At 41.3% G+C, this 72089-nt stretch overlaps 1 pseudogene; it reads right to left on the bottom strand.

Annotated features, from left to right (window-relative positions):
* Positions 1-39667: 39667 nt before the first annotated feature.
* Positions 39668-40450, bottom strand: LOC102933279 (annotated as a pseudogene).
* Between the last annotated feature and the right edge of the window lie 31639 nt (positions 40451-72089).

Raw genomic sequence — 72089 nt, 5'->3', positions numbered from 1 at the left:
AGATAAGTGAGACGTGACTGGAATTAATTTGTGTGTACTATGTAAACTTGTTGCCATAAATTAAGGGCTCTGTCACTTGTCTCTTTCTTCTTTGCTTTTTTGCATTGTGTCAGACAAGAATGTAGTATATAACAAATAAAGTGTCATACTGATTTCTTGAGGTCCCACTGCCACTCCATCAGATAAAAATAAAATACAATGAGATGTAAATGGTCTTTTCAGAAGTTTTATGAAAATTAGCAAAAGACTGGGTCTTTGACTCCCTTCTCTCAGATGGAGTCACATCTGTGTTAATCTGGGAAGAAATGGGCCTTTACGATCAACTCATACCTTCCAATGCACTCTTCTTAGTCAGTACATTACAGTGTCCAGCTTCCCAAAAGTTAATTTAATATTGAGCCTGGATACCTAAAAATATTTCTACTCTTAAATTTCAAATATATTTGTTCAACCTGCAGTGGCTTTAAATACTGTGGATTAGAACTGGTCAAAATTTTTCGAATGACAGTTTTCCTTAGGAAAACGATGGTTTGACTAAATTGAAAAATTTCATGGGACTGTATAGATTTTTGTCAAAAAATTCAGGGTGAAATGATCAAAATGTTTCATTTAAACAAGGCTGAAAAGTTTAATGTTAACTTTATTGTTTTGTTTCAACTTTATTGTTTCAACTTTTATATTATAGTCAAAACAATAAAATCAAAATGAAACATTTTGATGAAGTTGAAGGGCAATATTTTAGGAACATTTTGTTTTGTAAAAAATCAGAGATTTTGACTTTTGGTTCTGATTCAGGATGAAACAAAATTTTGAAATCTTGTACTTTTCCCACACGATGGAAATTTTCTCAGCCAGCTCTATTGTGGACGATTGGATGTTCCAGCTGGTAATTGATTGGATTGTTTACAGGCGCTTGCATAGCATAAACAATAGCTTTCACATATTTTCCACCTGGGGAGGAAAATGTACTTATGGTAAGGCAGTAGCATAGGAGTAGATAGTGCCATTTATGCCTATCCCTGCATGTGGGACAGTGTGTAGCTGCACCACCCCACAGAGAACTGTCAAAAGGTTCATTGCTCAGAGATTTTTAAGATCAGAAGGGACTATTCGATCATCTAATCTGACTATAGAATTTAAGCCAGTTACTTTGGTATGGAGCGCAATAACTTGTATTTGACTAAATCATATCTTGTAGAAAGGCATCCATCTTTATGTGAAGACATCAAGAAATGGAGAATCAAGCACTTCCCTGGGTAGTTTGTTCTGCTGGTTAATCACTCTCACAGTTTTAAAAAAACTCATGCCTTATTCTTCACATGGAAAATCAGCATAGCATAATCTCTTCTTAAGTTTCCCAATGAGCAGGGGACTGTGCAGGTTGGATTACCCTTTAAGACAGTATAATCCATGCTTCAATGGCATGGGACTCTGTCCTCCTCTAGTGTTGGTTTAGACCAGCTAGAGGTTGATGAGCCTGCTATAGCTGGACTATGAGAGAGGTGTCTTTTAGCTCAGTCAGTAGAGGCTCATGCATTAAGCTGCAGAAATCCCAGGTTTGATCTCAGCCACCGATGACTGGGGTCTGTCAGCATTACAATGATAAAGACTTTTTCTTCCCCCTGGTGCTGAGGAAGGGCACACGCAGGGCACAAAGGCAGCAGTTCCCGCAATTCTCTGAGTGCAAAAACTGATTGTGACTGGCATTGGTAGACAAAGTGTGTTCCTTGTGCCCTTTGGCACCCCATTTTCCTGGATTCTGATATTCTGCCCAAATGTATTAATTTTGCCCTGTCCCATAGTTCGAACCACAGTTATTGTATATGATCTCTGTAGTTCAATAACTTGAGAGATTTTCTATCAGTGATGGGGAAATTTTCTTTCATCAAGAGTTAAAAAAAAGGTGATATGTTGATAGCTGTCACTGGTTAGTGATTTAAGGTCTTCTGTTGCTCCTTTCACTTTTCCTCTAGGAGTAGGATCAAGTTCAGTTTGTTGTATCACTTTCTGAAATTTAATCCACTCCTGCAAATAGTCATGAAGTGCAGTGAATGTGAAGGCTAGAAATAGAACTTTTACTTTCACATTCAAAACCAACATTGATATCCATCCCTAATTAATAAAGCATGCATACTCCATACAATAGGCCTGATTTTCAATTAAGACTACCTCCCACTTGCCCTTGTCATTCTCTGAGGCACAATTATTTGTGAGACACACAAAGAGAGTCAAGTTTTTAAAAAATTGGCCCACTGCAAATAACTTACTAGAACTCTATCCGTCTCTAGATGATAGTTATACTGATGATACTTCTATAGTGACTTTCATCTGTTCTCTCTTTTTCACAAGTGTTTCATGAAGTAAAAATTGACAGTTTTACAGAGCATATACTATCATCTCTAACCCACAAACACACAACTTGATGCCATTCTTGTAAATAATACCATGCAGATGTAAAACTTCTGGAATTTCCAGATCAATATCAAAATATTAAATAAATATTAAATAATATTAAATAATCCTGAGTTTGTTAAACAAATGTGATCTCTATGTGTCAGACACATACGCACATTGTATATGCTACATTAACTTAGCTAATGATTCTTGCTTTTTTGTTTTTGTTTGAGGGGATAGAACAAAGGTAACAACCAAAAAATATCAGAAAAAAAGCTAGTCCCTACTTGTCTGCGGAAATCTCTGTATTTAATGTAGCCTGAGATAGTGTTTAGTTGCTGTTGGACCATGCCCAGGGTTGTGAGTTTAGTTGCTGTTGGACCAAGTCTTTAATGACATAGTACAGTATTTTTGGACTGGTTGCACTAAAGTATAATTTGTCACGGATTCTATTCCCTTCTGGGCTCAACTGCAGCAAAAATTTCACTCAGAACTGAAGCTTTAGAATGCATCCACTTAATCTGTGAGTCCAGGGACAAGATTAACCCAGATATCCTGCTGGTCTGTAAAGCTCCATGCGCCAAGAGCACCATAGACTAAAAGTTGTCTGGTTCAGTGATGAACACTCATTCGCTTGGGAACTTCAGTAACAATGCAGACAACACCTCTGAAATTATAGCCCAACAGTGCATCTACAAACGTTCCACTTTAGGTTTCTCACAGGTAAGATCTCTGGAGACACACATGTAGTTGGGCTGGATACATGGGCTAGATTTTGATATAAGTTGCCCCTGTCTTGGTCAGACAGCTTTCACTTCCAAATAGATATCAGAACTCTCCCTATCACAAGGCAAGAAGAAACCATCACCATTGTACACCTCCAAAATCTCTTGGACTCGGCCAGTCTTGAAAGATCTGCCCAACCAAGAAGACAAGGGGTAGAAGAATTAGGGAAGCAATACAACCACTTCCTGACTGTTGCAATGAACATTCTAGCACAAAACTCCCTCTCTCACCACATCGCACCCCACTGCCTACTTAGATCACCAGGGTTGTCATTCAGACTGCCATGGCAAAGACTACCCTCAGAGACAGGAAAGTCATACTCCAAAGAACTATTCTGTGTTGTAGAAAATTTCTTTGTAAACCCAGACTGCTTTCATTCAGCCCTATCACCTCTCACTCTGAGGAACTATCATCTTGTTTCACAGAGAAGATCACTGCATCGAGAAAGGCCTTCTAGGCCTTCTTAAAATAATAAATCAAGAGCACAACACCTTCTTTACAGATTTATGCTTATCATGCAAGTAGTAGTCATGGAAGAACTGATAGCAGCCAGGGCCACCTCTGTGTCTGAGTCCCTAAAACACTCCTAGATTGTAAAAGAGAGCAGAGAACACCTGTGAGCCCTGCTGACTGAGACTGTCAATACCTTGTTGGATGAGTGTTCTCTCTAATTTTTTACATCTGTGTATGGAATTAATTTTGTTATTTGCACCAATATGGAGGTAATGTGTGGTGGCGGTGGGGCCAAGGGGTTCGTGGTGTGGGAGGGGGCTCATGGTTGGGGCATAGGGTTGGGGTGTGTGGGGGGTGAGAGCTCCAGCTGGGGGTGCAGGCTCTGGGGTGGGGCCGGGGATGAGGGGTTTGGGGAGTGAGAGGGGGCTCAGGGTTGAGACAGAAGGTTGGGGTGCAGAGGGGTGAGGACACCAGTTGGGGGTGCGGGAGTTGGGTTGGGGCCGGGGTTGAGGCATTTGGAGTGCAGGCTGCCCGGGGGCTGTGGTGGGGAGAGAGGTAGCAACTTGGGGCCGGGTGAGAGGCACCTCTCCATGCCTGCGCAACAACTCTGTCTGGGCTGGGGGAAAGAAGCCTCTAAGACCTTTGACACTGTTGATTGCCAACAGCAAGCAGAAGGATTGCTGCTTTTTATACGAGTTGGAGCTTTCCAAGGTATGTGACTTTATTCCTAGAGATGTACTCAGTGTTCCCTCTATTTTTTTCCATCCACATGCAGAATGAATTTTGTTATGTGAACCATATTGAGGTAATGTGTGGATATGTGCCACCAGTAGAAACCAAAAACCAAGATGTAATATATATTTTTCAAAAGTTACCATAGGGACAATTACTCCAGCCAGGACAGGTTACGCATCTTAGAACTCACTATTCAAAGAATTAAATTTTAAGAGTAAGAAAGAAATAAAAATTATGAAATACATAGACCAGTGAAAAAACTAACATAACACACTTTGAAAGAAGTGTCAAGAAGTAACAACAGTAATACAAGTATGTGTCGGGAGATGAGTGTGAAAGACAGTGTGTGTGTGTGTGTGTGTGTGTGTGTGTGTGTGTGTGTGTGTGTGTGTGAGAGAGAGTGAGAGAGAGAGAGACGTGCATTGCCCCTTTAAGTACACTGCTCCCACTTTAAACACCCTGCCCTTTTAAGTAGATCGGCATGCTCCAACACAGCAGCAGCTGCCAGCAAGCACCCTCCATCCTGAGCCCTGTTGTGTGTCCCCCTGCTCTTTGGTAATGGGATACATGGGCGGGCGGAGGGGGACATCTTGACATCAACATTCCCTCTCCCCCCACCCCCACAGCAAGGAGAAGGCTACCAGGAGCAGCTCCAAGGCAGAGGCCAGGAGCAGCACAGCAGTGAGGGGAGGGACACCTGAAGTGCTACACCTGAAGTGTGCAGCACTTGATAGCTGCTGGGTGGCCATCCAGCCACACAGCTTACAGGGAACTTAGTACTCCAGTAGTCAAGCCTAGAAATCAAGAAAGCATGGCCGGGTCTGTCTCTCATAGGATGAGGAGTCAGTGGTGGAAAAGTTTTTGTTTTTGTTTTTTATTATTTGGTTGGGGTTTTGCTCTGCTGTGGTTATTAAGCCATCCAGTTGAGTTAAAGAAGAACCACAAGGCAGAAGACTAACAATCTGAAGGCAAGATGCAAGTAGATGGGAATAATACAAAGAAGGCAAGATTCTTCTACCATCTTTTGCCAATTGAGCTGCCGCCAGGTGCTGCTTTTGTCACTCAGAAATCTGGGAGATGGTGCTGCTTATATCTGGCATTAAGAAGACATACTTCTGTAAGGGCGTCTGCATATAGCTGGCACATCATCCTGTATTCTCTCACCAGTTCTTTCAATGGTGTCGTGTAGATAGTGAACAACGTGGGCGAGGTTAAATCTTGTGCCTCTCAGAGAGGACTTTGGAGGTGAAGGAGCAATTAGCCATAAGCAGTGGGAGTCACATGCTTAGGCACTTCAAAAATCCCAATAGGATCCTCTCTGCATCTTTATATGACTAAAGACCTTTAAAACTCTAGCTGCAAGTGATTTGCCCAAGGTCACAAAGGAAGTACTTGAACCTAGGTCTTGCAAATTCCACTCTCACATTGTAACCACTGGACCATGCATCTGCTCTCAAATTAAGAGAAAGCAGTAGGCACAGACAGCTGGTATATTAATCTGACAAGTTTTATTTTGTACCAGATAGCCTGTAGCAAATACACTGGGTTTTGTTTTCTTGGGGAGCATTCAGAGGTGTAGAAGAAACTGGAAGCTGTCCGCTATCATTATTCTATCTGTGCATCAAGTATTTCTTGTTTAAGCACCGAGCCTCCCCACTCACTGTCACATATAGATATTTGCATCAAATTCAGATGGCAAAAATTGGCATGGAGGGGTAAGTGATCCCTATAGACCCCCATTTGCAGAAAGTCTTCTACTGGGAGGGAAAGTGACTCGAGGCAGCACAAGGCACTTGCAATGTCCTCATGATTGGGGATGTCCAAAATTTGTCCTCTGCCTGGGCTTGCCACTGACTGTGAGGAAGCAGGACAAGATAGATATCATAAATGTGAATCTTCCCATCCCCTTGGCAACTTCTGTCTGGGCTACTATGGAGAACTAAGTGAAAATGAAAGGTTTGCCCTCGTTACCTCTGAAACAGAAGCCCAGGGAAGAACAGTCAGTTCCAATTCAGGGATAAATATCCCCTCATGATAGTGATGGTAAAAATTGCACAACCATACGCCAGCAGGAAAGAAACTGAGCCAGTAGATGTAAACTGGTGTAATTCTGGTGATGCAAATCAACCTGAGTTAGTCAGCATGTGTGGCCCATATATGTATAAAGCAGGGGGGGACTGGATCATTCAGTCTGCCAGATTCATTTTATGCTGCTTATTTGGCATAAAGTGAATTTACAGTGTCTTGAGGTTTGCCCGAGTGAATTCACCCTGTGTAGGGAGAATCTCCACTGCTATGAAGATGGTGTAGGCAGTGCTGACACTTCCTGTGTCCCAAAACATCCCGCCGCAGCTTAAACTTACAGCAAAATTGACTCCTTGTCAGGCTGTACCACTCTGCCCACTTCACCCAAGCAGAGGTCTGGTGCAGTGGAGTAACAAGGCCTATGCATGCATGTGTTCTTATGTGTATATACGTGTGTGTGTAGATAGAATATGGTTGCTTACATTATTTTGCTTGTGGATTTTGCTGGTAGAATGAATGTTCAATAAGAATGTGTTTTATATTCATTATGTAGTTCAGCAGGGGATAGACAATAAAGGAGGAAAAACGCTCAGAAGCAGTAACAGAATCTTCATGGAAAATACTTTCACAGGTGTAAGCCACAGTACTCCAGCAGGCTGGAATCCAGTTTCTATCATTACTTAATGTGACTAAGAATAGAAGCAAAAGAAAGATCCTTCCATGATAGGAACCTGACAAAAAGGGCAAAATTCTTCCCTTATTTTCAGCTATGCAACCACATAGAAATTAATAGGGTTACAAGGAATGAATACAAGCAGCCTACGACTGGTGTTTTATTTATTTTTCTTTTGGGGGCAAAGGATAAATCTGAAAATTGTGCAATTGGGGTTAAGTGAAAAAAAAACCTGAACATACACAACAGAGGTTCACGTTATCATCCCCACCTCTCACCTTAGCTTCAGCCAGCACAATAGTTTCTGCTGCTACCCCTGTTTTAGCATCACTGACTGCTGCTGCTGTCCTCACCCGCAGAGCCTCTTAACAAGTAGAAGCTGTTAGCAGAACTAATGAGCCCGGGAAGGTTCAATGAAATCTGTAGTTCACTAAAGCTTCAGCTGTGATGCTGAGACTTTCCTATTCTCTGTGGGGAGAAATACAATGAATAGCAAGACCTGTCTTGGAAATAGAACAAACAAGCACTTGCTGATGGAACACTGACACTACCTCCCATATGGCAATAGCAAAGAGAAATTCATAATTTTTATGAAGAGTTCACCAGGAGATGCATGACAACAGAGTGTGAGGTTTTTTATGACCCACAAGGATCTGGAGTCTACTGCAATGAGGTAATGGTGGAAACTGAGGTAAGGCTAGCTCAGGGGTGGGGAAACTTTTTGCCCCGAGGGCCACATCTAGGTATGGAAATTGTATGGCGGGCCATGAATGCTCATGAAATTGGAGTGGGGCCAGAAATGAGGAGTTCAGGGTGTGGGAGGGGGCTCCGGGCTGGGGCAGGGAGTTGAGGTGTGGGGGTGGAGGGGTGAGGCCTCCGGCTGGGGATGCGGGTTCTGGGATGGGGCTGCAGATGAGGGTTGGGGGTGCAGGAGATTGCTCCATGCTGGGACTGAGGGGGTTTGGGGGATGAGAGGGGGATCAGGGCTGGGTCGGGGGTTGGGGTGTGGGAGGGGATCAGGGGTGCAGGATCTGGGTGGTGCTTACCTCAAGCAGCTTCTGGAAGCAGTGGGATGTTCCCCCTCCGGCTTCTACATGGAGACGTGTCCAGCTCTGCGCACTGCCCTGTCTACAGGTGTTGCCGCTGCAGCTCCCATTGGCCACTGTTTTTGGACAATGGGACATGCGAGGGTGGCACTTGGGGCGGAGGCAGCATGAGGAGCTACACATAGGAGCCGTAGGTGGGGACATGCAGCTAATTCCGGGAGCCACAGCAGACGCGGAGCAGGAGAAGCCCATGACCCTGCTCCCTGGCAGGAGCTTGAGGGCTGGAGTAAAACATCTGAAGGGCCTGCAGCAGCGAACCACCGCCAGCAGCAGCCGCGATTGGCCGAACCTGCAGACGCAGCAGGTAAACAAACTGGCCCAGCCCGCCAGGGGCTTTCCCTGAACAAGCGGCGTCCCAAGTTTGGGAAACAGTGTGTTGGAGGGATGAAGGTCACGTAGAAAATGATCCCTGATAGCATAGTGACACTCACTGTTTCAGACTGAGGCCCCACAGAAAAGCTTTGCAGCAACTTAATAACTGATTTCTTAAAATATCTGGTCTATTTTTATTAATCCATTATTTATAATTAAGCTTAGAACTTGCGATACAGCATGGCCAGAGGGCAGCAGGAGAGTGTTTTTTTTTTTTGGAAGCAAAAAAGGTGTTTTTATTTGCATAACACACTTACAAAGCAAAAACAACAGCATATGCAATGTGTAACACAGCAACCAATCACAATTGTTTTCTCATTAGCTTCAGGGGAGGGAAGTGTTCAAGCTTGCCTGGGCCCAGGGCGGGGGGCTTCCTCTACTCTCGTGGTCTTCCATCCTTCTGAGTTACCTGGTGGCCCAGAGCGAGGGGGCTTCATCGACTCTCAAGGTCTGCCAACCCCTCGAGTTACCTGGCTCCACGCTCAGTGTCACCAACTCCCTCCTTTGAAAGCACCCAACAAGAGGGGCAGACTGTGGGGTGGACAATCCGGGGGGGGGGGGGGGCATGTGCACCCATGTGTGAAAGGACCCCTCTAAGGTGGTGGTGTCCGCAGCAGCAATGGCTGGGGCTGGGGTCCCTTACTCTCTCCCCCAATCAAAGGGTCAAACAAAGGGACCCAGATGGGGACTTCGAGCAGAGAACCTCGGACAGCGCCCACCACTCCTCAAAAGCATCAAGGAGGTCGGTGGACGCCGCCCAGAGGAACTCCGCCTGGATACTTGAACGGATTGAGGATCGGAAAAAGGCCCCACAGTCACAGGAAACTCCATCAGCCAACCTCCTCTCTCTGTTTTTTTAAATGGCCGATAAATGCAGTTCATGCAGCTGGCTCGCAGTAAAGGGGTGAGGGGGTCGATTGGGTCTACGGGGCAGGGGTCCAAGTAAAAGGTCCGGTGGGCCTGGGGTAGAGGGTGGGGGGGGCGTGCCCTCGAGCAGGACCCTGTCGAGGTTAGCTCAAGCAGCGGGCGGCAAAGAGGCCTTCACCTCCTGAAGTACGCGCCGGGGGGTACGAGGTCTGGAGAGTCCCATGTGCCGAGCGACCATCAGGGGATCCAGCCAGTCTCCCTGGTAGTAGTCCAGGAGGTCTCCGACCCTCGTGCCTTCTGCCAGGATCAAGCTCTGGCCCACCGAGCGGGACTCCGCCACCTGCACCCGGAGCTGAGGGTTGTGTAGCAGGGGCTCCGCGAGGCGATCTGCCCCCTCGGTGGCCGCCACAGACCTGGTAGTTGAAAACAGTTTCCAAGTCCGGAGGAGGTCCTGGTAGAAGACCGGCAGCCCCGAGAGGTTTCGCAGAAGACCTCCCGGATGGAGATAAAAGAGCTGCCGGTCATATCGGAGCCCTTGCAAACGGCGCAGGAAGGTGTGCGCCAATATGCTCCACGTCAAACTACCTGCACTATAAAGGAGCCTCTGCAGGGCCTGGAGGCGGAAGACACAGACCTGAGTGTGCAGACACTTCAGGCCCTGTCCTCCTTCCTTCAGGGGTAGATGAAAAACCCCAACAGGGGCCCAGTGCATTCCTGATCAGAAGAACTCTAGAATCAATGTCCGGAGGTTGGTCAGGAAACCTGGGGCCGGGACCAGGGTGTTGAGCCGGTACCAGAGTGTGGACAGGACTAGTTGGTTAAGCACCAGCGCTCTCCCTCAGAGGGAGAGATATTGGAGTAGTCCCATCCATTTCCGGAGCAGCTCTATTACCCCACCCTTTAAATTTTCCCAGTTTTCCAGAGGAGAGGGATGCGTGGCAGAAAGTTAAACGCCGAGGTAGAGCAGCGGACCCGCGCTCCACCGGATGGTCTGAAGCGCTGGTGGGAGGGAGCTCGCCTGCCACCAGTCTCCTACCGCCAAGCCAGAGCTTTTGACCCAGTTGACTCAGGTGAGGAGGCTGCCGAATAGATGGCCTGGGAAGCCTCCACCCGCGCCAAGTAGCCCGGGTCCTGGACCAGGAGGAGCACGTCATCGGCGTACGCCGACAGGACCAGCCGCAGCTCCGGCTCCCGCAGCACCAACCCTGTCAACTTCCTTCGGAGGAGACAGAGGAAGGGCTCGATCTCCAGGGCATACAGCTGGCTCGAGAGGGGGCACTCTTGCCGTACTCCTTGCCCGAAGCTGACCGGTTCGGTCAGGGTCCAGTTGAGCTTAACCAGACACTCTGCAGAAGTGTACAGCACCCGGAGAAAACCCAAAAACTGGGGTCCAAAGCCAAATGCCTGCAGAGTGCTCAGGAGGTACCCATGGTCCACCCTATTGAACGCCTTCTCCTGATCTAGGGACAGGAGGGCGAACGACAGACCATCTCTACGCCCGAGTTCCAAAAGGTCCCGAACCGTAAATAGGTTATCAAAGATACTGCGGTCCGGGACGGTGTAGTTCTGGTCTGGGTGGATCACATCCACCAGCACAGATCCTAGCCGCAGTGAGATTGCTTTTGCTACGATTTTGTAGTCCATGCTGAGGAGCAAGACAGGATGCCAATTTCGTAAATTGCGGAGGTCCCCCTTCTTCGGCAATAAGGCAAGCACATCTCGCCTGCACAAAAGAGGGAGGACCATGCTCTGCAGAGACTCAGCCCAGACGGTGACTAGGTCTGGGCTGAGGACATCCCAAACACGCGATAGAACTCCACGGTCAGCCCGTCCATGCCTGGAGACTTATTAGTGGGCATACGATGGAGGGCTTCCGAGAACTCGGCCAGAGTGAGAGGCAACTCTAGCCGGTCTCAGTCGCTCGCACTGACCATAGGGAGCTCCTCCCAAAGCACTCTGCAAGCGCTAAGGTTGGTCGGATCCGGGGAGAAAAGACTTGCGTAGAAGGCTCGGGCCCTCCCGCACATCTCCGCCGGTTCCGTGAGGGGGGTGCCGTCTTCTGCCAGGAGGCAGGTGACGTGTTTCTTGGTCCACCTCGTTTTCTCCAGCGCATAGAAGAAGCAGGAGCCACGATTCATCTCCCAAAGGACGCAGATGTGGGATCGAACAAAGGCACCCCGGGCCCGATGGTCCTCGAGGGCCCGGAGCTCCTCGCGCTTCTCCTGGCACGCTCCGCAGAGGAGCGGGTCTTCGGGGCTGGCAGCCAGACACCTCTCATCTCTAAGACCTCCCGTTCCAACTGCTCTATCGCCGCATTTCTCCGTCGGTTCGTACCCCAGGTGTAGTCGCAGCAGAAAAGCCGGGCGCGCACCTTCCCCAGGTCCCACCATTGCTGCGCCGAGGGAAAGGTGCACTGCTGCCCTCGCCAGGCCAGCCAGAATTCCTGGAAGGACGTCACAAAGCCCTCATCCTCCAACATGCTGTTGTTTAAATGCCAGTAGGCCGGCCCCGGCTTCTCCACAAAGAGAGAGGCTGTCACAGTGGCTAGGTGATGGTCAGAAAATGGGGCCAGCCAAATGCTGGAGGAGTGGGCTCGTGAGAGATGGAAGCATGATAGATAAATGCGGTCCAACCAGGAGTGGCTCGACCGATGAGCTTCCACCCGGACAAAGGTGAATGTGGAAGTGTCATCCAGGTGGTGGTCATGCCAGATGTCCACTAGGGAGTGATGTCCCTAGATTGGCACTACATTAGCCTTTTTCCAGTCTTCCAGGACTTCCCCTGATCACCATGAGTTTTCAAAGATAATGGCCAATGTCTCTGCAATCACATCCGCCAATTCCTTTAGCACTCTCGGATGCAACGCATCTGGCCCCATGGTCTTGTGCTCGTCCAGCTTTTCTAAATAGTGCCAAACCACTCCTTTCTTCACAGAGGGTTGGCCACCTCCTCCCCATGCTGTGCTGCCCTGTGCAGTAGTCTGGGAGCTGACCTTGTTCATGAAGACAGAGGCAAAAAAGCATTGAATACATTAGCTTTTTCCACATCCTCTGTCACTAGGTTGCCTCCCTCATTCAGTAAGGGGCCCACACTTTCCTTGGCTTTATTCTGGTGGTGGTACAAAACCATTGTCCAAGGATAACAGGAACACACTAACCCCTCCTAAAAGATCAGGTCAAAATAACAGTACGTAATAAAAATGTTTTTAATCAACCCAACATCTACAAGATGATGGTAATAGCTAGTGCATCAGGGGGCAGTACCTAACTATGTCAGAGGGGCAGTACTAATTTGTTTGTATATCAGTATAAAAATGTCTCAGAGGAAGTATCTTTGTCCAGCTGAGGAGGGAATGGAAAATCCCGCCATTCACTAAGCTGCATCAATTGTCACAGGCATACATGTCTCAGTATCCTCGTAGAGTGTGCCAGGTATTATTACTATGATTTGTCGACAATAAACCTGACCTAGTACCTTCGTACCTGAACGGATCTTGTGGTCATTGGGCTGTTTGCTCAAAGTCTGCTGTGCCAGCTATCTGCGCAGAGCTTATAAGAGATGCAGCACACAATAAAAAAACACACACAGAGACAAACATCTAACCACACTGGTGACCCACGACCTCTGATCTAGTAAGTAACCATAGTTGTCAGACATGCCCTCAAGGGTATATACCAGGCAGGGCATAGCCAGTGAGTCAGTGAGATATAAGAACAAAGTGAAAGTCCAGCCTCATAGTGTGATTCTTATTTTATTGTGTAATTGTGAAAGTGTAGTTGTGTTTTAAGATTTGAATAATGTTAGTAGTGACTAATAGAGGACATATGTAATGAGACACCAGAGATATCTATCAAACCCCTATCTACGCAACAATATAAAATGAATTCTGTTACTTCTTTTCCCATGCTTTACACGCAATCTTTGATGACTTTCTAAGACTTTTGCTCTCCCTAATACTGTCTGTTTTCCCCCATGGAAAATAAAAGATGCCCCTGAAGAAGCTTTCAGGAGCTCAATATAGGAAGCAAATATATATATTGTAGTCTAGTTTGCAAGCAAGGGCAAATTTGATGGGAAAATATCTGAAACAGAACAACATGGACCAGGCTTTAGGCAGTAGCAATTGTCCCAGTGCAGAAGAAATTGAGAAGCAAAGCTTAAATGATGGAAGTCATATTAGTAAGGAATTAGCAGATTTACCTGAAGATAAGGAAAGGAAATGTGAAAAGTGTTGGAGAATTGTCCAGTTTTACTGGTGGCATAAAGGAGAGTGTGATAAAGAAGAATGTGACTCACATGAAAAGGAGAATAATGACAAAGAAAAATATGGTTTAAGTGAAAAGGAGAGAAATGATACAGAAAAATCAGACTCATATGATGACAGAATCAGCAGTGAGAAAAATTGCACACCACAGATTGATACATCAGATCCTGCTTTACGGCCAACGATCCTAAACTCTGCCAATATTGATCGTACAATTTTGAACAGGCAGGGCAAAATCAAGGATACGATGTTACCACTAAATGAGCAGAAGCATCACTTCTCAAAGTCACACAACAAAAGAGTGCTTGAGAATGGTGAGAAACTGAATCGGCATGGGCTAGTTTTCTCAAAATCAACTGACAAAATGTTCTGTTTTTGTTGCAAAATATTTGACAAGAATACCAAATCATTGCTTGCGCTTTCTGGGTACAATTACTGGCATGACTTAGCTGATGCTCTGCAGCAACATAAAAAGTCACCCAGCCATTTTACGGCCTACTCCAAATGGATGCAGGTTGATTCCACGCTCAAGTTGAATACATGCATAGACACAGCCAGCACATTATTAATGTAGAATACCAGCACTGGAGGAAGATGCTTGAGTGTCTGATCTCAATTGCCCTCTTCCTTGCAAAGAATAATTTGGCTTTCTGAGGTTCATCAGATAAGTTGTTCACTGAACATAATCGTAATTTCCTCAGTTTGGTAGAGCTGCTTGGGAAATATGACAATGTCATGTGTGAGCACCTATGCTGAGTAATTCCTAAAGAAGACAGGGATCGTTACTTCAGAAAAACAATTCAAAATGGCAAGGAAGGCACTTGGTAACATACTGGTGCCGCTCGGCAAAGCAAAGTACTACACTGTAATAATGGATTGCACTTCCATATAGGTCACAGGGAAAAGGTATCATTTACAGGAAGATTTGTTGACATCGAGAATGGCTATATCCAAGTAAAGGCAAAATTTATCTGTTTCAGGCCAGTGGATGCCTTTACAGGAAGAGAACTAACAGAACTGTTTATAAACATTTTGAATGATAATAAAATAAAGCTTCAGGACAGCCGTGGCCAAGAGTCTGACAATGGCATGAACATGAAGGGAAAAAGCAGTGGCATCCAGACAAATATCCATGCACTGAATCCAAGAGCTTTCTTCATACCTAGTGGCTGCAAGTCCCTCAACCTGGTTGTGTCAGATGCAGCATCATCTTTAAATTCAGTATCTTGAGAGCACTGCAAAGGAGATACGTCCTGTTTTCAGCATCAACTATCAGCTGCAAGATCCTCCTGGACAATGTTACAAATCTGACTATGAAGCCGCTAAGTGACACCCGCTGGGAGAGCCGCATTGATAGCATAAGGCCAGTGAGGTACCAAGTGATGGAGGTTTACAGAGCCCTGATGGAACTGGCGCAGCCGAGTAAAGCTGAGGCTGTAAAGCCTGGCAAACCAGATCACTGACTTCAAATTTCTGGTCTCAGTTGTGATTTGGGACAATATCCTGTTCCAAGTAAACGTTGTAAGCAAGCCTTTACAAACTCAGTCGATGGACATCACAACCACAACTACTTTGATGAGAAGCTGTTTTGATTTCATTGTGGCCTACAGAGACAACAGATTTGAAGATGCCATTACTGCTGCCAAAGAAATGGCAGAAAACTTAGGAGTTGAGCCTGTCTTAAAGGAAACTTATGTTCATCGGAAGAGGAGACAGTTTGGTTACGAGGGCAGAGATGAGGTGATGGGAAGCTCAGAAGAAAAATTCAAAAGGGAGTTTTTTTGCTCACTTATTGACACTGCTTGAGTGTCCATTGAAGAAAGGTTTGGACAAATGAAGCACCACAAAAAGACCTAGAGAGTCTTGTATGAGCTTAGTAAGCTGCCAGCAGACAGGAAAACATTCATGAAAAATTGTACAGACCTTTGCCGGACTCTGACACATGGGGAATATTTGGACGTCAATGATAAAGACCTCTATGTCAAATTGGACATCTATCATCTTTTGCAATATGGAAAGCACTTTCCACTCCAAGTTCTCCAATTCATTCATGATCAAAGCTGAAGAACACTTTTCCTAATGTGTGGATAGCTTTGACGATTCTGCTCACACTGCCTCTCACAGTCATGAGTGCAGCTTTTCGAAGCTCAGGCTCATTAAAATGTACCTTTGATGATGGCTGATGAGAGATTGACATTGCTTACTATTTTATCGCTTGAAAATGCCATTGGCCAGTCTTTGGATCTCTCTGATGCTGTGCTTCAGCTTGTGAGGGGAAAGGCAAGAAAAACGACCTTTTGAACAGAAGGACTAGTGTTAACTTTCTAAGGCTGTCACCTACTGTAATACTATTTAATACTGGTTCACCCAATGTTGGTGCACAGTTCAATTTCTTAACGTTAGTAAATGTGAGTTCCTTTTAAAGTTAACAAGTTTCTATAAGCTTAGAGGAAATGAATTTTTGTATTTGCTTATATAAATACAGAGATAAATAATGCATGCAAATTGTGCATCAAGGTTGTGAAATGGGCTACAAAAGCAATAAAAATAAGATATTCAAAAGTTTAACAAATGGAGGGGGGAGCGCCGAACATGCTCCTTGCCTGGGGCACCATTTGGCCTTCTATTCCTTCCTACAGAATTGATTAGGTATAAAGAAGGGAGTAGAAATTATCTTGTGCATTTTGGAACTGGGATACAGATTATGCTCCTTAAAATCATGGTGCAGACCCATGCCTAAATGGCACAATTTGGCATAAAGTATTTCTTCTAATATTTTATTAGACACATTAAATAGTGGAAGAAAAAACAACTGGACTACATTTTGATCTCATTATCACAGCACTAAATCTAAAGCATCTCCACTGACCTCAGCCCCATTGATAGGTTTTATATGTACCAATACCCAAATTTCAGCCCACTTTAAGCCAAACTTATTATAACATTTCTTTCCATTGTGACTAAGTCATTAGCTTGGATCACTTTTGTATGTATTTAACTTTATCTTTTGTCCATTAACTCTAGAGATCTGCCTGGAAAGAAAACAGAGTAAGACATTCAGTAATCTCCTTCAGCTGTATACGTATATAGTGTAATTTTTTCTCAGGCCCGGTCTACACTACGAGTTTATGTCGAATTTTGCAGCATTAAATCGAATTAACCCTGCACCCATCCACACAACGAAGCCATTTTTTCGACATAAATGGCTCTTAAAACCGATTTCTTTACTCCTCCCTGACAAGGGGATTAGTGCTGAAATCAACATCGCCATTTCAAATTAGGGTTAGTGTGGATGCAATTCGACGATATTGACCTCCGGGAGCTATCCCACAGTGCACCATTGTGACAGCTCTGGACAGCACTCTGAACTCAGATGCACTGGCCAGGTATACAGGAAAAGCCCCCGGAACTTTTGAATCTCATTTCCTGTTTGGCCAGGCGAGCTCATCAGCACAGGTAACCATGCAGTCCCAGAATCGAAAAAGAGCTCCAGCATGGACCAAATGGGAGGTACTAGATCTGATCGCTGTGTGAGGAGATGAATCTGTGATATCAGAACTACTTCCAAAAGACGAAATGCCAAAACATTTCAAAAAATCTCCGAGGCCATGAGGGACAGAGGCTACAGCAGGGACGCAACACAGTGCCATGTGAAACTTAAGGAGCTCAGACAAGCGTACCAGAAAACCAAAGAATCAAATGGACGCTCTGGGACAGAGCCCCAGACATGCTTCTATGCTGAGCTGCATACAATTCTGGGGGGGGGGGGGGCACCACTACCCCACCCCTGTCCGTGGACTCCAATGATGGGGCACTCTCCGCCATGCCTGAGGATTTTGCGGACGGGGAAGATGAGGAGGAAGAGGACAAGCTTGAGGAGAGCACACAGCACACCATTCTCCCTGACAGCCAGGATCTTTTTCTCACCCTGACTGAAATACCCTCCCAACCCAACGAAGCCAGAGAAGGGACCTCTGGTGAGTGTACTTTTTTAAATATAATACATGTTTTAAAAGCAAGCATTTTTTAATTATTAATTTGCCCTGAGGACTTGGGATGCATTCGTGACCAGTACTGCTACTGGAAAAGTCCGTCAGTGTGTCTGGGGATGGAGCAGAAATCCTCCAGTGACATCTCCATGAAGCTCTCCTGGAGGTACTCTAAAAGCCTTTGCAGAAGGTATCTGGGGAGAGCAGCCTTATTCCGTCCTCCATGGTAGGACACTTTACCATGCCATGCTAGTAGCAAGTAATCTGGTATCATTGCATGACAGTGTTTGCTGTCATTCAAGCAACATCCGTTCTTTATCTCTCTGTGTTATTCTCAGGAGAGTGATATCATTCATGATAACCTGGTTGAAATATGGGAATTTAATTAAGGGGACATTCAGAGGTGGCCGTTCCTACTGGGCTGTTTGCCTGTGCCAGAAAAGAAATCCTCCTCGCAGTTAGCCACACGTTGGGGCCAGGGGGCATTGGCTCTGAGCTGTTCGCATTTGGCTAGCAGGAATCTTCCCTGATACTAGCCATGTGGTGGGGGGAGGGGTAAAGCAAACACCCCAGAGAATTGGATGGTGGAGGGGTAGTTTGGTTTCTGCTGCTGCATGTTAACATGAAAACGGCAGCACTAAATGGCCAACTCAACGGGCTTTGCTTGGTATGGGAAAGGAGGGTGCTGCTGTTATGAAGGTTCCAGAAGCTGAAAGACTATGGCTTACCATGGCCACCTGCAAGCCGAATTCTGTTGCCCGGCACTGCATGTGTGATCTCTAACACCAAAGTCGCAGGCACTCAATATAAGATGCAAAATGCGACCTTGTACCAAAATCACATGTGCTATGTAATGTGAATAGTGTTGTTCACCGTGAGAGAGTATCGCCATTGCTCTGTAAAATGTATCTTTTTAAATACTTCACTCCCTTTTTTTCCTCCCACAGCTGCAAATGTTTCAAACCTCCCTCCTCCGTACCAAAGGCTATCTGAGATAAGGTGGAGAAAAAAATGCATGTGCAATGAAATGTTCTCTGAACTCATGCAGTCGTCTGGCACTGACAGAGCTCAGCAGAATGTGTAGAGGGACACAGTGGCACAGTACAGGAAAGTGGCCTATGAAAGTGCGGAGAGGTGGTGGCAGGAAGATCAGAGGAGGCAGGATGCAACTCTGGGCTACTGCACGATCAAACGGACATGCTCTGGCATCTGTTGGAAGTGCATGAACGGCAGCAGGATCACAGACTGCCGCTGCAGCCCCTGTTTAACTACCCCAAGTTCCAAAGCTCCCTCACCCAGATGCCCAAGAACGTGGCGGGGGGAGACTCCGGGCACCCAACCACTCCACCCCAGTGGACAGCCCAAGCAACAGAAGGCTGTCATTCAATAAGTTTTGAAGTGGCCTTTTCCTTTCCTCCTACCCTCCTCTCACACCCCACCCTTGTGAGTTATCTCCCTATTTTTATAATCAGTTAATAAAGAATACATGGTCCTTAAATGATAGTGACTTTATTTCCTTTGCAAGCAAGCTGTGATCGAAGGGGGGAGGGCAGGTGGCTTACAGGGAATTAGAGTCAACCAAGGGGGTGGGTTTTCATAAAGAAGAAACAAACAGAAGTGCTACACGGTACCTTGGCGAGTCATGAAACTGGTTTTCAAAGCTTCTCTGATGCTCAGTGCTTCCTGCTGTGCTTTTCTAATTGCCCTGGTGTCTGGCTGCACGTATTCAGTGGCCAGATGATTTGCCTTAATCTCCCACTCCACCATAAACGTCTCCCCCTTACTCTCGCAGAGATTGTGGAGCACACAGCAAGCAGAAATAACAATGGGAATATTGGTTTCACTGAGGTCTGAGCGAGTCAGTAAACTGTGCCAGCGACCCTTTAAACGTCTAAATGCACACTCTACCACCATTCTGCACTTGCTCAGCCTATAGTTGAACAGCTCCTTACTACTGTCCAGGATGCCTGTGTACGGCTTCATAAGCCAGGGCATTAAGGGGTAGGCTGGGTCCCCAGAGGTAACTATAGGAATTTCAACATCCCCAACAGTTATTTTCTGGTCTGGGAAGTAAATCCCTTCCTGCAGCCCTTTAAATAGACCAGAGTTCCTGAAGACACAAGCATCATGAACCTTTCCTGTCTATCCCACGTTGATGTTAGTGAAACATCCCTTGTGATCCACCAGTGCTTGCAGCACCATGGAAAAGTACCCCTTGCGGTTTATGTATTGGCTGCCCTGGTGGTCTGGTCCCAAGATAGGGATATGTGTTCCATCTACAGCCCCACCACAGTTAGGGAATCCCATTGCAGCAAAGCCATCTAGTATGACATGCACATTTCGCAGAGTCACTACCTTTGATAGCAGCAGCTCAATGATTGCATTGGCTACTTGCATACAGCAACCCCCACAATAGATTTGCCCACTCCAAATTGATTACCGACTGACCGGTAGCTGTCTGGCATTGCAAGCTTCCACAGGGCTATTGCCACTCGCTTCTCAACTGTGAGGGCTTCTCTCATCTTGGTATTCTTGTGCTTCAGGGGAGGGGAAAGCAAGTCACAAAGTTCCATGAAAGTGCCCTTACACATGCGAAAGTTTCAGAGCCACTGGGAATCATCCCAAACATACAACACTATGCGGTCCCACCGGTCTGTGCTTGTTTCCCAGGCCCAGAATCGGCATTCCACGGCTTGAGCCTGCCCCATTAACACCATGACCTCCAAATTGCCAGGGACTGTAGTTTTAGAGAAATCTGGGTCCATGTCCTCATCACTCTCGTCACCATGCTGCCGTCGCCTCCTCGCCTGGTTTTTCAGGTTCTGGTTCTGCATAAACTGCATGATAATGCACGAGGTGTTTACAATGGTCATAACTGCTGCGGTGAGCTGAACAGGCTCTATGCTTGCCATGCTATGGCATCTGCTCGGGCAATCCAGGGAAAAGGGAGCGAAATGATTGTCTGCCATTGCTTTCACAGAGGGAGGGTTGACTGACGACATTTACCTATAACCACCCGCGACAAATTTTTGGCTCCATCAGGCATTGGGAGTTCAGCCCAGAATTCCAATGGGCAGCGGGGACTGCGGGAACTGTGGGATAGCTACACACAGTGCACCGCTCAGAATGTCGACGTTTGCCACGGTACTGTGGATGCACACCGCCGAATTAATGTGCTTAGTGTGGACGCATGCACTCGACTTTATACAATCTGTTCCCAAAAATCGACTTCTGTAAAATCGGAGTAATTTCGTAGTGTAGACATACCCTGAGAGGCAGACTGCAGCACACAGATGGACACTGATCAGTCTGTAGGTATACTGGCATCTTCTGTTGCAGTATTGGATACCAATATGGATTTCTACTGAGAGTAGTACATTTGCAGCAACAGTGGTTGTATGTTCAGCTGATCTCAAGGTCATTGATCACTTTGCTTGCAGTGTCTTATACATGTATATGCTGTGAAAATATTTGGTGTGTTTCTGGAGTTTTTACAATCCGATGTCATGGGTGCTTTAAAATCTTTATTTTCTGCACAACAAAAAAGTCTGCAAATCCATAGCAGGTATTCCAGCTAATATTGCAGTAAGCTTATGAGATAGCAGATGGTTTCTACCGCATTTGGATGCCCTTTTCACTGGTTGTGTGTGTGTCTGTGTGTGTTTGTCTGTGTGTGTTGGGGGAGGAAATAGGTCATACTAATTGATGTAACTGCTTGTACTGGGTTCCCTCGCACCAGCTGCAAGCATATTTTTTTATGCCTGTGTCAAGGTTCCTCCCCCACTCTGAACTCTAGGGTACAGATGTGGGGACCTGCATGAAAACCTCCTAAGCTTACTTTTACCAGCTTAGGTTAAAACTTCCCCAAGATACAAATTAATTTTATCCTTTGTCCTTGGAATATCCACTGCCACCACCAAACTCTAACTGGGTTTACTGGGAAAAGTAGTTTGGACACGTCTTTCTCCCCAAAATCCTCCCAACCCTTGCACCCCACTTCCTGGGAAAGGTTTGGTAAAAATCCTCACCAATTTGCATAGGTGACCACAGACCCAAACCCTTGGATCTGAGAACAATGAAAAAGCATTCAGTTTTCTTACAAGAAGACTTTTAATAGAAATAGAAGTAAATAGAAGTAAAGGAATCACTCCTGTAAATTCAGGATGGTAGATACCTTACAGGGTAATTAGATTCAAAACATAGAGAATCCCTCTAGGCAAAACCTTAAGTTACAAAAAAGACAGAAATAGTCATTCTATTCAGCACAATTCTTTCTCAGCCATTTAAAGAAATCATAATGTAACACATACCTAGCTAGATTACTTACTGAAGTTCTAAGACTCCATTCCTGGTCTATCCCCGGCAAAAGCAGCATACAGACAGCGACAGACCCTTTGTTTTCTCTCCCTCCTCCCAGCTTTTGAAAGTATCTTGTCTCCTCATTGGTCATTTTGGTCAGGTGCCAGCGAGGTTACCTTTAGCTTTTTAACCCTTTACAGGTGAGAGGATTTTTCCTCTGGCCAGGAGGGACTTTAAAGGGGTTTACCCTTCCTTTTATATTTATGACAGCCTGTCAGGTGGTGATTGGTCAGAATTGGAAAACAAAAAATTGGTTAGGGGGCTTTTATCACTAAAAGTAACTTACTTAATCTGGCCCTTCCTTTTGCTTCTCTTTCTATTGCATTGTGACTGGCTAAATTGAAACTAAAAACAACTTTCTCACACTCTATGATTTGCATCCACTATGGCTTCTCAAAGCAGAAGCTCCCACATTTAATATATATTTAGTTCTCTTGGTCAGATTGTAAAGCCCTTCTTCCCAATGGTGAGCAGTTATTCACAACAGTAATACAATGGCAATACTCATGGGAGGAACGTTTTGACAGTCTCTTCCTATATTTGTATCAACAACTATACTCACAGACTGCTTCTAAAGCTATTTATTTCGAGCAAAGGACACCAGATAGTGCTACCAAACTGATTTGGACAGACCCAAAAAGAAAAGCAAAATTTCTATATACTGAAATGACAGGTGAAGTGTGGAATTATCTGCTAGCTCTGTGCCAATGAAACCTCATTCTCTTTTAAATAGATGAAATCCTGGCCTTAGTTTCCATGAACATTACAATATGGAATCACAAATTAAAGGAAAACTGCAGTGATTAGTTTTAATACTTTAGGGCCCAATCCTGGAGAGGTGAAAGTTAAGCATGTGCTCCAGTGGTTTGCTGCATAGGGTTGAGATTACTCGAAAAGTTAAGCATGTGTTTACCTCAGCTAATGTTTATTGAAAAAAGCATATTTGCTATAATCTTATCCATCTATTTTGCACTGTATGTATGTTTACCTCACAATCAGCACAGCTGTTATTGAGTCGTGCCTGTCACAATTCAGGGCAAAGTTTACTTGTGTTCTCCCTCTGTGGTCCAGCAAGGGGGGACTCTTAAACTTCTGCCTCCCCAGCCAGCACCCCTCTTGAGCAGAAACCAGCATCTCTCTCTCTCTCTCTCTCTCTCTCTCTCTCTCTCCCTCTCCCTGTTGACTGGGGTATTTCCAGGCTGCAAAGTTCCCTAACTACACTGTACATTCCCAGCAAGTCAGACTACTTAAGCAGGCCTGGTTTGCCTTCCTACCTCAGAGGCTATAAATAGCCTAATTGCTCTTTCTAAGCAACTACATTCATTCTTTAGGTGAAAGCATTAAAGAGAAAACATATTAAAACAATAAAAGAACCTCTACACATCCTAATACATTTACCAAGATCACCTCAACTCCAACAAAGGCTCTCTCCAAAGGGTTTTTCTGTGGTTACAAGTCCATAACCATCTTAGCTCAGAACAAGCACACCCATTAATATGTGTGTCACTTCTTTATACAGTTTGGGTCTTTGTTCAGCAGATGATCAGCAGATAAAAGGTCAATTCAGGGTGAAGCTTCTCGCAAAACCAGAAGGTATACATTTGCATATACCTCCCCTTAGAGATTTCCTGAGAGACCCACTTTAACTTTAAAGTTCACATTGTTTCAAATAGTTCTTTGAAGCTCATAATACTTACATTAGTCATGTGTCCCCCCAGGGACATTACATACAATCCCACAATAATACATAAACATTTGCATTTTTAATGCAACAAACTCCTAAAATATTTAAACTGAATTTAAAGAAGGTTTAAGTTAATTCAGTAAGGTTTGTCCAGGATATAGCAGGAAATTGCCATATCTGTTACAATGGGAATAAAAATTTTAGCACATTATCCTTCAAATAAAGATAATGAGGATAATAAGGATAATAAGGATAAAAAAATTTTAGCACATTATCCTTCAAATAATATTATCCTTCAAAATATCCTTCACATTATCCTTCAAACTACTTTTTGTAGTGCTGACCAAAAAACAAACAAACCCCAACACTTTATTCCCAGTGTCCATTTGCTCCCATGGTTGCTGTCACAAGTATATATATATACACCACACATGACAGAGAGAGTTTTAAACAGACTTCACCTGTTAAGAAAGGTGCCTTACTTACTATAATGATGTTTCTCATTACAACATGAACCCCCAGCAGTGCTGGAAATTAGTGTACTGTATAAGGTATTAGAAGGTAGAATTGGTTGATGGATCTTAGCTAAGAAAATAACATTAATCCTATTCTGATATGTGTGCCTGGATTTACTTCCACAAAACATTATGACTGGCGATGAGAATGTTGAAACTGTACAGAGAAAAAAATAGAAAGAAAGAGAACATAAAGTGAATTCAGAAGAAATCCTGCATCTAAAGCAATAGAAATCTGCACTGAGTCACCACCACACTAAAGAAAAGGGATTCTTCAGCCAATAAGGAGAAAGAATGAGAACTTGCATTTTCTTTAATTTTGTAATTAAGATGAAGTTACTTGCTGCATGCCTGTAATTGCAGAGTTACAAGTGCAGGGGCCATCTTTCTTGAGGTCAAAAGAAGTTACAGGACTTTAATGACAGCCATCGTTAATATAGGCAATAAAATGCACACTCGACTGATGGAAAAAGCCCTTAAGAAGAGGAGAACAACTTATGAGGTCTGCAGTAGCAAAGGTATATAGATCTAAAAACAAAAAAAGTAATAAACCCCAAGCCAGCACAACACTGAAGTAAATGTTTAACTTTAAGCATATGATTAATCCAATTGGTTTCAAAATCAAGCATGTGTTTAAGTGCTTTGCTGGATCAGGGCTTTGAATTGTGAAATCAAGATGGAATGTGTGAAACATTATTCAACCAAGTTTTCCAGGCAGTTCTTAGCAAACAAGAGCTTACATTGGACCCACCTTTGGAGACTGAATGAGGTATGGAAGTGACAGTCAGAGCCTCTGAGTATGAAAAACAGCCCACACCCTGTGTTTGTATTAAAGGCATGCAGTCCTGTAGTTCAAGCAAGCGAACTCTCAGGAGGTAAGAACCCATGCAGAGATGTGGTGGGTCATCCTAACACGCAAAAGGATACTCTGCTTGCCCAGGGTTTAGAAAGAAATATAATAAATATAGTTCTGTGAATAACTGATATTTCAGTTCTCTGGCTATACTGAAAAATTGGGGGAACCCCCCACAACATTTTCATGAACTGAAAAGTCAAAAACAAATTGTTTGGAGTTGAATGAAACATTATATTCAGAATGAAAGAATTTTTTTTCAAGTTTCTTAAAACTTTTGAAAATATTTAAATAAAATTTAAGTAAATTTCTAAACAAAAATTTGTATCAAATGAAAAATATATTTTTGAAAAATATGTTTTTGAAAGAACATTTTAAAAAATAAGTTGATTTTTTTCCAAGAGTTTTTTTGTTTTGATTTGGTTTGGGATTTTTTTACTTCAATAATTAGGTGAATTCAACATAAATTTGCAAAATGTTTTGGTTGATCCGTAGGTGCATTTTTTAATCCAAAAGAGTTTTGAAGAATTTTTTTCTCTGACTTTAGTCATAAATTTGCCATGAAAAAAACACAGAATGGCATAATATCCATTCTTCTAAGTGAGAATTCAAACCTGCGTGAAGAAACAGGAAAGCCACTTGCTCTGGACATGGCAGATGGATGTAGGTGTGGACATGAAAGCATGAGAACTCTCAGTTGATTATGCAGTAGCTGTAGGAGTTGATAATGACTCAAAGGAAGCTTAACACAGCTAACTGATAGGTGGACAGCTTATCAACTGTCAAAATGCATTGCCCTGAAAGCAAAACTGTTAGAGAAAAAGAGATTCCATAACCTTAAACGAGCAGCATTATCTGGAGTATACACACATATGAAAGAAAAATGCACAAAAGTGATGCTATGAAAGAAATTGGTTACTAAAGTAAAGAAGGTAGAAGACATTGTTCAAAGCAGAGTCAAAACTCCAGGCATTTGCAGGCTGGAGAGAGAATGCTTGAAAAAGAATTTAAGAAAGCACAAGTACAAACTTTTAGAAATAAGAATAAAAGGATGTTCAAGTATGTAGGGTTGCAGAGTGCAAGTGGAGGATCCTGTGGAAATATAGAGAAATTAAAAATAGCAGTTGGAGAAACTCTGGAGGTAGATAGACTATAACAAGAAAAGGCAGAAGGAGGAATAGAGATACATCCTGCCTCCCATTTTGGGTTATTCAGAAACACCAGCGAGGAGAATAAGCAAGTTCTTCTTGGAGGAAAAAGTTGAATCTAGGAAGACAATGAATAGGACAATATTTCCATATCTTAGTAGTCCTCTTCAACACCAGAAAATTGGCAACTCTTTCAAACATGACTACAGTATGAGAAACATGTGTGGGAAAGGATCTTCAGGACTAAAATAGAAGCAATGCTTCAGTTGAGGGGGATGGGGAAATATATACTATAGCAGTTTATCTTTATAAGCCCCTGTTAAGTTGTTAAGTATTGAGGAGTAGATTTAATGATGTAGCCCTTTAAGACCATCATTTTGTAACCTGAGAATCCCAGAACCACTGCAAGTTAGTGTAGTTCATGATCTGTTAAAGCATGGAATAAATTGCTGGAGTTCTGCTAAGATGATGAACTTCCTTTCTGTGGCAAACACTTAGCAGTATATCTTATCTGTCTTTGGGCTTTGAGCAGGATATTTTTAGGTGAAATTCCACGTTTGTGGGAAAAAGGAGGAAACACTTTCTCTGGAATGTTGTTGTTTTTTTTTTTTAAGTGGCTGTAGGGAACGTGAAATGAAAGATGAAAGTTGTCAAACACACAATCTGTCTCTCTCCTTTGTGTCAAAAATCTTACAGTTTGTCACAATATATCATGTCAGGAAATGATCCTGTGCCAATGTCTTATTCCACATTGTTAACTGATTCTGCTGTGTCATCTCTTTCATATATTCTAAATCATGACATGAGGAAGACTCTAATTCTATGCCATTACCCAAATATCATTCAGGGAGTCAGGATTCCCAATTATTTGATTTTATAATTATTAGTGGTAGTGCCCAAGTGTTGGCCAGAATACTCTAAGACTATCCAGAATTTCTGATAGTTTAAACTTTTTTTTAAAAAGCTAATAATAGTAAAGAAAACATGCACACTAATTTTTCACATGATATTGTGATGTCCCAGGAACTTCTTACCGGACATCTGAAATGTCCTCCTTGAAAATAATCATTCACAACTATTGGTTTCTTTCACAACTAAAAATTGTCTGTTCAAGACATATTGCTATATCAAGTTGAATTAGCGCTATGTTTACGAGGAACAAATAGCCCAACAGAATGCATGTTCAGCATAATGAACAGTGTTTGGAATGAAGAGCAAAGTCAAATGAGTATACACACTTTCCAACAATATTTTTCAGCAGAGTGTATATTAACTACACTTGCTCACTGTTAATAAACTCATTAATAGACCAACATTACTGGAAAGAAATGTTGCATTCTGAAAAATATGCATCTGTCATTATTGAATCAGAAGATATTAGAGACAGCAGCATACATTTTTAGTAACTGGACTTTGGTTTATTATTTGACTATTCTGTGACCTTATAAAATGTTGCCATGACTGTTTCCTGTTTTTTTTAAAAAAATAGACAATTTGGCCACTCTAATAATAGTCACATTAATTTTTAAAATACCAGTGTCACAGTTCAGGGTGCCTGTACCTATATTCCCACTTTATGGTCCAGCAAGGGCATCCACTCTAAGCTTCCTGCTCCCCAACTGTTACTTTTCTCTCCCTTCTGACCAGGTATTTCCAGAACAGTTCCCTGCCTACACTATGCTATCTTCAGAAAAAGACAGGCTGCCTAAGCAGGCTTCTTCTGCCTTATCTTCAGAGACATTTAACAACTGTGTAATAACCACAGTTAATCTACTCTACAGTTAATCAGCTGTTTCTTGGCAACCATATTTTTTTTAAAGTAAAAGCAATACAGAGATTACCTGGTAAAAACAATGAAAGAACCTACACACATGAAAATAAGCTAACCAGAAATCACCCCAGCTCCAACAAGGGCTCCTGGCAGGTGAGAAGTCCTTCAAACCCTACTCGGGGATTTTCCTGTGGTTTGAAGTGCATAACACCCTTTGCTCAGAAAAAAAAACAAAAAAACAAAAACCTCCCATGAATCTGTGAGTGTGTCATTTATCCAGTTTTGGGTCTCTGAAGACGCCGTGAACAGATAATCCGCCAGTCAATGGGTCCCCTCTGTGGAGTGACACTTCAGATTGCTGAGTTCTTCCTAAAAGAAGGGGTTACTTTAGCCTATCCCCTCCTCCTAGAGACTTCCCGGGAAACCCACTTAATTTTAAATGTTCACATTATTTCATAAAGTCCTTTGAAGTTCCTAACGTTTCCCAAAGTTTACATTAGTCACATCCAATAGAGAAGTTGCACACAATTTCACAATAACAAACAGATGATTGCATTTTTACAACAGTGGACCCCAAAAGTACTAAAATTAATTCAATAATTTATCCAGAAGATGCCCTATTTGTCACAATCATTTATACAAACATTAACTGTTAATTTTTCCCAGGTATTTGGGGAGGCCATATCTTGCTTGTGGATAATTCATAAATAGGAAAAGGCACTTGAATGAGTAGTCCACCTTCACACTCCACTGTAACCATTTTGCAATGGTTGCAGCCACTTTAAATTAACCTCTCTTGAGAAATAATTAAGAAGAGTTTTGTTGCTGACCTACAGACAGTGTGTTCTTTTATTTATTTGAGAGTCTATTTAATTTTCCAACTTAATATGCTCCTTTGTCAGTAACTTCAAGGTTTTTTAAAAATCAATACTGCCCAGAAAATTCATTATAAAAAGAGACATGACACCATGGCAGGAATTGCAAAGCTCTTGAGGCTTAAAAAGACAACTTGAGCAATAATTGAGTCTGCTGCCTGTCACTAGTTCTAGTTTTGAGAGGCATAAATTATACAAAGAAAACGTAACATTTTTTAAAAAAAATATTTTTATTATTCTGCTGAGAGATTATAGTAGTTTGATATTCTGTTCAAGATTTCCATGGTTGAGATGATAGACTGGAAAGTTTCAAGAAAGAAATATCATTTATACAAACTAAGTTAAAGGGTCAAATTTTATATATTTATATACACTGTACTACAAATGTTGGTGTTTTATGGGTGGGTGCCTCAAAACTTGATTTTTGTGCTCAGAAGCTGTATTTGTACACTCAAAATACTTAATTTCATTGCAAAAACCTGAGGTTTGGGATGCAAAAAAAGATTATCATGACTTTTGAAAGAATTTTTCCTACCAATGTTCTTTACTTTTTGCAATAGAAATTAAATTAAGGTAATGAAGTCTGATGGTCTGTCACTTAAAAAAAATCTTATGATCACTTGTAATCTCCTGTCAGTTGTGAGGTCCACCATAAGTGGCAGCTCAGAGAAAAAGAACAACTCAAATTAAAGGAATTTCCAATTTCATTTTACACAGTGCTATATGACATTTTATAGAGTGGTCACTAAGGCTAGTTGGGATTTTTTTTCCCTGTGAAAATTTGTGAGAATTTTGTTTTCTGTTTCCTTCAAAAAATTTCAGTTTTATTATTTCAGCAAAAACTTGAGAAGTTTTGATGAAAAAAAGAACCTGTTGTATGTGAGGAGTTCTTGGACCTAGTCTCCATAGGCTTTTTCTTCTCTTTTGCATACCTTCCTGGCATTCAGGATTTATAGTTTATTTCACCTTCCCCACAGTGAGGATGCCATATTTGTGCATTGAGTATTTTTATGGCATTTTCTTGACCAGCCAGCAGCAGGCTCTTCTTGCAGAAGGACCTCTGAAAAATGGGAACTCAGAGAAAGCCCTCTTAAAAACCATAATGCTCATAGACACAAATTCACAAAGCAATTTACATACCTAAACCCCAGATGGAGGTGTCTAAATTCTAGGTAAATCCACATAACCCTGCTCAGCTGCCATCAAACCCTGTAGACACTTCAACTTAGTCAACTTCTGACTGAAAAGTTCCTGAGGTGCCTAAGTTTTTTTATCTCTGGCATAGAATCATAGAATCATAGAATATCAGAGTTGGAAGGGACCCCTGGAGGTCATCTAGTCCAACCCCCTGCCCAGAGCATGCACAGTGCTGCCTCCCTCTAGTGTCCTGATGCTTATTTCATGCAGAACCCCCAACTGCAATCCTCAAGCAAGGTGGAGATAGGTGTTCCTCCATTTATATTGCCTGCAGGGCCCAATCCAGTAGATGTGCTCAAAGGCTGCCTAACTCCATACAAAACACCCACAAAAGAGTGAATAACCTTTAGCCCAGTCATTTTTGCTCTTGCCCACAATGTGAGAAATCCTGGTTCAGGATGTGAGAAATCTCCTCCTCCTGCCTGAGGAGAAGGGATTTGGGCAGGGTTTCCCACCTCTCAGTTGGAGTGCCCTCACCAGGAGGTATTCTGACATTTGCCTTACTCAGTCTCTCTTCATAGAATCATAGAATAACAGAGTTGGAAGGGACCTCTGGAGGCCATCTAGTCCAAACCCCTGCCCAGAGCAGGACCAATACCAACTAAATCATCCCAGCCAGGGCTTTGTCAAGCCTGACCTTAAAAACTTCTAAGGAAGGGGATTCCACCACCTCCCTAGGTAACGCATTCCAGTGTTTCACCACCCTCCTAGTGAAAAAGTTTTTCCTAATATCCAACCTAAATCTCCCCCACTGCAACTTGAGACCATTACTCCTTGTCCTGTCATCTGCTATCACTGAGAATAGTCTAGATCCATCCTCTTTGGATCCACCTTTCAGGTAGTTAAAAACAGCTATCAAATCCCTCCTCATTCTTCTCTTCCGTAGACTAAACAATCCCAGTTCCCTCAGCCTCTCCTCATAAGTCATGTGTTCCAGTCCCCTAATCATTTTTGTTGCCCTTCGCTGGACTCTCTCCAATTTTTCCACATCCTTCTTGTAGTGCGGGGCCCAAAACTGGACACAGTACTCCAGATGAGGCCTCACCAATGTCGAATAGAGGGGAATGATCACATACCTCGATCTGCTGGCAATGCCCCTATTTATACACCCCAAAATGCCATTGGCTTTCTTGGCAACAGGGCACACTGTTGACTCATATCCAGCTTCTCGTCCACTGTCACCCCTAGGTCCTTCTCTGCAGAACTGCTGCCTAGCCATTCGGTCCCTAGTCTGTAGCGGTGCATTGGATTCTTCCATCCTAAGTGCAGGACTCTGCACTTGTCCTTGTTGAACCTCATCAGATTTCTTTTGGCCCAATCCTCCAATTTGTCTAGCTCCCTCTGTATCCTATCCCTACCCTCCAGCATATCTACCACTCCTCCCAGTTTAGTGTCATCTGCAAACTTGCTGAGGGTGCAATCCACACCATCCTCCAGATCATTAATGAAGATATTGAACAAAACCGGCCCCAGGACCGACCCTTGGGGCACTCCGCTAGATACCGGCTGCCAACTAGACATGGAGCCATTGATCACTACCCGTTGAGCCCGACAATCTAGACAACTTTCTACCCACCTTGTAGTGCATCCATCCAGCCCATACTTCTTTAACTTGCTGACAAGAATACTGTGGGAGACCGTGTCAAAAGCTTTGCTAAAGTCGAGGAATAACACGTCCACTGCTTTCCCTTCATCCACAGAACCAGTTATCTCGTCATAGAAGGCAATTAGATTAGTCAGGCATGACTTTCCCTTGGTGAATCCATGCTGACTGTTCCTGATCACTTTCCTCTCATCTAAGTGCTTCAGAATTGATTCCTTGAGGACATGCTCCATGATTTTTCCGGGGATTGAGGTGAGGCTGACCGGCCTGTAGTTCCCAGGATCCTCCTTCTTCCCTTTTTTAAAGATGGGCACTACATTAGCCTTTTTCCAATCTTCCTGGACTTCCCCCGATCGCCATGAGTTTTCAAAGATAATGGCCAATGGCTCTGCAATCACATCCACCAATTCCTTTAGCACTCTCGGATGCAACGCATCCGGTCCCATGGACTTGTGTACATCCAGTTTTTCTAAATAGTCCCGAACCACTTCTTCCTTCACAGAGGGCTGGCCACCTCCTCCCCATGCTGTGCTGCCCAGTGCAGTAGTCTGGGAGCTGACCTTGTTCGTGAAGACAGAGGCATAAAAAGCATTGAGTACATTAGCTTTTTCCACATCCTCTGTCACTAGGTTGCCTCCCTCATTTAGTAAGGGGCCCACACTTTCCTTGGCTTTCTTCTTATTGCCAACATACCTGAAGAAACCCTTCTTGTTACTCTTAACATCCCTCGCTAGCTGCAACTCCAGGTGTGATTTAGCCTTCCTGATTCCATTCCTACATGCCCGAGCAATATTTATATACTCATCCCTGGTCATTTGTCCAATCTTCCACTTCTTGTAAGCCTCTTTTTTGTGTTTAAGATCAGCAAGGATTTCAGTGTTAAGCCAAGCTAGTCGCCTGCCATATTTACTATTCTTTCTACACATCAGGATGGTTTGTCCCTGTAACCTCAATAAGGATTCTTTAAAATACAGCCAGCTCTCCTGCACTCCTTTCCCCCTCATGTTATTCTCCCAGGGGATCTTGCCCATCAGTTCCCTGAGGGAGTCAAAGTCTGCTTTTCTGAAGTCCAGGGTCCGTATTCTGCTGCTTTCCTTTCTTCCTTGTGTCAGGATCCTGAACTCGACCATCTTATGGTCACTGCCTCCCAGGTTCCCATCCACTTTTGCTTCCCCTACTAATTCTTCCCGGTTTGTGACCAGCAGGTCAAGAAGAGCTCCGCCCCTAGTTGGTTCCTCCAGCACTTGCACCAGGAAATTGTCCCCTACATTTTCCAAAAACTTCTTGGATTGTCTGTGCACCGCTGTATTGCTCTCCCACCAGATATCAGGATGATTGAAGTCGCCCATGAGAACCAGGGCGTGTGATCTAGTAGCTTCTGTGACTTGCCAGAAGAAAGCCTCGTCCACCTCATCCCCCTGGTCCAGTGGTCTATAGCAGACTCCCACCATGACATCACCCTTGTTGCTCACACTTCTAAACTTAATCCAGAGACTCTCACGTTTTTCTGCAGTTTCATACTTGAGCTCTGAGCAGTCATACTGCTCCCTTACATACAGTGCAACTCCCTCACCTTTTCTGGCCTCCCTGTCCTTCCTGAACAGTTTATACCCATCCATGACAGTACTCCAGTCATGCGAGTTATCCCATCAAGTCTCTGTTATTCCAATCACATCATAATTCCCTGACTTTGCCAGGACCTCCAGTTCTCCCTGCTTGTTTCCCAGGCTTTGTGCATTTGTATATAGGCACTTGAGATAACCCGCTGATCGCCCCTCGTTCTCAGTATGAGGCAGGAGCCCTTCCCTCTCACATGCTCCTGCTCGTGCTTCCTCCCGGTATCCCGCTTCCCCACTTACCTCAGGGCTTTGATCTCCTTCCCCCGGTGAACCTAGTTTAAAGCCCTCCTCACTAGGTTAGCCAGCCTGCTCGCGAAGATGCTCTTCCCTCTCTTCGTTAAGTGGAGCCCGTCTCTGCCTAGCACTCCTCCTTCCTGGAACACCATCCCATGGTTGAAGAATCCAAAGCCTTCTCTCTGACACCACCTGCGTAGCCATTCATTGACTTCCACGATTTGACGATCCCTACCCCAGCCTTTTCCTTCCACGGGGAGGATGGACGAGAACACCACTTGCGCCTCATACTCCTTTATTCTTCATCCGAGAGCCACGTAGTCTGCAGTGATCTGCTCAAGGTCATTCTTGGCAGTATCATTGGTGTCCACGTGGAAAAGCAGGAAGGGGTAGCGATCTGAGGGCTTGATGAGTCTCGGCAGACTCTCCGTCACATCGCGAATCTTAGCCCCTGGCAAGCAGCAGACTTCTCTGTTTTCCCGGTCAGGGCAGCAGATAGATGACTCAGTCCCCCTGAGGAGAGAGTCCCCAACCACCACCACCCGCCTCCTTCTCTTGGGAGTGGTGGTCGTGGAACCCCCAACCTTAGGACAGTGCATCTCGTGCCTATCAACTGGTGGAGTCTCCTTCTGCTCCCGTCCCCCAGACGTATCATCTGGGCCACTCCCCACAATGGTACCTGTGGAGAGAACATGAAAACGGTTACTTATCTGTAACTGCGTTGCTGGTACATGGACGTTCCCCCTTTTTCTTCTGGAGGTCACATGTGCCAGATTTCTTCACCGTCTTCCTGTCCACGCTGTGCAGCCTGCTCTGAATCTTCAGAACCTTGTGCCTGTAGAAGCATGTCCTGACGTCTGTCCAGGAAATCTTCAGTTTCTCTTATGCAACGCAGGGTCGATACCTGTTGCTCCAGACCTCGAACCTTCTCTTCCAATATGGAGACTACCTTGCTCTTTGTACACACAAAGTCACTTCTGTCCTCTGTGTAGAGCTGGGCGCTTCTCCACCTGAGCTCAGCCTGGAGTTTGTCTTTCTCGCTCTCCAGTTCAGATTGCAGCCTCTCTAACCTCTCTTTCTCTGCACGATGCGCTGCTTTCTCGCTCTCCAGTTCAGATCGCAGCGTCTCTCTGAGCTCCTGCAGTTGAGTAGAAATGGCTTCCTGTTCCTGAATGTTCACATTTCCACTCCTGCTTGATGTGCTTGCCTCCTCCTTGGACTCGTGGGCAGCCTTTCCCAATGGAATCACAGTGTGAGAGCCATGAGCCGGGGATCCTTTGCAATCCTCACAAAGGGCTTTGATATCCTTCTTACAGAACCATGTGAGCTCTTTGCCATGTTCCTCACAGACATTCCCTTCCCTTCCCCTTTGTCCGGGCTTTAAGCCCCATTGTTTGATGAACTCTATTATGTTGCCCAGCTGTGTGTTGGGCCTGAAGGCTCTTTTCTGGAACGTTTCTCCACACTGAGGACAGGCGGCTGTCTTCACTCCCGCACAGCGCTGGGTGATGCAGCCCCGGCAGAAGTTGTGCCCACACTCTGTAGTCACCGGGTCTGTCAAATAATCCCGACAGATGTGACAAACGGCATCATCTAGCTCTCTACCAGCTAAAGACGTTGGGGCCGGGGATTCCAGACCCTTACGTTTCCTCCCCCGTGGTGTCGCCATGGCTGCAGGGCTCTCTTGTTGAAGCCATTCCACTTCATGCTAAATAATTAAATCTTAATTGGGCCTGAGACAGAGAGCTAATCACTCTATAGTTCAGTAGTTAGGGCACTCACTTGAGAGGTGGGAGACCCCTGCTTAAATCTATTCTTTTCATCAGGCAGTAGGGAAAATTGAAGCAGCGTGTCCCACATTACAGCTGAATTCCCTAACCACTGGACCAAAGGTTATAAGGGAGATCTCCTGCTGCTCCTCATTCCTTCTCCCCACCCACTTTGATTGGAGTTAGGCAGGTGCCTAAACCATATGACAATAGGACAGAGGTGGGCAAACCTTGAGCTCCCGGCTGGGGAGGCTGGCTCGCGGCCCCTCACCTGCTGTCCCCCCTCCCCTGCAGCCTCAGCTCGCTGTGCTGCCAGCGCTCTGGGTGGCAGGGCTGGGAGCTCCTGCCGGGCAGCGCGTCCGTGGGGCTGGCTCCAACCAGGTAGCACCGCTGCCAGTCCTGGTGCTCTGAGCGGCATGGTAAGGGGGCGGGGAGTGGGGGGATTGGATAAGGGGCAGAGGGTCCTGGGGGACAGGGAGCAGTTGGATAGGCATGGGAGTCCTAGGGGGCCTGTCACAGGGCGGGGGTGTGGATAGGGGTCGGGGCAGTCAGGGGACAGGGAGCGGAGTGGAGGAGGGGTGGATAGGGGGTAGGGCCCCAGGGGGGTGGTTAGGGGTGGGGGTCCCAAGAGGGGGCGGTCCGGGGACAAGGGGAAGAGGTGGTTGGATGGGTCAGGAGTTCTGAGGGGGGTAGTCAGGGGGTGGTAAGTGGGAGGGGGAGGATAGGGGGTTGGGGCCAGGCTGTTTGGGGAGGCACAGCCTTCCCTACTTGGCCCTCCATACAGTTCAGAACCCCGATGTGGCCCTCAGGCAAAAACGTTTGCCTACCCCTGCATTAGGAGAAGGGTCCCCAGCTATGGATCCCAAGCAGAGATAGGTGCCTAATTCTGTGAGAGAATCGGAGCTTAGGACACATCTCTTTCATCAGCATCTTCCATTGGCTGTCTTAAATGATTCCCCATCTAGCATGCTGGCTTTTGTAGATCCCTTTCTCATGCACCTATCTCTCTCCATTCATTGTAAAGGGGCCTATGTGTCTACCTCAGGATTTGTGGATTCCACTGGATGGCTAGGCACCAAAAGTTAGCTGTGTGACACTGAGCAACGTAACGCCTAAGTCCCCTTGTGGATCAGGGCCATATTAATTATTAAAATTAACAGCTGGATCCAAAATCCATTGATGTTAATGGGTGGCTTTTTGTTGACCTCAATGGGGTTTGCATCAAACCCAATACAAACATATCTTCTTTATTTTCCAGTTCACCCTGTCTTCTGTGTCTTTTCCAGTTCACCCTGTGTGTCTTTTACAAATACTCTTTGGGGCAGGAAATAGCTGTATTTTTGTGTAGTGTATAGAACTAAGCATATTGGTGCTGAAGAAAGCATTAAATAGACATTAACTATTAATAAATACTAGGGCTGTCAAGCAATTAAAAAATTAACCATGAATAATCGCACTGTTATTTATAGAACAGCATTTATTTAATTATTTTTGGATGTTTTCTACACTTTCAAGTATATTGATTTCAATTACAACACAGAATACAAAGTGTACAGTGCTCACTTTATATTTATTTTTGGTTACAGGTATTTCCACTGTAAAAAAACAAAAGAAATATTACTTTTCAATTCACCTAACACAAGTACTGTAATGAAATCTCTTTATCATGAAAGTTGAACTTAGAAATAGAGAATTATGTACAAAAAAAACTGCATTCAAAAATAAAACTATGTAATATTTTAGAGCCTGCAAGTCCATTCAGTCCTACTTCTTATTCAACCAATCGCGCAGACAGACAAGTTTGTTTACATTTGCAGGCGATAATGCTGCCTGCTTCTTGTTTACAATGTCACCTGAAAGTGAGAACAGGCACTCTCATGCCACCGTTGTAGCCGATGTCACAAGATATTTACATGCCAGATGCACTAAAGATTCACATGTCCCTTCATGCTTCAACCACCATTGCAGAAGACACGCGTACATGATGGGTTCTGCTCTATAACTATCCAAAGCAGTGCAGACCGATGTAAGTTCATTTTCATTGTCGGAGTCAGATGCCAGCAGCAGAAGGTTGAATTTCTTTTTTGGTGGTTCAGGTTCTATAGTTTCTGCATCAGAGTGTTGCTCTTTTAAAACTTCTGAAAGCAAGCTCCACACCTCGTCCCTCTCAGATTTTGGAAGGCACTTCAAATTCTTAAACCTTGGGTCGAATTCTGTAGCTATTTTTAGAAATCTCACATTGGTACCTTCTTTGCGTTTTGTCAAATCTGCAGTGATAGTGTTCTTAAAATGAACAACATGTGCTGGGTCATCATCCGAGACTGCTATAACAGGAAATATATGGCAGAATGCAGTTAAAACAGAGCAGGGGACATACAATTCTGCCCAAGGAGTTCAGTCAGAAATTTAATTAACGCTTATTTTTTTAATGGGTGTGATCAGCATGGAAACATGTCCTCTAGAATGGTGGCCGAAGCATGAAGGGCCATACAAATGTTTAGCATATCGGGCATGTAAATACCTTTTGCAATGATGGCTACAAAAGTTCCATGCAAATGCCTGTTCTCACTTTCTGGTGACATTGTAAATAAGAAGAGGGCAGCATTATCTCCTGAAAATGTAAACAAACTTGTTTGTCTTAGCAATTGGCTGAACTAGAAGTAGGACTGAGTGGACTTGTAGGCTCTGAAGTTTTACATTGTTTTGTTTTTGAGTGCAGTCATGTAACAAAACAAAATCTACATTCGTAAGTTGCACTTTCACAGCAAAGAGATTGCACTACAGTACTTGTAGGAGGTGAATTGAAAAATATTATTTCTTTTGTTTATCATTTTTACAGTGCAAATATTTGTAAGCAATAATAATGTACACTTTGATTTTAATTATAACACAGAATACAATATATATATATTAAAATATAGAAAAACATCCAAAATAGTTAATGAATTTCAATTGGTATTCTATTATTTAACAGTGCAATTAAAACTGCAATTAATCGTGATTAATTTTTTAATCGTGATTACATTTTTTTAGTTAATCACATGAGTTAACTGAGATTAATCGACAGCCCTAATAAATATTCTAGATGTGTGGATGAGGAAACATGTTTATCATCTGTCTTTCCTAATTGCATTTTATTTCTTTGACTAAAATAGAGATTTGATTTTTTTTGGCAGTGCTGTAATATAGTGACACTTTTTTCATGAATAGAAAAGGAAGCAGTTTTTTTTAAGTTGTTCTGTATAATACATTCAAAACCTATGTTTGGTAACAATGCAGAACAGTTTGGTGAGTGTATTCAGAATAATAAGCAGAATGGTTAGAAGAAGTGATCAGTCTGAACCCCTGGAACCACTTCTATTTCACCCATGTCCCCTTTTCTTTGCTCTGTGGTTTGTTTAATTTGTAAAGCCACTTACTTCCCTCTGGCTATTATACCAATTCTTGTTATACAAGGCCCAATCCAAATCCTATTGAAGCCAGGGAAAGGAGTCACATTGATTTCACCGAGCTTTAGACTGCTGCTTTGTACTAGAAAGCTTGTTAATATTAAAAAAAAAAAGATTAGTTGATTTTCCAGTGACAGTTTGACCAATGTTTTCTTCCAATTACTGACATTCAAGTAACTACATTATATATATATACATTATATATATATAAACCATACCTGGATTCATGGCATATGTTGGGAAAAAAAACCTTCCAAATTACATAGTTCAATAAATGTATATAATTTTTATATAAAATATATTATTTAGAAATATTTATTTCCAACACATTTATTGAATCCAGATCATTGTTTGAAATATCTAGAGAAGTGAAATAGATTTGATATGATAACATTCAGTTGATGGAGCCATAAATGATTCAAAATGGAGAATGTAATAACAGTCTTGTTATAACTGTACACAACATGAAACCAATGAATTTCAAAGATCTGAGTGCTTCTATTTATGATATTTTCCTTGATCTTGATCTGAGGATACCAAAATGCCACATAAATATGCATCAAGTGCAGCTCTTTAACTTATACAATATGCAGTAACACTGGGAAAAAAATATTATGGGACAAACTCTGTTAGATCCTCAGCTGCATGGTTTTTACCACTGGAACTGATACAACTGCCCTGCAGAAAAAGGAACAGGAGGTGAGGAACATAAATGTGGGAAATGGTGCATGAGTATAGGTCGGGAGTGGGGTGATGTTGTCACTGCAGTAATTGCTGTGGCATGCCTCTACGGCATCTCTGTGACCTGTGGGGGGAGTTTGTTACTGAAGCATGGGCTAATGATCCAAGTATAGTTTGAGCACAAACTCAAAATCACAAACAAAGCCTATTGTTTCTAAAAGAGGTGTTGTGAAATATTTTTCAATATCAAATGTCTAACCCCTGTCTCCTAAGTGATCTTTGTAATAGTTCTAGTTGGATCCATATTCCATCATCCTGATAACCTCCATAGGCACTGTCCGCTACTTGTTTATGGATTTATTTCCAGTTCTGCTTGAGTATATCAGCTCCTATGTCAGGGTGAAGAGCCTTCAGGGAGATACTAGCAATATTCATTCCCATTCCAAACAGGTGCACTACAGTCTCCCTGTTCACCTGTGATGCACCCAGACTACAGATGCTCAGTCTTTTTCCCATGAGATAACAGAAATGTGCAGAGGTCCAGATTGAAGCACTATCAAAAACACAGTGTTTAGGAAAGCAACTCATCTTCCAGACTACAAAGGTCAAAATATCCACTGGATTTGAGGCAAGAAGCAGCTTGCAGTTGGGCAGTCAGTTCGACAATGTGAAAATGATACATTTTAAGATGTTGCGCTGGACCACGTTAAGAACTTTGACTCTCTCCTCCTTGCTGGAAGCACTAGCAGTAATGATAACCAGCTTGGAGTGTGCCATCACACTGTCAGCTTTGACAGAGACAGTCTTTGATATTCTAAAAAAGAGACTGCCTTTCTGGAGATCCAGTATCTCTACTTTCAACTTGTCCTCCAAGATATCAACAAAAGCATCATCAGCCAAATCTTTTTTCAGGATACTGGTTGCACACGCTATGCTCACTGTAACAATCCCAACCACAGTGATCTTCTTGTGGGCGTGATCATGCTCCTTTTTGTGAATATTTTGAATCAAGCTCTCCTTGAAAGACATCTTGCAGAGCTGGTAGATCTAGCAAAGCCTCTGTCTAGTGCAAATTCTGAAGACAGTGCCTCCACCTCTGTGGCAGTACTGCCATCCTAAGTGATCAAGAAGCTAGTGGTGGGCCAGCACTGATAGCTCCTGACTTCCATCGGTCATCTTCACCTTTTAGCCCAAGATGAGGCATATATCTGCAGCAGTTGAGGATGTGCACACTAGAATGCCACAAACTACATGGCCTTAATAGAACAATCCTGATTGTTGCAAAAGGATTGGCTTTCATTCAGTTATGGGAACGGGCTATAACCAAAAGTGTGACCTGTAGAAGGCAACATCCATAGAACTGTTTCACGCATCTTGAATAATCAAAAGAAAAGCTGAAGTTAGTGGAGCTATGTTGATCTGGTCCAGTGCATCTTGGTGAGACTTGAGTGTAATTTAAAAGCAACAACTGACTTACATGAGGTTTTATAACAGCTGTCAGCTTTCTATAAGGAGAGTTTATAAAAAGAAGGAAAATCGCCACATTTTTAAAAGTCCCCCTCACACACACACACACCCCTCATACTACACAGTTGGTAACAGAACTGAATGGAGCATCCTAGATTTCCAGATGGTGTAATATGATTTTAAACAAAAAACAAACAAACAGAAAAGGGGACAGGCAGCTTGAGGCAGACATCTTACAACAGCTAACTGCTAAATAGACTTGAAAAATCCGGTTTATTTATATTTAGACTTCATAAATTGCACAGTTCGGAGTGTGTTTCCACATGATAGCACTGACAAGAGCTCTGTTTCTCTAAAGTTGCTTAAAAGGGACCTTTTAAAGGAACATCACCAAACACATTAGCTCAGATTCTCTGCCACTGAAACAGCGCTTTTATAAACTAAACACTGGATAAAGTGGAGCGAGTGTATTTTTACTGGCAAATACACTGTAATTGTAGTTATATAGTTTTACACATTGTCTATCAGGGATATAGTTTTATGCATAAACAATTCAATGTAGCTTATCCTGCCTTTGAAGCAAAAATAATAAATTGCCTATATTAGCTATGATCAAATGTCTGTATAACAGTCACAGTTAAATCCAAATGTGTCCTGTTATTTACTTCTCAGTTTAATCTTGTTACATCAAAGAGGCTGTTCTAGGATGACACAATAAAAGCATGTTTTAATGTATAACTTTTCAAAATTAGGTTCAGTATATTAACTTTCATCCAACCTCTCCCTGCACCCAAGACGTATTCTCTTTCTCTTATTGGTAAGTACATACCAAAGCCATAAATGCAATCCATAGCATTTCATGGTTTAAGATACAATCAGATCTTCGTTATTCAAATAGTCTCAGAGACGCTGAATTAATCATGTCTGCCCTGGTTTTGTTTGGGTCTGTACCAGCGTGCTAGCAACTTGAAGCAGGGACTTGTCTCCTTAGCAGTCAGATGATGTAAATTAAACACAGCTTTGTGTTAGAGGCCATGCACTTGCATTACTATCCCTTATGATGCAGCAGTCTTCGAATGATGCAACATACATCCTTTCAGTGCAAAGGATGGGGTGCGAACATGGTTCTGCCTCCTCCTAGACTGGTTTTGGGTGGTCTGTGCCTGCAAGGTTGCTTAGAAAGAGCAGTCCTTGTTTATGACTTTGTATTGGAACAATGTAGTCCTGTATGTATGTTGAGTGCTGAACACATTGTTAGTGCTCAATAAATAATATTATTTCAGACAAATTAGGGCTCAGATACTGGAGGGAATTGTTATGTTGTGAGATGTGATATTATTTTACATAGATGAGGTGCTCAGGTAAATCCAGGTGATTTCGGGTTTGACTGTATTTTAATGCAGATAACAATTACATTACAGATAAGGTTGAGAGTATGTATCAGTGGGTTACGGTTAAAAACGTTACTGTGCTATTATAACGGTTCCCAAATAAAGCATTGGAAACCCAGGAAATTCAATGTTAAGGTTATACTTAAAAGAAAGGCAAGCACGCTAAGGTGTGGAAATGCACAGTTAAGGTACTTAAACAACCATAACTTTTCCTTGTAGTGACACCATATAATAAACATCCAGTTATAATTATTAGACAATTAATTTAAGTATTAGTTAGTGTTTTCCATAAAAGAAAGTGATATCCATATTACTGAAGGATACAATATTCTTGCGGTACTGTACATGCATTTCCCTCTTTGAAATAAATGTTTAGTTGTTTAGGAGGGGTGTTGTTGAAATTGTGCTATTCTACTTGTTTGTAGCGTACTGTTAGTATATGTCACCTGTTATTGTTTTGTGCACTAACAACATAGAGAAGTGTTTATTCATAAGAAAGACATGCAATTTACATGGTGTGCTCTGCACTTCAGAAATTTTCTGTTGAGAGATCATTCTAGTTAAGGTAAAAAAAAATGTTGTTTTTTTCAATATACACCATATATTTGCCAATAAATGATGTGACCTTTATTGTTGCATGGTTTGATTATTTACACCATAACTTGAAATTTGTTCCATCAGATATTTTATTAAGATTTTAACATGCACTGTGTGGTGGTTAGAGCCCAGGACTGGGCATCAGGACCTCTGTCTAGAGTTGCATTTAATTCATTATTCTTGTTTAACTGGAACATTTTTCCTCCTTCATTTTATGAGATTTTGCATTCCCAATATGCCTCTATAATTGATTTTTTCAACAAAATAGTTGATTTCACTTCAAAACGTGCAAAAGTTTCAATATTAGTTGTTTATGCTGCAAAGTCATCTTCATTCAAAACCTCTTTCATTCATAAATTAATCTCTTTTCTGATTCACACACCTAAGCAAAATTTATCTGCACACACAGATCTGCTTTCACGTTGGAAATTATGGAAACAAACCTTGAATTCTAAGTAGTTTTGAGGTATTGTTTTGTTTTTTTTTAAATATGTTGAACCTCACTTGTGCCAGACTCCATTTCTGGTTCTTCCCTGCAATTATTGATGTCTTCAAGTGAAATTCAGCACTGTGCACAAGACTATGCACCATTTAAGCCCTGCTTAAATCCAGGAAAGAATTTAACTCTGTTGTCCGAAAGTGCACTAGAATGCTCAGTGTGCAAGAAAAAGCACTCTGAACAAAGTGCATTGGTTGCATCAGATTTTCTTTCCATGCAGTACAGAAAGCAGAGCTGACTAGGTGTAGCAATAGTTTTTATTCATGAGCCACGTAAGGGGAACAGATGTATTTTCTGCTGCTGAAAACTGACGATATTACTCCACTGCACATAGCAATGTCTGAGTGTGGCTGGACTACCCCATGTTGGAAAGCAATGGCCTAGAGCAAGAGACATAGGCGTTACAGAGTGTGAAATGGTACTAGTGCATGTCCAACTGGACTCTGACTTTTTGCAATGTCTGAAGCAGCATTTGGAAGTGGCTACATCAACAGTAGAGCTGGGCAAAAATTTGCAGCCAAAACTTTTTCCCACTGAAAAATGCAGGCTCAGGTCAACCAAAACATTTTGTGAATTTGTGTTGAATTCACCAAATTGTTTCAGCTGAAAAAAATCCCACAAAAATTCCAAAAAGATCTAAACTTTTTTTGAAACTAAATATTTTGATTTTTTTATTCAAAATTTCATTCAATTTAATTAAAAAAAAATAAAACTCCAAATTGAAACAAAATATTTTATCTCATTTTGAACAAAATGGTTCGTTAAGCCTGAAGCATTTTTTAAAATTTGTATTCCCTGAAAAATTCTCATTTCAAATTGTTTTTTTAAAAAAATGTTCAGTACAGCCAGCGAACTGAAAGTCAGTTATTCACACATTTCTACTCATCGTTTTTTAACTCCCTCAGTTTCTGCTTCTGTCAGATTTTCCTGTTAGTTATTGCTACTGCCATCCCTTCACTCATCTCCATGTCTCCGTCTTAGCTATTGTTGTTGTTATTATTTATATGTATTATGATAGCATCTAGGAGCCCCAGTCATGAACCAGGACCCCATTGTGTTAGGTGCCGTACAAACAGAACAAAAAGACAGTACCTCCTCCAAAGTACTTATGATAAGGTTAAGATTTTGTCATGAATATTTTAGTAAAAGTCATGGACAGGTCATGGGCAATAAAGAAAAAGTCACAGAAGCCCGTGACCTGGTCCTGACTTTTACTAAAAATATCGATGATAAAATGAGAAGGGAATAGGCAGCTGTAGGGTGGCTGGGAGCTCTTGGACCCCCACTGCTCAAGGGGGCTCAGAGCTCCAGGGTCCCCTTGCCACCAGCGGCGATGGGGAGCTGCAGGGTCCCCCTGTCCCAGGGCTGCAGCTGGGGGGCTGCAGGGTACCCCCTTGCCAGCAGCGGCTAGGAGCTGCGGGGTACCTCCGCTGCCCATGGTGGCTGAGAGCTTTGGGGCCTGCCGCAGGCAGTGGGGGGACCTTACAGCTCCCTGCCGCTATGGAGGCAGTGGGACCCTGCAGCTACCAGCCGCCAGGGCTGATGTAACGGAGGTTTTTGGAAGTCATGGATTCTGTGACTTCCACAACCTCAATGACAAAACCAAAGCCTTACTTATGATCTATGTAGATACCAGTTCAGTTACCGTTGCTGATGACAAGCTCCCCGCAATGTGTGTGTGAACACTGAACACAAATTGTGTGGACATTATGATAGAGTCTACCTACAGCAGATTAATTTAAAATAGCCCCATGTTTGCTTATCTAGTGGTGTGTGCACCACAAAACTACATAAGAGTTTGTGACCAGATACTTTTGTGGGGCCTAGTTGGTAGAGCACTGGACTGGGACTCTCGAGACCAAGTTCGATTTCTGGCTCAGCCACTGGTCTTATGGATGACCTTGGAAAAGTCACTTCACTGCTTTCTGCCTCCGTTTCCCCATCTGTAAAATGGGGATAATGATACTGACCTTTGTAAAATACTTCCTCATCTATTGATGAGGAGCACTATATAAGAGCCGTGCACTATGTATTATTTACACAAATTTACATAAATTATGTATTTACTAAATTCCCACTTCTTTCCAGAGATTTGAGCAGGGTATCTGAGGTGCGCCTTAAGGATCTAACTTCAGAGCATGCACATACAAGAGATTTCAGCTTAGTTCCTCACATTTGGGAGAACATTCATGTTTCACACTTTTTGAACATGCTTAATAGCACACAAAAGGGTGGAGAACTGAGCCCAGTTTGTGACTTTGGGCTCAGGCAAATTTAGGCATATATCTATATATAGGCAACTGATTTGTAAAGGCGCTACGGGCTAGACCCTCAGAGGTATTTAGATGCCTAACTTCCAATGTGGCCAAAAGCACCTGGGCCTAAAGCACCTGCAACTCCATTGACTGCAATGGGAGTTTGTAGTGGCATGGCTGGAGCAGCATCTCCTTGTAGATCTTCTGGCCACCCCACAGGTCTCCCCCAGGGGGAGAAGTCTCTGTTTCCAGTCCACTGAGGAGGGCTCCAGCCCACGAGCTAATTCTTCTTTTGGCCTTATCCCCTTCTGGGCTGGGTTGAGGGGCTCAGCCCCAAAATGTTCTACAACCAAAAGCAAACTCAACTCAGTACTGAGCCTTTCCCCAGTCTTCTAGGGGGGCGTTCCTACCCTTTCCTTCAGACATGGTTCCCAAACAGCTTCTGAGTTGGGTGATGCTCCTCTTTGGGTTCTAACTTTCTCCCCAGTGGCTGCTCTGGCTCGTAGGTCCATTTCTTTGCGCTCTGAAGTGAAGCTCCCTTCAAGCAGAAATCCAGAGCTACATCCTTTTCCTGGTCAGTCAGCCTTAACTGAGCCAGACTCTTTCCTTTTATTCCTCCCCTCCCGGCTTTCATTGGCTGCATGTCTAGCAAGGTGGAGCTGGCTGGGCCCAAAGACTCTCCTTAACTGCTTCTCTGCTAATGTGGAGCCTCTCTGCCCTGTCTCAGAGTCCAAGTGCTCAGAAACGAAAATCAGGCTATTTAGGATCAGGAATTTAGATGTCTAACTTTAGGCACTCACACTTGAAAATATTGTCTTTAACCTCTCTGTGCTTCAGTTGTCCCATTATTAAAATGTGCATGTCATACTCATCTATTTCTGCTGCCTTGAGGCTTAACTAATTCATGTTTTGTGTGGAGATCTGTTTTAGCCACAAAGTTTGGAGTCAGTTCTGTTTCTGAACATCTCCAAAGTCTGAGGTTGTTCAGATCAGGTTTTCGATTCAGATCCACCTCTAGTTCTGTATTCCAGCAAATTTTGTGAACTACCCTTAGCCACAACTTCACAGCCTGAAAACAATGAGAAAATGTACTTCTGTTTTAATTAAAGCTTATCCTAATAGGATTTTTAAACAATGTAATCAAAACTGGAGACCTTCAATGAGATTTTGGCATATTTGACCTCAGACTGGTTTGTATGCTCCCATATCCCGTTCCTCTACTTTCTCTCTTCTAAGGAATATATCAGCAGCTCACATAAATCGGCTTAGGTGCACTGAAGTCAGTAGGGTTATGCTGATTCACACCAGCTGATGATCTGGCCCTAGGACAGAAAGAATGACATCTGCTGTATGTGTGTTTCCCTAGAGGATTTCCTTTTTTTCATTTTTCACCTCACCTCTCTCAATCTGAGACTTCCAATGCAATTTTTTTTCCAGCTTTCACAATCAATCAATGAGATACAGGGTTGTGGTGTGGGTTAGATTGGGAATTGGGTAGTGGTGGCCTAATGTCAGCTCTAAACTTTTATTTCTCCTTGTCAGTGTCTCCAAGGATGGTGTTTGTGGAGGACAGAGGGCTATTTAACACGCTGGGCCAGGACCCTAGTTCTACTTTGTCAACTCCAGAAATGTGTGATATATCTGACAAAGACTAGAAAGCCATTAGGACCTTACATTCAGTCGACAATAACAACCTAGACAGTAGTAAACTGCACGTGTTTTATATTCCAGGAGAATATGAAGCACCATTGATATTTACATGGTAGGTTTTTGTTTATTTTTAGAGGGACAGGGAAAAAGGATCATAAATAATTCTCAGTTTGCTGTTTTAGTCTTAACTCTTGCTTTTCTTTTAAATATTAATATTTAATGTAGCCCCTTGTGAAAAGTTGTTTCAGAATCCTAATATGAACAAATGCAGGATTTTTCTTAGACTTTTTTGAATGCAGCTTACTTTTAGTATTAGCATTTCCTGGCAGTGTTGGAGACCCTAATACAACAGCATTGTGCTAGGGCTTGAGACTCAGGATGAAACAGAGTACCATAGTTTCATTTTCAGTGGACCTGATTCTGCCTCCGTGAATCATGCTAAGTGGTCACTTATGCCAGAAGCACTCCCACTATTATGTGCAGGGGAATCAGTGGGACAACTCGTGGAGTAAGATACTGCTCTGCTGAGTATGGGTTGCCAAATCAGGCCCCAAGTCAGCAGAGTGAAGTGGCAAAGAACATAAACAGTATGAATAAAATTGGATTTTTAAAAATGTCTCTCTTTTTAATTATCTATGTGCCATTAGTAACACAGGTGAGGAAATGTTTTTAGCCCTTTAAATGTCCCTTTTAGGTTTTAAGATGGAAAGATCCTTGAAAGAGGTCATATCCTGAAAGATTGTCCGTACTATAACTCCCACTGGGGTCAGCATCCCTCTCTGTCTCTGACTCTTTCTCTCCATAGTATCCAGGTAGCCCTTAGGATCTGTCCCAAACTGATATAGCTGAAATATAATTCTCAGGTCAGATGTAGGCACTGCCTCCATGAAAACACTTTAGCAAGTGCTTAAGTCCACCTTAATTCAAGAAAGCACTTATTTGAGTCCCACTGACTGCAAGCCAAGTGTATGTTTAAGTGCTTTCCTGAATGGTGGTGCTTTCCTAAAACTTGGAATGGACTATTCAGCAAGCCAACACTTTTCCCTCGTGCCTGCTACCATGTGCTCCAGAGCCAAAACTCTCAGTGTGTTAAAAACTTCTACCCCTTTTGATTTAGAAGTAATGCTTCAAAATGTGAACTGAGACTAAACTTATGTAGTGATGTCTGCCTGACCCTGCAAACAGCTTGAAACAGTGGTTGTGAGAAAAGTGTGAACAGTTCCCATGTGTCTCCATCTCCATGGGGTGTTAGCTGTGCTGATATTTCACCTTACAGTCTTGCAAAGCTATGTAGATACAAAATTCACAGAAAAATGCTAGCGGGAGGGCCATGGTTCACAGAGTTATCTTCTTATCTCCAGGAATGGTCATGAATTGAAAGACTTAGATTCTCATGTTAGAAAATTGATGCAAGAGTGCCTTTAGGGATACATTCCCCCAATTTCTATTTCTTTGGTGTTAGGAAAATGTCCTGCGTTATTGAACAAACAATGAATGCTTCAAAGATGTCAAATTCTTGTGACTGCAGCTGTTTATTTTTAACATGTTAGTAGCTGTAGATTCATCAGTAGGCTCTAGAGTCAACTCTTTCATTGTTGATCAAAGCATGCAAGAAAGAAGAGGGACAATCATAATATGAAGGTCTGCACAATAAATTGTATATTGTCATGAGTGGGCCAAGTTTAGGTTGTGGGTGGAGACTGGGAGAGCACACCTCTCATATTGTATGAAACCCCAAAGTTGGGAAAGAATTCATCCTAAAATCTTAGAGGTGGCTCTTAAACTGTGCTCAAGTGTAACGCGGAGTCAAGGTGAAACCTAGGTTCCCCATGAGGGTTCATCTCAGCCAGCTAACACATGTACACTAGTGTGTTTTGTATACAACATGAAATTTAAAGGGTTTTAATGAACACATTTTGAAAATACACTTTTTATTCTAGCCTAGACAAGCTAAAAATTGGGTGTGAAGATTGGCAAAGGTTCACCGAGCTCTAGTAAAAGAATCTTTACAAGAGCTGTCGATTATTCACAGTTAACTCATGTGATTAACTCAAAAAATTAATCATGATTAATACAATTAATCAGGATTAATTGCATTTTAATTGCACTGTTAAACAATAAAATACCAGTTGAAATTTATTAAATATTTTGAATGTTTTTCTACATTTTCATATACATTATATTCTGTGTTGTAATTGAAATCAAAGTGTATATTATTTTATTACAAATATTTGCACTGTAAAAATGATAAACAAAAGAAATAGTATTTTTCAATTCACCTCATACAAGTACTGTAGTGCAATCTCTTTGCCGTGAAAGTGCAATTTACAAATGTAGATTTTGTTTTGTTACATGACTGAACTCAAAAACAAAACAATGTAAAACTTCAGAGCCTACAAGTCCACTCAGGCCTACTTCTTGTTCAGCCAATTGCTAAAACAAACAAGTCTGTTTATATTTACAGGAGATAATGCTGCCCTCTTCTTATTTACAATGTCTCCTGAAAGTGAGAACAGGCATTTATATGGCACTTTGTAGCTGGCATTGCAAGGTATTTATGTGCCAGATATGCTAAACAATCATATGACCCTTCATGCTATGGCCACCATTCCAGAGGACATGCTTCCATACTATTTCTTTTGTTTTTTTACAGTGCAAATATTTGTAATCAAAAATAAATATAAAGTGAGCAGTGTACACTTTGTATTATGTGTTGTAACTGAAATCAATATATTCGAAAATGTAGAAAACATCCAAAAATACTTAAATAAATGGTATTCTATTATTGTTTAACAGTGTGACTAATCACAATAATTTTTTAATCACGCAATTAATCGTGATTATTTTTTTTAATCGCTTGACAGCCCTAATCTTTACTTAACAATAAAAAATGTTTTGGGTAAACAATAGTGCTCATTAAAATCCCTAGCTGGAAATCATCCAGTCGCCAGATACTGCATAAACTTCCAAACTAGCTTTGCCTGTAATACTCAGTTGTGACCTGCAACACCTACGTTATCCCGCTACGTAGTCTCTTTTGAAAAGGATTTGTCAGTTGTTCTGAATTGTGCTGAACTGAGTGGTGACTGGACAGTTGTTCATTTGGGACAAGGCTGAAACTGTAGTGACATTTTGAAAGTTGAACAGCTAATTAATCCAGAAAATATAAGATGTAGTGAAACAAATCTGGAGAAACAAATATAATAAATATTGATCAGTTAATACAATTAAGAGTCTGCTGCTTTGTCCATTCATTTTGTTTCCAGAGACAGTGACAACTATATGGATTGTGTAGCTGTTAGTTTTACTATTAATTACCAGGAGATAATTTTAAAGACTGGATTGGCCTGTTGATATTTGTTGTAGAATGGGCATTAAAAATAGTCTGCTTGATTAGTTAAGCATTTCTCACTTCACTAGTGCTCACTGAAAAATTTACCAAGTGAAGTGAAATTGGCAAAAAATTTTCCTCCATTCTGCCCAAATGAAGGGGATATTATTCAAAATCAGCATGCTGTCTCATGTGATCTTGAATTGATTTTTAATCAAATGCAACAAAATGCATTGATTGTCATGAGGAGAGGTACAGTGAACAATCAGGAGAAAAGGATCTTAAAATTAGAGCTGGTTAGAAAAATTCCAATGAAACATGGTTTCATCAGAATTTGCTGATTCAGAGACATTGAAATGTTGGGCAGAGATGGCCCAATTTTGTTAAATTTCCAAAAGAACCCAGTCAGGGTTCCACTGGAAACCTGCCAGGTTTTCTGCCAGCTCACCTGACCAGCTGTTTGGCAGACAGGGCTTCCTGGGTCTGTGGCTCCAGGGTAGCTAGCCAAGTGGACTGCTCCAGTGCCAGCACTTTCCCTTTCGCAGAGAATTTTGAAAAAAAATGGGTTTTGTTCCTAATTGAAACAAAACCAAAATGTGAAGTATCAAAACCCTCCATGTAACAGCATTAACTCTCCACACGGCTCTATTTAAAATTCCCTGAATGTGGGAGATTAGGGCAGGAAAAATGTGGTACAATGAAAGGGAAACACATAGACAAAGAGGAAACACGGCTCTACAAAACTAAAAAAGACAAAGAAGGAGGAAAAATTAATTCAAATGTACTTAACTCCTCAACTATCTAAGAGGCTAAGAGGCTCTGAAAGTTCGAAATGCAAGAGGCAAGGGCCCATGCAATAATGGCATTAGCTTTAGGCATTTGTGTAACCTCTTCTGTCTCTGAGGGTATAAACTAAATTTGCAGCCATAATCAGGCCAATCTCTTTTTGTGTGTATGAGGCTTTGTCAGCACTGATGTTTGTAACCACTGATATAGGTACACTGATACGGTTGCACAAGTGAAAACTCCTACAGTCAGATTTTCAAAGAACAATTTAGTTCCTCCCACTGAAGTCAATGGGAGCTTTACGATATACCATACCACTGCATTACATGGGTACACATGGTAACTTCTTCCAGTAGAGTTTCACTCAACAAAGGGAAGCAGCAGTTCGCCTTATAGATTTTAATGCTGATGGGACCATTAGATTATCTCAACTGACCTCCTGAATAACACAGATGATAGAATTATACCCTCTTACTCCTGTATTGAGCCCAATAACTTGGATGATTTGAGCAGGGTATCTGAGGTGCGCCCTAAGGATCTAACTTCAAACATGCACATACAAGAGATTTCAGCTTAGTTCCTCACATTTGGGAGAACATTAGAAATGCAATCTAGTCCAGAAATGCATATAATCCAGAAATGCAATCTAGTCTATCTCCTTGTCAGTGCAGGGTTGTTCCCTACAGTATATTTTCTTGTTTTTCTCCAGGAACTTGGTTAGGTAGGCAGTAGCTCTGTATCTTATGTTAATGGTTTTTGGCAGCAACTTCTGAAGTGTCACCATTTGTCATTTCAGCTAAACATAACATGTTATAAAGAGACTTATTTTATTGCATGATGATTAAGATTGAGCAAAAGGTTTGTTTGCATGGGGTTTTTGGAATAAAAAAATGAAGGTGGGGTCATCTGCACTGACGACTGTTCAGGTTTTCTTGTCATTTTGGGTGAGCACCCACGTAAACGCAATGGGTAATTTATGCTGTCCCTTCACTCTACATACTTGGATCTTGGTTTTGTTGTGAAAAGTAGACATGGAAGTCAGGATTCAGCTCTAGTATAAACATTGAGGAATAATGGATAGGTATGGAGTGGATGAGTTAGTTTACTCCTTAATCTGTGATATATTAAGTGCTTTGTTTAAAAGGAACATATTCAGATACATAACCCGCACTGAATAGCACCGTACTCTATTCTCAAGGTTCTGAGTAAGGGTATCAGCCCAATAATGTGAATGTATTTTTACAGACCAAGCCATCTTTAAACATTAAAAACTTTTTTGTTATACTTTGCTTACTTATTGCTCAAGAAAATCTGGTTTTCTATTCCAAATCCAGACACATGCATTTAGAGTGCACCGCTTTCATGATCATATATTTATCATCCATCTTATTGCCAAACCACCTATTGCAATGCTATTATTCAAAGATGCTAAAGAACCAAAATGAACTTAGCTGTTTTTTCAATGTAAAGTTTCTAATTCTTGTTAGATGGACTATTGCATTTCAGAGATAGTTATTTCCATTGTATTGGGGTGTTTATACCAAGGGGATCATTTTTGCTCTTTCTTTATCTAACAGCATGGATTTTTTTTCTCACACTGCTGCTGGGTTTTTCTCTAAATATGTTAGTTCACAGACAGTTTAAGTGATCAGTGTGACAAAAAAATCACTTTCAGTTTAGCCATTGACTCTTATAAATGCTATAGGCTGAAAAAAACCATAATTTCAATGGCTTTTAGAGAACTGAAATTAAATACAATCAATGAATAAAAATTCTTTCTGACCCAAGGGTATTTTAGAACACAGGGATATAAAATGTTCATATAAGCTGGGTTAGGCAAACAGTTTACTTAAAACTCACACAACTACAAATGAAACAGACACAAGTGAATTTTGAAAGTTTTCCCTCTGAAATTTATGTTTTTTAAAAGTGCTGTGTCCTCAGTTACATGAAAACCTCAGGAGTTTTATGATCTCTTTCTAGATTTTATGGTATCTTTCTAGATACTCTTGTATGTGTAAGAGCCTCAGGAGGCTACTCCAGCTACTAGGGAACCTCAAAGGAAGACTCCCCTCTGAGCATGCTGCTTGCACGGGTACTCAGTCCAGATGCAGGCTCAGGATTTGACCTTGAAACAAATTGCACTACTTCAGAAGGACAGGTTTGTGTCCACCGTGCTGGGATGTAAACCTGGGGTTCCAAGAACTCTAAGTGTCAAACCTGATACTTAGACCCACCCTAAGCCTTGCCTGTTAGAATGTTTGGTTTCAGATTACATGGCATTTTCCCTCGTATGTTCTATTTGACTGTTCGATTAGTAGTGCAGCAGAGACCTGAACCAGAAGCCTTGTGATCCAGAAGTAGTATCCTATCAGGAAAGGTAAAATAAAGTGTTCCTACGTGGGCATGGCAGGAAGAGGTGTCTTAAGCTTAGCTCATTCTTTGCATGTTTTATAACGTCATACACACAGTCATATATCGATTAATTATGACAACATTTTATTGCATGGTATCTGTCCAATGTGGCATTGATGCAAGTCACAAGTGTGTTTGCAACAAGAATGGGGATTAAATTACATGGCAATTTTTTTCTGGTAAAGCAAATTTAGTTTTTTTTGTGCTTTCATGAAAGTGAAAAAAAAAAAGCTTTGAAATATATGCTTCTGTGATTGTCATTTGTGAAGGAGCACAGGGCTTGCAATTGTATGCTGCCCATGAACTACCATGAAAGTTAGGGTGGGAGAAGTGGCAAGAAGTTCTCACTTACCACTTCATTGTCGAGCAAGGGTAGCCCACAATCTGGCCTTAAGGGTGGAAGAGCATGTTTACTAAGGGCAGTGCACTTAACCCTGTATCAAATAACAACTTCAGTCACTTGCTGCAATGGAGAAGCAGGGAGCTACTGCGTAGAGCTGGCTCAAAAGTTTCTGACAATCCATTTCTATCAGAAAATGCTGTTTCATCAAAACTTAGACTGCAGAAATGTGTCATTTTGTTTGATGGGAAATTTTGAAGTCCTTTGTTTTCATTCCGAATTGGAACAAAAACAAATGTAGAAATTGTGGAATTTCCAATGAAATGGAGATTCTGGTCCCACACATAAGAATGGCCATACTGGGTCAGACCAAAGGTTCATCCAGCCCAGCATCCTGTCTGCTGACAGTGGCCAATGCCAGGTGCCCCAGAGGGAGTGAACCTAACAGGTAATGATCAAGTGATCTCTCTCCTGCCATCCACCTCCACCCTCTGACAAACAGAGGCTAGGGACACCATTCCTTACCCATCCTGGCTAATAGCCATTAATGGACTTGACATCCATGAATTTATCTAGTTCTCTTTTAAACCCCATTATAGTCCTAGCCTTCACAACCTCCTCAGGCAAGGAGTTCCACATGTTGACTATGCGCTCTGTGAAGAAGAACTTCCTTTTATTTGTTTTAAACCTGCTACCCATTAATTTCATTTGGTGGCCCCTAGTTCTTATATATTGGGAACAAGTAAATAACTTTTCCTTATTCACTTTCTCCATACCACTCATGATTTTATATACCTCTCTATACAGTTCTGCTACTGTATCAGCTGCTGGTATGATTGGAGGGAAAGGACCAGATAGGTTAACCTTGCCCTGTCTTGTGCAGAAGAAATTAAAAATAAAATAGGTTTGCATCCTCTTTACCACTTCGCCTTGAATAGTCCCTTGAAATGTGTTAACAACTAATTCTAAACAATCTGCTCCAGCTTGTATTTATCAGTGAGATAGGTGCCGACTTCATGGGTGCTCCAGGGCTGGAGCACCCCCGGAGAAAAATGAGTGGGTGCTTAGCACCCACTGGCAGCCAGCTCCCCCCTCTCCCCACTCCCACCCGCAAGTGGCTCCACTGATCAACTCCTCCCCCTCCCTCCCTGTGTCTCCTGAACGCTGCGAAACAGCTGTTTTGAGGCATGCAGGAGGTGCTGGGGGGAGGGGCAGGGACAGGGCACGCTTGGGGAAGGGGGTGAAAAGAGGCAGGGAACATGTTGGATGGGGGTGGAGTGGGGGTTGGAAGGGGGGGCAGGGAGGGCTTAGAGGAAGGGGTGGAGTGGGGGCAGGGCCTGGGACTTAGCAGGGAAAATTAGAAGCTGGTGCCTGTGAGCAGTCACACTTTGAATTTGTTTCCCAGACCTAAAGAAGAGCTCTGTGTAAGCTCAAAAACTTGTCTCTCTTACCAACAGAAGTTGGTCCAATAAAAGAAGTTACCTCACTCACCTTGGCACCCAAATTTCTGACTGTTATGGAAACGTAAAATGATGTGGTCCTTCATGGCATCTTATTGGGTGTACCGTACTAAAATACTGTTTAATAGCACTAGTAGTAGGCATCCTTCAGTCTCGAGAGACCATGGGTATGTCCCCCTGAGAGGTAAAGAATTTACTCAGTTGGTTTTATGGCAGCCGTGAACGTGGCTGAACAGACCCACTTGAGAGAGACAATCTCTGCTGCATCTGTCACATTTAAAGGTGATGTTTCCACCCTTTGGGTTCTGCCTTCTGAGAGCTCTTTTCTCCTCTGCTAAGCTGGACTACTTCCTCTTGTAACTCTGGAGACCTTTGTTAAGCTCTTGTTTTCAAAGGCTGCGGTCTTGAGTGTGATCTTCCCATTTGTTCACATCCATGTCCATTTCTTTGAGGTTTCACTTTCATGCATCCTTGAAATGCAATTTTGGGTGTTCTTTGGGTGTTTTTCCAGGTCCTAATTCACCTAGATGATGTTCTTTGGGATGCACCCATCATTCATTCAGCATACATGCTCAAGTCAGCGGAGTTGTCTATCTTTGAGGAGTGTTTGCATGCATCTCCTCTTTGCTGATGAAGCAGCAGTGACAACCTACACTGAAGCTCATTTTTAAAACCTTATGGACAGTTTTTCCAAAGCCTGCCAAGACTTCGGGATCACCATAAGCCTAAAAAAAGACTAACTAAAAAGCCTAACCAAAGACTAACTAACTAAAGACTAACTAAAAAGTTATAATGTGCCAAGGAGTTGAGGAAGCAGCCTCCATCAAGATCAACAACTATGACCTTGAAGTGGTAAACAAGTTCACATACATAGGGTCCATCATCACAGTCAACCTTTCACTTGAAACAGAACTCAACATCCACATCAGAAAAGCCACAACAATGTCTAGACTGAACAAGAGGGTATAGCAAAACAACAAACTGACAGAACGCACAAAGATCTGTGTGTATCCTGCATGTGTTATCAGCACACTTTTGTATGGGAGCGAGGCATGGACCTTATCCTCTCATCAGGAAAAGAGACTCAACAGCTTTCATTTGCTTTGCCTTCATTGAATTTTTGGAATCTCCTGGAGGGACAGAGTCAACACTGAGCTCCTCAAGTGGGCCAGCATACCCCATATGCAAACACTCCTTAATGGCACTATGTCGATTGGATTTATGTGGGTATTCAGTGTATTGGAAGACTTATTACTATGACACCACAAAATTTGATGGAGTCATGTATAAATTCCTTGGGAGAGCAAACAGACTTTATATCCGAAAATATAATTCACTAGCATTTACTTTAAAACAGAATAATGTTCACAATGCTTTAAACCACAATTGCTTGTGAAGAACAGAAATAAATAGGTCTTTATTCTCTCTTGCTTAACTTTTTAGCTATTTAATACAATTCTGTGCAGCAGCAGTTTACTTTTCTCTTTTAATCTTTTTGGCACAGCAAAGCTATGTCTACACATACACTGCTGCAGCAGCACAGCTGCAGTGCTTCAGTGTAGACACTCACTACAGCAAAGAGAGGGGGTTTCCCATCGCTGTAGTTAATCCGTCTCCCTGAGAGACGGTAGCTAGGTCAATGGAAGAATTCTTCTGTCAACCTAGTGGTGTCTACACCAGGGGTTAGGTAGGTATAACTATGTGACTCAGGGTGTGTGGATTTTTCACATCCCTGAGTGATATAGCTAGGTTGATTTTAACCTTTTAATGTAGATCTGGACTAGATTTGATAACAAAACTTCAAGACTTAACTTTTAACTTCAAGACTAAACTCGAGGAAGATAATGTATGTATAGTCTGAGTGCAGAGAATATGCAAATAAATTATTGTTGATAGACAAATAGCTTGACTTGTAAAAAGCAGCATTATTCTGACTGCAAAGTATTGTAGAAACATTTTCAGTCACAGCACTATGTGTTTTATCCTTTTGCTGGAGTAGATAATGACCTGCTAGTGGTCATTAATCTCATGACAGGACAGACCTAAATTAACAAAGGAATGGCCAGACTGGGTCAGACCAATGGTTCATATAGCACAGTATCCTGTCTACCTACAGTGGCTGGCGCCTGATACTTCAGAGGGAATGAACAGAACAGGAAATTATTGAGCATTCCATCCATTCGCAGCTTCTGGCAGTCAGAGGTTTAGGGACACCCAGAGCCTAGGTTGCATCCATGAGCATCTTAGCTAAGAGCCATTGACAGACCTATCCTCCATGAACTTAATTAGATGAGCATGTCCTCGTTTATATTAGAAAAGGAATAAAAATATTTTGTATAAATATTCTTATAAGGAATTTCCGATAAAATAATATGCAAATGGCTGATTGTTTTGGACCTATGATTACTGTCTGAGGAAGATATCTTAAGATGTGTCAAATACTTCTATATACTTTTTCTTATTAATATCATATGCATCAGTAACTATGATGCAGATTCTGCCTTTTCGACATTACCTTAACTGGGTAGATAGTGCCAGTAGAAAATAGAGAAAATTATTTTATGACAATTTTCAAACTTTTGAAGCTGTTTCTATTTTTCAGGGTTTGAAATTTCCTGATGCATCCGATGAAGTGAGCTGTAGCTCACGAAAGCTCATGCTCAAATAAACTGGTTAGTCTCTAAGGTGCCACAAGTACTCCTTTTCTTTTTCCTGATTTTCCAGTTTTCATGGCATTGTTGTTAGTTCCTTTTATTAAAATTGTATTGAACTATTAATCTAAATCATTTAAAAATAATTATTGCCATATTTTGTTTGCAGAAAATGTTGTTTTCATCCTGAAAATTGAGTTGAAAATTGAAAAATATTAGGAAAAATATTTTAATAAAATTGATTTAAATATCAATAAATAGAGAGGTGAAAAATTTTGTGGAAAACAGAACATTTCAATAATATCAGCCTTTCTATAAAAATTTTCATTTTAGAAATTTATTTTAAAAGCCTGTTTTCAACTAAAAAAAAATCAACTAGCTGTAGTGCAGAACCATTTCATGATTAAAAATAATGAATCTTTCAAGGTTATGTAAACTCCACATGTTCCCAAAGCAAAATTATATAATCTACTGTTGTAGGAACAATAACTATGGAACCACACTGTGGTTCAAAGATTGAGCCATACGTGGGGGAGGAGAAAATGGAGTCTTATCTTGTAATCTAGGGACTTCTCTCCAAATAAATAGATTTGTTTTCAATCTGTTCTCACAAAGTGACCCATGTTTGGGACAATCTGTCTGGTTAATTCTCCAAATGTACTTGATGTTTCAGATTTAAAATGCTGTCCTACTATAACAGTTGGTGAAGACACATAGTTACCTATTTAATTGAACTTGGACTTTGAACTTTTTAAGAGCTATACCAACAATCAGAGAGCTGCCATACCAGAAGATTAACTTGGTGAGGATAACATATAGAGATATAACTACAATACCAGATCTGCATACTCCAGTGTTCCTTAACTGCACATTGTTCATTAAAGTGGATTTCACATGTTCTTGACCAAAGTTCCATTGAAGTCTTTCATCAAAATGTGTTCATGCTGCATGAAGTTATAACTGGGGCCCAGTCCTGTTCGCAAAACGCCAACTGACTTAAATCTGAGTAGGATCAAGATCTGGGAGTTCAGCATAGAAAGTAGGCATGAAACAGTGACAGAATTAAGGTTATTTGGATTAATTTAATGCTACATTTCTCTCTCTCTCTCTCTCTCTCTCTCTCTCTCTCTCTTTTAGTATAACCTTCACCTTTTACTTCAAATTTCTAGTCTTGATGTTATTCATCCTTTTAAGAAAATTGCAACATTCTCTTTAGGTTTTTTAATTTAAATAACTGATAGATAATTACAGCCTTAACCCCAGCTTTTCATTTGCTGAGTGTCCCTGCCTACATATTACCTAGCAAATGCCACTCTTTTCACAGAGAAGTCCAGAAATGGTGAGATAAGAAGAAACAGTATCTTAAATATTAGAAACAGCTTTCAAATCAATTCACTTCCAGATTCAAATATTTGATTACAAATATTTGCACAGTAAAAAAGATAAACGAAATAAATAGTTTTTCAATTCACCTCATACAAGTACTGTAGTGCAATCTCTTTATCCTGAAAATGCAACTTACAAATGAAGAATTTTTTCTTTACATAACTGCACTCAAAAACAAAACAATGAAAAACTGAAGAGCCTACAAGTCCACAGTCTTGTTCAAGCAAGTTTGTTTACATTTTTGGGAGATAATGCTGCCCGCTTCTTCTTTAAATGTCCCTGGAAAGTAAACAACAGACGTTTGCATGGCCCTGTTGTAGCTGGCATTGCAAGGTATTTACATCCCAGATATGCTAAACATTCATGTGCCCCTTCATGCTCTAACTTATAGATTATACTATATTATCTTTTTTACAGTGAAAATATTTGTAATAAAAATAATAATATAAAGTGAGCACAGTACACTTTGTATTCTGTCTTGTAATTGAAATCAATATATTTGAATATGTTGGAAAACATCCAAAATATTTATAATAAATTTAAATGGTATTCTGTTATTGTTTAACAGTGCGATTAAAATAATTATTTTTAATGTCATGATTAATTGTAATTAATTTTTAATAGTTTGACAGCTCTAAAAATACTTGTTTTCTCTTCACTGATTAATTGGTGCTTTAAGGAACAATAGAGTAGAAGGAGGGTGCATAAAAATCTTAATAAACAAAGTTTTTTTTCCTTTTAAAATTTTAAATATCATGTGAGCTATGACAAGAGCATAGTTATGGCTGTAATCTAACATCTAGCCTTGTTCATTTTAAATGTGGTGAGGAGAAACATATTTAGAAACCAGCCACAAGACAGTAAAATTGATTTCTGGTTTATCAGGTGTAGGTTTGAGTCCCTCACAGAGCTGAGAAATAATTGATTGCTTGAAGCCTTGTAGCAGTGGTTAAAAATTGATAAATGCTAAAGCAGACGCAATGTTTTATAGGTTCTCAAGAGTTGTGGAGCCTCCATATTTCTTTCTCATCACTAGCTCTAGATCATGAGGTGAAATTTAAAAGGTGCTTTATCTTAGTCTTAGTAAATTACTTTCAGCAACTCTGAACCCTATTGCAGACAAAGAAAACCTTTTAGTCAGATGGTACCAATTAGTAATTTACAAGGCCAGGTCATCTGTTTACAGTTTAGTATATTGTTTTGTATTAGCAACTCTAATTAGATTCAGTTCAAACAAAACACTTATGTCCATAACCACAATTTATCAAATCAAGCTACAGAACAGTTACGTGAATATGATCCTGCAAAATGCTAAGTGCCTTTTGCAGAATCAGACCCAGTTAGGAATAAAATATTGGAGTGAAGCGTGCTTATTATTTCATCTGTTTCAATACTATGAATGTTTTTATGAGTTTCCACAGTTAATTTTAAAAGCTTTAAAATTTACTATTAATTTCATGCTCTATGGTCACTATGAACAGCTTTACAAAATACCTTTAGGAATGAGATCTTCGCCCCAGCTCCCGATGCTTTGCACTGCCTCCACAGCATAAAGCAGCCGGAAAGTTACATAATCAGTGGCATAGAATTCAGACTGACATAGGGGAATCCCAAGGTGGTGTAGCCAGCTCTATACCACCCATACTATGCATAGAGAGTGTTGGGAATGGGCAGGGGCTTGTGTGCTGATTCTCTGCAGGCCCTATAGTCTGTTGCAGTCAGTAGAATTTAGGACTTCTCTAATTTTAAACCAGTGGTCGTTTTGGCCATCAATCCGCTCAAAACTGGGGAAGCAGAAAAATGGCTTATACTCACTGAAGATGAGGCTCTGACCCTGTAAATGCTATGCTTGTGGGGTATCCATGGTACTCTTTGTATAGCCCATATAACAAATATCGGAAATGCCATAACCATAATAATGTTATGCACTTGGAAACTCTACATTGTACAGATTTTAACGGTGACCAGGTTAGCCTTTTGTAAACTGTCTGTTACTGACCAAATGTATCTTTAAAAATAGAGCTTTGATCAAGTGGTATATTTAATACAGCTCGCACACCACAACTAATGCATTTGCTGAAGCAATATATTGCAGCCTTATGCAATGCAGTTTACTAATGAAGTATATGCTTATTTTCATTAAAATAACAGTAGTTAAAAAAAATCACTTGATATGTTTCATAGGATAACCAAAAACCTTAATCAAGAGAGAATGTAGAGAAACACTAGCAATTGTTTGCCATCAGTTAGAAGTTGAGTTGTTTCCTCAGTTTCTTTATACAGAAAGAAATGTGACGAATTTTCAAATTTGCACAACTCTTTTCTTTAAACATTTTCTATTTCTACTGAATCTAGATCACTGTTATGTACCAGTGACAACATATTTTCATTATATGACTTAACACATTGGCATATGATTTGACAGCATCTTTCATTACAGTATCTGTCATAAATATAAAGGGAAGGCTAACTACCTTTAAATCCCTCCTGGCCAGAGGAAAAAACCCTTTCACCTGTAAAGGGTTAAGAAGCTAAAGATAATCTCTCTGGCACCTGACCAAAATGACCAATGAGGAGACAAGATACTTTCAAAGCTGGAGGGGGAGTGGAAACAAAGGGTTCTCTCTGTTTTTTTTTCTTTTGCCGGGACCAGAGCAGGAATGCAGGTCAGAACTCCTGTAAAGGGTTAATAAACAATCTAGTTAGATATGCGTTAGATCCTGTTTTGTTTAAATGGCTGATAAAAAAAATTATGCTGAATGGAATGTATATTCCTGTTTTTCTGTCTTTTTGTAACTTAAGGGTTTGCCTAGAGGGATTCTCTGTTTTGAATCTGATTACCCTGTAAGATATTTACCATCCTGATTTTACAGAGGTGATTCTTTTACTTTTTCTTCAATTAAAATTCTTCTTTTAAGAACCTGATTGCTTTTTCCTTGTTCTTAAGATCCAAGGGTTTGGGTCTGTGTTCACCTGTACAAATTGGTGAGGATTTTTATCAAGCCTTCCCCAGGAAATGGGGTGTAGGGCTTAGGGGGATTTTTGGGGGAAAGACATTTCCAGGTGGGCTCTTTCCCGGTTATATTTTGTTAGATGCTTGGTGGTGGCAGCAATAAAGTCCAGGGACAAAAGGTAAAATAGTTTGTACCTTGGGGAAGTTTTAACCTAAGCTGGTAAAAATAAGCTTAGGGTTTTTTTTCATGTAGGTCCCCTCATCTGTACCCTAGAGTTCAGAGTGGGGAAGGAACCTTGACAGTATCTAATTCTATTTTTTCACATTTCAGTTACTTTTCTCAGTTAATTACACTGTCTTTTTAGTAAGTTTCAACACAGAGGGTTTTTTTCAATAACTTACAAACATCCATAACTTCTGATAATTTTGTCCCTAAGGACAGCAAGATAAATAGGGTAGCCTTATATAGTTTTAATCTTCTTAATCTGAGAAATACAACTATACATACCGAGGAGTGTTTGGAAGCATACAAACAGAAAAACTGATTAATCACTCTTTAAACAAATCAAACTTTAGATATTCATAGGGCTGTCAAGCAACTAAAAAAATTAATCATGATTAATCATGCAAATAATCACACTGTTAAACAATAATAGAATATCATTTATTTAAATATTTTGGATATTTTCTACATTTTCAAATATACTGATTTCAATTAAAACACAGGATACAAAGTGTACAGTGCTCACTTTATATTTATTTTTGATTACAAGTATTTGCATTGTAAAGAAGCAACCTAAATAGTATTTTTCAATTCACCTAATACAAGCACTGTAATGCAATCTCTTTATCATGAAAGTTGAACTTACAATGTACAATTATGTACAAAAATAAAACAATGTAAAATTTTAGAGCCTGCAAGTCCACTCTGTACTACTTCTTGTTCAGCCAATCACTCAGACAAACAAGTTTGTTTACATTTAAGGGAGACAATGCTGCCCATGTCTTGTTTACAATGTCACCTGAAAGTGAGAACAGGCATTCTCTTGGCACCACTTCTAGCTGGCCTTGCAAGATATTTATGTGCCAGATCCACTAAAGATTCACATGTCCCTTCACGCTTTAACACCATTCTAGAAGATATGTGTCCATGCTGATGACGGGTTCTGCTTGATAGCAATCCAAAGCAGTGAGAATTGATGTATGTTCATTTTCATTATCTGAGTCAGATGCCACCAGCAGAAGGTTGATTTTCTTTTTTGTGGTTCAGGTTCTGTATTTTCCGCATGGGAGTGTTGCTCTTTTAAAACTTCTGAAAGCAAGCTCTACACCTCATCCCTCTCAGATTTTAGAAAGCACTTCAGATTCTTAAACCTTGGGTCGAGTGCTGCAGCTATCTTTAGAAATCTCACATTGGTACCTTCTTTGCATTTTGTCAAATCTGCAGTGAAAGTGTTCTTAAAATGAACAACATGTGCTGGGTCATCGTCCGAGACTGCTATAATAGGAAATATATGGCAGAATGCGGGTAAAACAGCAGGGGACATACAATTCTGCCCCAAGGAGTTCAGTCAGAAATTGAATTAATGCTTATTTTTTTAGTGAGCGGCATCAGCATGGAAGCATGTCCTCTGGAATGGTGGCCAAAGCATGAAGGGCCATACAAATGTTTAGCATATCTGGCACATAAATAACTTGCAATGCCAGCTACAAAAGTGCCATGCAAATGCCTGTTCTCACTTTCTGGTGACAGTGTAAATAAGAAGAGGGCAGCATTATCTCCCTTAAATGTAAACAAACTTGTTTGTCTTAGCAGTTGGCTGAACAAGAAGTAGGACTGAGTGGACTGAGTGGCTCTGAGGTTTTACATTGTTTTGTTTTTGAGTGCAGTCATGTAACAAAACAAAATCTACATTTGTGAGTTGCACTTTCACAACAAAGAAATTGCACTATAGTACTTGCATGAGGTGAATTGAAAAATACTATTTCTTTTGTTTATCATTTTTACAGTACAAATATTTGTAATAAAAATAATATACACTTTGATTTCAATTACAACACAGAGTACAATATATATGAAAATGTAGGAAAACATCCAAAATATTTAATAAATTTCAATTGGTATTCTATTACTTAACAGTGCAATTAAAACTGTGATTAATTGTGATTAATGCTTCTAATCACGATTAATTTTTTGAGTTAATCGCGTGAGTTAACTGCAATTAATCGCCAGCCCTAATATTCATACAACCTCTTTAACATTGACCTAAAATCTTCAGAGCAAGAGCATTTGTCAAACATGTTTCAATCCTAATATTTAAAACCCAGATGGGGCCCAACTTGTAGTAGTGTGAAACTCCATGGTTCTAAGTGTGGATGTTAATTAATCACTCATTGGAACTTGTTTTATACAAAGTCTTATGATTCATTAGCAGGGGAAAATTTACTAGTGGCTGCATGAGTGACTCATATCAAAAACAACAGGCATGTTTCAGGACCCAAGGCTCAAAATAGAACATGTGTAAAATTTTCAGAAGACTCTGGAAACTAAATCACAATATCACAAGTTACTTAGGCACTAATTAGCTTAAATACTACTGATTTTCAATAAAAGCTACATCACTAAGTGCCTAAATCACTTTTGAAAATTGGATTTAAGCCCTCAAATCACTTAGGTGCTTTTGAAAAAATTTAAATTGTAGGATCCTAAGTCACTTAGGAATTTTGAAAATTATAATTTATATATTTATAAAGCAAGATTCTTTTCGAAAAAAAAGAGCATAAAATAAAACTTTAAGAGCTCTCAAATTATGAAGGTTTTTCCATCCACAGCACTACCCAAAGTAATGAATATTAATATTTTGTATCAGAGGGGTAGACGGGTTAGTCTGTATCCACAAAAACAATGAGGAGTCCAGTGGCACCTTAAAGACTAACAGATTTATTTGGGCATAAGCTTCCATGGGTAAAAAACCCACTTCTTTATATGCATGGAGTAAAAATTACAGATACAGGCATAAATATATATTGGCACATGAAGAGAAGGGAGTTACCTTACAAGTGGAGAACCAAAGTAGAAGGCTAATTCAGTGAGGGTGGATGTGTTCCACTCCCAGTAATTGATGAGGAGGTATCAATACCAAGAGAGGGAAAATTGCTTTTGTAGTGAGCCAGCCACTCCCAGTCCCTGTTCATGCCCAAATTAATGGTGTTAGGTTTGCAAATGAATTGTAGCTCTGCGGTTTCTCTTTGAAGTCCGTTTTTGAAGGTTTTTTTTTTGTTGAAGAATGGATACTTTTAAATCTGTTAGTGAGTGTCCAGGGAGATTGAAGTGTTCTCCTACTGGCTTTTGTATGTTACCATTTCTGATGTCTGATTTGTGTCCATTTATCCTTTTACGTAGAGACTGAATGGTTTGGCCAATGTACATGGCAGAGGGACATTGCTGGCACATGATGGCATATATCACCTTAGTAGATGTGCAGTGAATGAGCTTCTGATGGTGTGGATGGTGTGGTTGGATCCTATTATGGTGTCGCTAGAGTAGATATGGGGACAAAGAAGGCAACGGAGTTTGTTAGAGGGATTGGTTCCTGGGTTAGTGTCTCTGTTGTGTGGTGTGTAGTTGCTAGTGAGGATTTGTTTCTGGTTGGGGGGCTGTCTCTAAGCTAGGATTGGCCTGTCTCCCAAGGCCTGTGAGAGTGGGGGATTGTTTTCCAGGATAGGCTGTAGATTGTTGATGATGCACTGGAGAGGTTTTAGCTGGGGGCTATACATGATGGCCAGTGGTGTATTGTTATTTTCCTTGTTGGGCCTGTCCTGTAGTAGGTGACTTCTGGGTACCCGCCTCGCTCTGTCAATCTATTTCCTCACTTACCCAGGTGAGTATTGTAGTTTTAAGAATGCTTAATAGAGATCTTGTAGGTGTTTGTCTCTGTCTGAGGGATTGGAGCAAATGCGGTTGTTTATTAGGGCTTGGCTGTAGAAACTCCCTGCTACAGCATGAGAACAAATCTACACAGACACACCCCTAGAATCCCAACCAGGGGTATTCTATCTGCTACCCAAGATCCATAAACCTGAAAATCCTGGACACCCCATCATCTCAGGCATCGGCACTCTTACAGCAGGATTATCTGGCTATTTGGACCCTCTCCTCAGACCCTAGTACGGTGCTTCCTCAGTACGGTGCACCGGCTCTTGCCGGTACGCCATACCGGGGCCTACTGGCTTACTTTCACCTCTGCCTGGATTTCAACAATTTCCACCCCACCATCAACCTCAGCCTGGACCAGTCCAACACAAGAGATCCACTTCCTGGACACTACATCACAAATAGGTGATGGTCACATAAATACCACCCTATACTGGAAACCTACTGACCTACATGCCTCCAGCTTCTAGCCAGCACACTTCACACTATCCATTGTCTATGTCCTCTTTTTAAACAGAGGCAACTTAAGCCCTGAATCTGAAAGATGTCTCATAAGAACAGTCCTATGGAAATCCAGGGGCTCCCGCTGGTTGCATTTATCCACTTGCATGGAACAGCTTGCAAAATCTATCTATCTATCTATCTATCTATCTATCTATCTATCTATCTATCTATCTATCATTTCAGAGTGAAAATGAAAAATGCAGGATTTATACTGTAAGTAAATATGACTTATTCTCAAAAACAATAAAGACAATGTCAATTTCATTTTATGGACTGTTAGTCTTTTCTTTGGAATCAACCTTTTTTATTGTTGCTGCCCATTAGTGCTGAAAAAATGAAATATAGAAGAAATCCTAAAACATCAAAGAGTTTGGGGAAATGACCAGACTGGTAATTACACAGGCACTCACAACATTTCAAGGAATATATCTAAGATTTATTTCTAATATTATATGCCCTGATATTAGCTTTACTTCGGTAACCCTGCTGAAACTTAATTTAATGAAGTAATAAATTCAGAAATGTGTTTCTGCATGCATTTGTTTCATGGATTTATTATAGGTAAATCCACTTATAAAATGCACTGGGATGAAAAGTCGACACTGTGGAAAGATCCTAAGTACTGAAGCATGCATTATATTCTGCATTGCCAATAATTTATAGAAAGGCAGAAAATTTACTTTAATGATCATTAGCAGAAGCCAGGCACACACTAACTGCTGTAAAATCTGTCAATACGATTATAAAAGGTTTGCAACAATTGTTATAACAAAAAGGATGGCTTTTGCATACAGAAAGAGAAGTATTGTGCAGTGGTATCTATATTTATGTGATATCTTTTCTCTTTTTCCTATATAAAAGGTAAAAAGACAACAGAGACCTGCACATACTTGCACAAAGCTATACTCATGAATATGAGAACAGTCCCATTGATGTCTGTGAGACTGCTCATGAGCCCAATACAGCTCCCATTGAAGTCAATAAAAATATTTCCATTAACTTCAATGGGAGGTGGAGTAGTCCTCTTGTGTCTAAAGAAGTGAGGGTGAAATCCTGTCCGCATTGACATCAGCGGGAGCGTGGACACTGACTTCAGTGGACCTAGGAATTCACCCATATATGTACAAATCTTTTGCCATAATGAGCTAAAATGTATCACATTTTGTAACTTAGAAGTCCTACATATAGGTTTTTAATATTAGAATTTATTACAGATACCACAGTTTTATTATTTCAACTTATAATTAATAATAACCATGATAATTAGTAAGTAATAGTGCCCGCTAAAGGAAACCCTATGTTTGAAGTCCAATAGGGTGTCTGAGAAAATTTTGTTAACCCATCATCTTAAAAAATAAAAAAACAAAAAAGGGACATATGGCTTATTAAATGTTAGTCAGCGACCTTTAGGCCTATGTGGTTTTGACCTTTGTTTTCACCCTGAATCAGGACAAAAAATCAAAACATTGACACTTTTTACAGAATAGAAAGGTCCAAAAACCCTAATTCAGATATACTGAAATGTTTTGTTTTGACATTTTCAATTAAATGAAACATTTCAGTATTCCGGAATTGAAACACTTTATTTGGATTTGTTGACCTGAAATGAAATGTTTAATTCTGATTCAGGTTGACATTAATCTGTGTCTGCATGAGCTGCTGTGGGGCCTCATGGAAGCTGTAGTTAAGGTACTTTATACCCCTATTATCCCCAGTGAGACACCTTTCCTTACTGGGCATCATCTCCAATGCTGAGTCACTCTTGGAGTCCCATGGCTGGAGTGCACCATGGGAGATGTAGTCCAGCAGGAGATCCTGGCCCATAGGGGAAATGGGGGCAGAAGGCACCCAGAGTATAACTCCCAGGAAGTCCACCATGGCTCCGGGAATGCAGAGACAGGGTCCTAAATGTTTCATTTCTATTTTCCCAATAGAAAAATTGAAAAATTTCAACAGCTGACATTTTCTCACACAAAAAGCCAAACATATTTCAACTTTATCATTTTGACTTGTATAAAAGCCAAAATGATAAATTTGAAATAAAACATTTTGACCTTATCTAAATGAACTATTTCAAGATTATCAGAACAAAGCATTTTGATGATTTTGTTGTTGTAGTTGTTGAAAAATGGGAAATCAACACAAAAAGTTTTAGCAAAAAGTTTTAATTTGTGGAATTAGCATTTTTCCAACAGAAAAAGGTTCTGTCGGAAAATTTTCTACCAGCTTTATATAGTGTAAGCACACTGGGTTGGACACCCTGGCTATCTCCTGCACATGCCAACATACACCACACATGGCTAAAACTGAAAAAGTTCCTTGATTTCTTTTGCTAGTGTCCAGGTGGATCCCATATCTGTTTCCCTTCCAAATACCTGCAAAAAAAGGTGATGAGGTGTCACTCTGAGATGCTGCAGATCCTTAGTGGTGGAGAAAAGAAGCAGTGAGTATAGCTTCCTGACACACACAAGTCCTATTTGAAAATCCCAGAGAGGTGGGCACAAGGCTGTGTGTGCCTTTGCCCTGGCTGTGCTTTCCTCTAGCCTGATTTTCAACCAGCCTATAGATGCAGATAAATATTTGAAAATACAGGCATTACTGTTCAGGGGGAAGAGTTAGTGCCCATAAGCTCTACCACTCTTACACATCGGATTCTATGAAAGTATGGCCCTCAGTGAATAGAACTTCGAGAATGAATCTGCTCATCTGTACTCCAGCCTGTACAAGTCATGCTGCCATTCCAGATAGTTACAGGCATATTCTTTGATATTGAACTTTATCCAGAGTATAAATGGTCACATAATTGAAGTAGAAGCACCTCGCTTAAACACACAGACAGCACTCAGTGGAACACACTACAAAATCTGACTACAGCTTCATTTCATCATAACATAGTAGTTTTAAAATGCATTTGGATTGAATTTAACATGGAATTCTGCCTGAACATCTTGACATTGGGTGACATTTTTAAAAATTTAGACTAGGAAGGAAAAGTTATACCACTCTAATTAGCCACAAGTTATCCATCATAATATTGTCTGACTACATGCTGAGGCTGCTTAATAGATATTATAGTGATTGGCCCTTTATAAATGATAGTTGGATGGTTAGATATAGTTTGCCTAAATGAGGAACAGTGGATTTGCCCTTCAATATAGGGGGTGATATGCCACTTTCTCATTTGCAACATACATTGCTGTACATTTTATCCATTTGAAAACAATGTTATGCACAAATTCACTTGTGGAATGACAAATCCTGTTTCTACTTACATGTACATAAGACTATGTGCATGTAAATAAGAGTAAACTTTGGCCTGAGGGTCCACATTGATACATCAGTGTTTCTATGGATATTTGCATGAAAGTCTGAAACCCTTCCTTTCTGTTAACAAAAGTAAATGCAATGCATGAACACACACGTATTCAAACACAGGTGCATACACACACTTTGTGAGTAGGCTGAGCCACCCATAAAAAACACTTTGGGCATTACTTGATAAGAATCCTTAACTTGCAGTTTGTCTTTGCTCTTGGAGTTACTGTTGGTCACTATTGTGATGTTTTATTTCTAGCATAGTTGCTTCCTTGGGAAGTAGGTATCAATATTGGAATTAGCTAGCTTGTAGTGGAGGTTACCTTCTCTCCCTCAAACACACAATTATCATGTCACTTCCATACTATAACTGACTTCTAGTGGCCCGGGGAACCCAACATTACAGAACTCTTCTACCAGAACAACGTAGTGGAATGGCTCTTACAAACCAGTTCCTCTTGTAATTTTCAATTGATTTTTTTCTCCATTCCCTGGGTACTACAGATTTGGGCAGTAGTCCTATTTGTAACACACAGGACAATCCTAGTGTTTACATCAGTAGGATTCAGACTATAATAGGTGTAATTGAAAGATAATATTTGTGGCATTCTCAGTAGCCTTCGGCAGCAATGTCAGAGAAAGAATTTGCATCTGATGAAGTGAGCTGTAGCTCACGAAAGCTTATGCTCAAATAAATTGGTTAGTCTCTAAGGTGCCACAAGTACTCCTTTTCTTATTACTTTATTGTGCATCTGGAAACATTCCCAACTTATTTCACAATGATGAAACACCAATAACTAAGGTGTGTTTGTAATAATGTCCCATCAGAAAGCTCTCAACTTTAGCTCTGCCTTCTTGTGCTTATGAATTACAATAGTCTTTAATTTCATGATCATATTCTGCAGTCCCTGAACTTTAGCTACAATACCCATTTTCCATACAAAAAGGCTAGTGTTATTGCAACATCAGAATTAAGAAAGTGCTAATGTTCACTCACAGCTCTGTTTACTTGTTTTTAATGCATTTAAACATGGTATCACATCATAGAATTATAAATTAATTATCACTTAATAGATAATATACACTGGACGTTGTTATATATTATTATATGTAATAAGACACAGTGCAGGTAATGTTGTCTTTTAATGGCTTGATTTTTATGTTTCGGATCTATGGAACAAGGCAAGTTAAGAGAACATTGGCTAAGATATGCACTTTGTAAATTGTTAATTAAAATAATCCATTGGTTTTTTTTTAAAATCAACTCAAACCCAGCTAGTTTAGAATATTGGAAAGCTGTGGAGCACTTTATTTTTGAAGTGGTCTTATTTGTAGGTGCTGGATCTCTCAAAGTTAAGGACACTTCATATACAGAAATAAAGGGAAGGGAAGTTGGTCTTGTGCTGAAGGCAAGGGGACAAAAGGTGAGCAATCTGAGTTCTAACACTGTTTCTCCTCTGCACTCCATGCATGGTCAGTTAGTCTTATGTTCCTTAGTTTCACATCTACAAAGGGATAGAAATACCTACCTACCTCACATGGATGTGGTGATGTTTTGTATATTTCATTAATAGTTGTAAAGTGTTTTGAGAATGTTGAAGGACAGTCTTATTACTCAGTGCAAACTATTGTTTTCATCCCACTGGTTTCAAATACAAAAAGAGCATTTATGAACAATTAGCACCCTACAATATCTAAGAAAGTATTCTTGCTTTCTATTCTAAGTATGGGGGC

Source organism: Chelonia mydas, chromosome 3 (assembly GCF_015237465.2).
Source record: "Chelonia mydas isolate rCheMyd1 chromosome 3, rCheMyd1.pri.v2, whole genome shotgun sequence".
Taxonomy (NCBI): domain Eukaryota; kingdom Metazoa; phylum Chordata; order Testudines; family Cheloniidae; genus Chelonia; species Chelonia mydas.
Note: the sequence above shows the minus strand (reverse complement) of the source record. Positions and strands in the feature narration are given on the sequence as shown.